At 42.9% G+C, this 72,089-nt stretch overlaps 2 protein-coding genes across 2 annotated transcripts; both read left to right on the top strand.

The window, feature by feature from the left end:
• Window positions 1–13,595: 13,595 nt before the first annotated feature.
• On the top strand, window positions 13,596–31,677 carry LOC308335996 (uncharacterized protein; the record flags this gene model as incomplete). Its single annotated transcript, XM_080793239.1, has 5 exons — window positions 13,596–13,928; window positions 17,063–17,200; window positions 17,628–17,771; window positions 19,362–19,491; window positions 31,560–31,677. Exons 1-5 carry the CDS (start codon window positions 13,640–13,642, stop codon window positions 31,675–31,677), a joined length of 819 nt encoding a protein of 272 aa, XP_080649365.1. The 5' UTR covers window positions 13,596–13,639.
• Window positions 31,678–51,467: 19,790 nt separating this feature from the next.
• LOC308335997 (uncharacterized protein) lies at window positions 51,468–56,374 on the top strand (the record flags this gene model as incomplete). The annotated part of the gene is made up of 6 exons (XM_080793240.1): window positions 51,468–51,566; window positions 51,833–51,969; window positions 52,522–52,604; window positions 52,993–53,094; window positions 53,661–53,775; window positions 56,332–56,374. The coding sequence occupies 6 exons, from the start codon at window positions 51,468–51,470 to the stop codon at window positions 56,372–56,374; spliced, it is 579 nt and encodes a 192-aa protein (XP_080649366.1).
• Window positions 56,375–72,089: the final 15,715 nt, after the last annotated feature.

Here is a 72,089-nt window from a genome sequence, read left to right on the forward strand (position 1 = left end):
TTGGTACTTTCATTTCATATTTCAACAACAGTGTAAATGCAAATAACGAACCAGAAACGGCTATCTAATACATACATGCATTCATTCGTATTTTTCGGATCTTAACCCTGGAACACTAATCCCACATTTTGGCAAACAATCACTAAACGAATGTAAAATATTCCATAAAGAATACTACTCATCCTTTGGGCTACTTTAAGTACATTTTGATGTCGATGCTTTTGTACTTTTACTCAAGTACATTTTCAATTCCGTACTTTTTACTTGCAACGAAGTAGTTCTAAATTGTAGTATTGGTACTTTTACTCAAGTAAAACAATTGAGTACTTTTTCCACCACTGGTTAATGCATGTTGGGAGTTGAATGTGTGCTTGTGGTTGCTTCTCTCCTCAGCTCTGGAAATGGTTTCATTTCTGTCTGAACCACACAACCTGAACCAACTGTTGGTGACTTACCTCGACAGCAGCGACTCAAATCAGACACACGGTGAGTCGACAAAACCGAAGCAAAGGTCAAAAAGAGTCCGACATTATTACACATATTTATAGTTCAACCCCGGTGGAAAAGGGGCCTGTGTGTGTATTTTCCCTATAATTCGTCCACACATAAACATAGCTTTTTATATGCGTTTGGGGGGGGTCGCCCAGTGACGCCCACACACAAAGATTTTTTTTTGGCCAATTCAACGAATGATTGTAAAAGTTAGGTACATTGACGTGTAGATCGACGCAGAAAACAAAAAAGTCAATGTATCACACCTTACAAACCACATGTGTATGTTACAGTATGAAATACGTTGTTGTTGTTCTTCTCAGCTCCTGTCCAAACTGTCGCTGACAGCCGTGAGGATTACCAAATTGTCACTGACAGCTGTGAGGATAACCAAATTGTCGCTGACTGCTTTATTGATTATACGGTAAGGTTGGATTAAGGTTTAATTCATCAAGTCAAACAAGACGGAAGTTGCAAGGTGAAACCTACAGCTATGACATTAAATAAATACGTAGAAAAATAACCATTTATCCATTTATCTCAATTGATTTGTGTTGCAGTGATGAGTAACAAATGTACTGTAGGGCATGTAACGTCACTCAACTGACGATACAATTTGAATCGCGATACAATCACCAAAACATTGTTTTGTTTTTTATTATTATAATTTCTCTTACACAAATCCAATATTTTCTTTCTCTTTTAATTTCCTTCTCTTATCCTCTTATTCAATACAATAGAAAATGACTGAAAACTCATTTTATATCAATTATCTTAATCACAAAGACCCTATATTGTCTTTTCTTTTTTTTAAACGCATCCTCTGCTGTTTGCATCACGATTTAAATTGCGATGTATCGATTTTAATTGATTTACGACATCGTTCCAGTGCATGCCTATAGAAATGTGACTGAGCTGCATGGGTTTTGGTTGCAATTAGAGAGTCAACCTCCTGGAGGTCTCGGATCACCCACTTCGGTCTGAGTTTGAACTGTTGCCCTCAGGTCGTCGGCTGAGGGTGCCCGCCACCACAAAGACTAATCGGTTCAAACTATCCTTTGTCCCGGCTTCTATTCAGCTGCTGAACAGCAGATATAGCACTTTATTCTTGCCTCTTTGCACATATTGCCGACTAATGCACTTTTGCTGACTTTGCTACTATTGAATGTCATGAATTATCTGTCTCTAGTGCCCTGTTCTTAGATCTTAGTCCTGTATTGAATGTTGTTTGTTTGTTGTGTGTATTTTTTGAGTGGTGCTACGGAGCTGTGTGGGTGGGTGGGTGGGTGTGTCTGAGCACGGAAATAGCATGGTTGTTTTTCACCACCTGTGCGCAACACACACACACACACATGTCGAGTGGAGTGTGCCAGTACAGTACAGTACAGTACAGTACAGTACAGTACAGTACAGTACAGTACAGGGACCCCCACACGGTAACTATGTCATTTCTCAACCGTTTCGGACGCGGGGCGGCTCGCCGGAATCGGACCGGCACTTTGGGTGCGTTCCTGTGGGTCCCTATGAGTACCAGTAGGGGCGCTGTTGTGCCAGAACCAGAGAGATAGTGCTGCACTGTTGCCTGCTAATGAGGGAGAGGGAGAGAGAGAGGAGGGGGGGGAGAGGGGAGTTGCACCACTCAGTTCACACGGGTGCAAACCAATTTCCCGCAAGGGACAATAAAGCTAACCTTGAACCTTGAACCCATTAGGAGGACATTGACCTGGACAACTACCTGACGGACAACATGTGGAACGGCGCCTGCTGGGCTCTCAGCATCCCTCACGTGAGTCTCAGGCAATACTCACATGTTTTACCCATTTAGGACTGAGACCAGATTCTACAAATGTCTTCTACATCATGGCAGTTTTGAGAAAAAACCTTATGTTTCAATGTCAAGGACCCCAAAAACTATATGTAATATTGGCCGCCGACCCCCATCTGAAAATATGTTGATCCAGGGTCGTCGCCCCCTGCCCCCCCCCCCCCAGAAGCAAAGATTTGAGTTAAAAATGTTTGCTCTGAAAGAATATATATTCAAAGATTTGTGCCACATTTTCACGCTTTTTCAAACATGCCGCGCTATGAGCTTGTAGATCTGCTATTTTTCAATAGCTAAACTATAACATAATTGCTTAAAACACCAAAAGGGGTTCCCGTCCTGAATGGGTTTAAAATGACCAATACTACAATGTTAGATATACTCTGTTACAAGTAAAAGGACATTCTGCATAAAGGGAGTATTTTCTACGTTTGGTGCCAATGCTTTTCTACTTTTACTTTAGGCGGAGTGGAGGAACGGGGAGATGGTGTTCACCGTGCACCTGGAGGAACGGGACAGCACAGAGGACCCCCTCCACTGGGATGTCCAGAAGACATATATGGATGTCACACATTTCCGCGACACACTGCAGGTTAGGGACACCACACACACGCATGCACGCACGCATTATATAGTGCATATACTTATAGTTTAATTGTACAGATATTCTACTGTTTAAGACAGATGTTAGGTTCTCAGCTTACTACTTGATCCTGGATGACTATTTGTATGTATTTGATGCATTATTATTACCATGTGTTGTCCTTGCTTATAGCTGTTAGTCGCACAATCTGGATTAAGTAATTTTGCTAAATGCCTAATTGTAATTTGTAACTTGTTTACAGTATATACTGTACGACAGGTATTTATCATTGGGGTTTCGGAAACCCAGCGTTTGCCCCGGGCGTTATTTATTGCGTGCAGGGTGAAATAGACTCTCATATTTAGCAGGCAATATTTTGGACGCGTTAGGCTGAACATTTTGTCGTTTAGAGTACTCTACAACTCTCTACAAGTTGCTTGCTGCTGTTTTCAGGACTCCAGCAACCTTCCCTTGATATCAGAGCTGCTGAGAGGCTCAGAAGAGATGATCAGTGAAGGAGTCAGAGCCTCAGTGGAATGCTTCCTTCAGGTAAACATTGTGAGCACAATATTAGCCGTTAAACTGAATGTCATGATTGGGAAACTCAAGGTTAAACTCTGGTTGAAGTTGGGCCAGAGGTGTGAACACTTAATATGTTATAAGCACATTTTAAAACATTGAATTGTATTTGGGAATGTTACTGCTTTTGTACTTTAGATTAGATTATTCTTTGTAAAAGATTGTTTTTTGTGAGTAGATTTTTGTATAGAAAGGTCTAACTAGGGTCGCAAATTAGCCTCGGCTATGAACCATATCTCTGCTGTCGGGAAGAAACCTCTTAACTGCAAAATGTGAATTTTTCAGGAAATTAAAATTATTCTTTTTTCAGGAAATTAAGAAAACCTTATAGTTTCAAAACAAAGCAATAGGCCTACTGCCTCATCAAAGTTGGTGTTGTGAGTTTATATATTGTCAATTACTTGCATGAGAGAGGTGACGGTGGTGGAGTTAAGCCATAACCACACCAAAGGGTGAAGATGGTTTTAGCGTTGTCCCTGCGGTGTGATATGTCTTGTTGCACGTTGATCCTAGTGATTCAACGCATGGAATTCAATGGCCCAAACCACACCAAAGGGTCAAGACGTTTTTTTGCGTTAACTCCTTGCAACCGTTTTGACCCAAGGAGTTGCATGGTGACCCTTTGGTGTAGCTAGAGCTTTAGTTGTTTTAGCATACTGTACATGTTGAGGGTCCAACGGAGTTAAGAGGTTTTGTCCAAAGTGTTTTTACTACTTTCCATTGGTTCAATATTTTCGAAACAACACACAGTCGTAAGGGTGATCAATAGCACTGATTTATGCCAAAAAGAAATCTAAAACCTCAAAAATGGTTTCCTCACGACTGCAACGAATACAACGGTTTCATGTTTTTATAACTTGATACATTGTCTTTTGTATTGTCCCTGTTAAATAAACCACAATTTACAATTTAGGCATTTAGCAGACGCTCTTAATCCAGAGCGACTTACATTAAGCAAGAACAAAAAAGCATGGGAATACATCACATAAAAACATTTATCATGAAACATGCATAAGCTAAGAAAGTAACAGTGGAATATCTATATAATTAAACTATACATATACTATACATGCCGTAACAACAGCATTCCAGCACTAGCAGATCTTCTTATACTACCCATGTCATTTTGCTGTGCAGGAGGTGGTTGCTGATGATCAGATTGGTCGCAGCCAGCCAGTCTTTCAGTTCCTCGGCCCTGAGCTGAACCAAGACGAACTTGACCTTCTCAGCGGCTTGGCCACCTTGCTGACCACCGGGCAACAGGATGATGAGGTGAACAGAAACACAGACAGATCCCAGCCATGTATATGGATTTAAAGTAAAGTTAAAATAAGCTTGATGCTACAGTCACTATTTTTTGCTGTGGACCCCCTGCAACTCCCTCAAGGGCACCTGGCGGTCCCCGGCAGACCCTACTTTGAGAACCACTGGAATAAAGGAGGCAGGCAATCGCCAGCATTTGTCGCTTTGTGGTCATTTTGCATTAGAACAGGAGTTCCCAAACTGTGGTGGGTGCACCCCTTGTGGTGCGCGAACGCCCTCTATAGGGTGCGTGACATGAAAAGGGTAATGGCAGTTGTATGGTGTTATTTAGCAGAAACGTCAAAATGAAATAAACTATTTGGATTGCCATCGGACAATCACTTTTGTGGTGGGCTTTAGGGAAGGGCTAATTGGAAATCGGAGGCTTAGATGTACTGTGAACTGAATATGTTGAATGAACTGTCACGAGCAGATCCTGATGGTTTCTTTTACAGCTCCTGCACAGCTCACATGTAGACGCCGGAAATGAAGACTGGCCCACGATAGCAGAAGAATCCCCAGAGGGCTCAGGTGAGGATTGTGACATTGCGTCCGATGGCCTGTGCGTAGACGGTTGGATCAGTTTCCGTGGAAAGTCTTCTGGAAAGAAAAAGCCGCGTTTGGACGCCGAGCCCCGTGGACTCCAAGAAACGACACTGGAGGATCAAGGGACTCTGCCGAAAGAGGACGAGAAGCATTTCCAGAGGAAGGCCAGCTTGAAGCGACACAAAGCCCCCGAAACCATCATGGAGCTGTTAAAAGAAATATCTGGTTTGTTCAGCAGTCAATGCCCAATTCCAGTAACTAAGTACACTTAGTAGTGTAGTGTACTTAAGTATACAATGTTGAGGTATTTGTACTTTACTTGAGTATGTCAAATTTGCAGTACGTTTACTTCTACTCCACTACATTTCGGAGGAAAATATTGTACTTTTACTCCACTACAATTATTTGACAACTTTAGTTACTTTGTAGATTTAAATATGATTACAAAACATACATTAACCACTTCCGCCCTACATACATTTCTACCATTTGAAAATAGCCGATCTAGAAGCTCACAATGTGTCTCGATTGCGAGTAGTTTCTACTTTTGGTGCTTTCAACTTTTGGTAGGGAACTTGACTACAATTTGATGCCAATACTTTTGTACTTTCACCCAAGTACATTTTGAATTCTGGACTTTTACTCGTAACAGAGTATTTCTCCATTGCAGTATTGACACTTTTACTCAAGTAAAGCAATGTGAGTACCTTTTCCACCACTGCCCAATGCTCGTTGCTTCATCTTCACAGCATCGTGGTATTATTCAGTAATGTTTAAATTGATTATGATTGTTCTCGTGTCTTCCAGACGATTCCGCCTGTTTGAAGGTGATTAATGTCATCGCTTGGCTCTTCAAGTACAAAAAGTAAGGCTAATTCTTTAATATGTTTCACCACTCTCTCTCTCTCTCTCACAGTGAGTTCTCTCACAGGACATTTGATTTAGTGACCCCATATATCCTCTCTCTATATACCTCTTTTCCAAGGCTGAATTCCCTCATAAGCAAAAATATCCCGACCGAAGAGAACATGACTGCACGCGTCAACGACCTGCGTGAGCGGCGGTGGCCCGGCGGGTCGCCGGCGCCACTTGAACCGACGCCGCCCAAGAAGGACGCCGTCAAGAAGCGACCCACCGAGGAGGACATGGACGACACGAGGGCCAGGGCCCTTCGGCTCATCTGCGACATGTGTACGTGCCCTACAAGTATAGTGTGGCATTGGTCCGGCCTCTCGTTAGTCCCACTATTACTGACACTTAAGTCCTCACTCGCACCTTTCGATCTAGCATATACAACATTGATGCATGCTAGATGTAAGCAAGATGTAAGTGTCATGGCCGCCGCCCCAATGCATTTCCAATGGAAGTCACATGGTTTGATACAACAACAAATCTAACAAACGGACATGGGGAGACAAGGCCTTTGCAGTGGCTGCCCCTTCTCTCTGGAACTCACTCCCAACTCACATCAGAGCTGCCCCCACCCTCGAAATGTTCAAAAGCACACTCAAAACCCACCTTTTCAAACTGGCTTTCCCTACATAACCCCCCCCCCCCACACACACACACACACACACACACACACACACACACACACACACACACACACACCCTTCTTGTTTGTCCCTCTTTTGATTTTGATTTCTAGTTTTTAAACTTTTAAACCTTTTTAAATAGTTTTCTAATAAATATGTACCTCTTTCTGTAAAGCGACTTTGGGTACCCAGAAAAGCGCTATATAAATCGTATATATTATTATTATTAACATTTTGGACTACAAGCTGTTGTATGGCTTTCGGCTGTGTTTCGACTTCCCCCCTCCCCCTCAATACAGTACAACACAAATGTGTCAAACCATGTGACTCCCATTGGAAATGCATTGCGAGCTATACTGTTTTGACAGCGACAAATCTGACTTATATGGCCGGGTTAAGACTGATATGAGGTTAGGGGACTTATGTGGCCAGTTAAGACTGATATGAGTTATGAGTTGGGGTCAGTAGATGATCAACGCACATAATGCTACTGAGATCTTGGAATAGGTCTACAGAGCATTCAATGGTCTTACATTTTTATGTATGTTGTCCCTTTCAATCATTCAATGCATTGATAGCATTGTGAAAGGTGGAAAAAAGGGACCACATCAAAATGACCACATCAAAATGGGTCCACAACCCCTAAACTAGGAAGCCAGTGTTTGGGAAACACTAATCTCTCAAGAACAGATTCTGTGCTGCACTATCAGAGGGTGCTGTTTTTATAATATTTTTTTATCCCACGATTTTTTTAACCCATTTTTCACCCCTGTCAATTATCTAATGTGATCCCTCTACACACCCTCCGCCAACCTAGTCCCCATGTATGGGCGTCATGGGGAGAACAACAGACTTGAATTCATGCTTCCTTCATGCCTGAGTGTTGGAAACAATTTTTGTTAAATTGCAGATGGGTTCCCAGATTGGGGAAACACTGACTTGCACCACTAGCAAGTTTCTTCATTTATTTACTACTTCAGTCCTAGGGACCCTGATGAATAGATTTGCTGTGGTGACATTGAAAGATGTTGTTAGAATAATCACTTTAAGACTTAGTCTTAGATGGTGATGCTACTTGGATGGGGAATGGTACAGTATTTCAGGATGGGGAATGGTACAGTATTACAATTGACTTGAAATGACTAAAATACTTAAAGTATGCTTCACCCATTGTCGCCCCTTAAGATCCATTGAAAACCATCTTTAAGAAGACGAAGTTGGAGGAGGTTTTCAAGCTGTTTCAGAGCAGTTCTGAAAACAAGAGACTGGTGTATGTGAGTATATCCGTGCTTGATATGGCAAGCAATAACAACTTTTTCAAAGATCATATACAAATGTTTCCTTTTTGCTGGCTAACTGGTTCCATTTTCCAAATCCTGACAGCGGCTCTTGTCTTTCTTACTGAGCGAGTTTCTACAAGTTGAAGACGCTCTCAAGGACGCACTGCAGAAAGGGAAGACATTTAAATAGTCATCTCAGGTGAACTAGACTTTGCCAAGTGTTTTGATTCTTTTGCCGTTTGCCTTAATAACTAACTACCTCGCTGGTCGTCATGACGCACGCACACATGCACGCGCGCGCGCCCTCCTCCTCCTCCTCCTCCTCGCCACCCACTGACAGAGTAAACGTAAATCATTTTGATTGATTGATTTAAATATTTATTAACAGTTTGCAGAATTACAGTACATTTCAAGCACAACTCAATACAAAGACTGTTAACTGGGAGTGGACGACCCAATAAAGCATTACACTTGTTTACAAGAGGGTCCACCTTGTTCAATTCATCAAAACATTTAGAGATATACAAATAGACACTTCTATATAGCCAAAGAAAAGAACAGGAATTCATCATACAGGAGGTAAAAATGGAAAAGAAACATATTATACAAAAAGGGGGGGGGGGGGGGGGGGGGTTGTACGTGGTTTGTTGCACTCCCTCTGGTGCTGTGGGTGTGGACTTCGTTAACATTAAGGAAGTATTTAGACAGATGCATGGGTATCTTGGTGGTGTATTGAATCTTGTGGACCAGACCCATTGCAAGATCGCTATACTCTGTCGTCGACCCTATAAGCCATTCCAGCCTGTCAAAGCGGGCAGGGGTGAGGCCAAGTAGGAGCCTGACCAGTTTGTTTTGGGAGGTCTGGAGCTTTGTTTTAAGGTCCTTTGAGGTGCTGGTACCAAGAGGTGCATGCATAGTCAAATAAACCTTGTACGAGGGCTCCTGTTAAGGTCTTCAAGGTGTTTTTGTTGACCAGTGAGGAGATCCTGTAAAGGAATCTTGTTCTTTGATTGACCTTTTTCATTTCGTTGGTGGCCATTTTATCATTGGAAAGATTAGCCTCCAGGATGGAACCTAGGTAGGTAATTTCATTTTTTCGTGTGATAATATTGTCACCCACTCTAACCAAGAAGCCATCTGCCTTGCTGAGATTACTATTTTGATCCGAAGAGAATGGATTCAGTTTTTCCCAGCATTCAGCCCACACGCTGCTAGTGTAGCTAATCTAGCTATCCAGTCAGACTGCAAATCACTCAAAACAAAATAATGTTTTTCTACCGTTGTGACCGTGGATGCGGTCCTACGTCACATGCATTAACGTTGGTCCATCTGATTTTAATTTTGTCTAACGCGAAACAGCGTGGCTGTCCACAAAAGGAGCAGAGATGATCTATCTATCTAGCCCACTGACCAAAACAAACTTGTACTTTTGCGTCGCATATGCATAGCGACAGACAAATGCCATGGATATAATGAAATAACTATAATACAATCCGGGTATAAGAACAAAAAAACTGTTCAGTCCTCAGTCCTGCAGCCCCACAGATAATCTCATCTGTCACTAACCTCTCTACAATGCCATATGCCAGTCTCGCCTTAAAACCTAGATTTATATGTTATTCAATATATTACTTTAGTACAAAATATAGGCTTTTCTAAACCAAGCCCTCGTTCAAAAGTTATGAATATGTAGGCCGCCATTGTGTTTTCTGTGAATTAACTCACGGTTTAACCCAGTGATCCTCAGCCATTTCAATGTCAAGGACCCCCCCCCCCCCAAATTAAATGTATATGAATTGGCCTAGGGTGACGGGGTCCTATAGGCCATTTCATTATGATTTTCATCTCTGGACTGGGACCCCAATACAGTATTTTACAACAGTAGCTTCTTATATTTTGTTATTTAAAGCTGTGATTATTTATTTAGGAAGCACTGTTCTGAACCTTTAAGTTTTAATTGATGGCCTTCATGCCCTGGCACTCGGCCTTGTGCCCTCAAAAGGTTGACCACACTTAAAGGCCAAGTGGCCTTGCACCTAAAAGGATGGAATTCCAGGCCTGAGTACATGCATTATTATTATCATCTTCTTACAGTAGCCTATGACATATTTTTGATGTTTGATGATGTTTTTGAGGATAATAGTGATGCTATATTTTGGGACTTATCGTTTTGCTAGGAGTTTACTAGTTATTGTGTGACCAGTTAATATTCCAACTCTGACCACTAGAGGTCAGTGTTGACCAAGCAGCACCATGCCAATTTAAAGTCGTCCCCCCCCCCCCCCCCATTTCTCCATACTCACGTTTTCCCTTTTTTCAACTGTATATATGATTTCCTTTTTTCATAGAATAGTTTATATGTCTTTAAATGTTCTGATGAATTGAAAATGCTTTTTCTGCATGGTTTTATCCTCGTAGCAGTAGTTTTGTATTGACTTGTGCTTTCTTTTGAAATGTAACCATTCTACAACACCAATCAATCAAAACATAGCTACATGTCATGTGTCATCAACATTAGGCATGCTTTTATCAAAATACACACTATATTTAATTAACTTATGTCTACCTCCTTTATGATGCTTTCCTGTTTTGACTATATAGTTGTGCATATTCGTATGTCTCTAAATGTTTTGATGAATTGAAAATGGTGGGCCCTATTCTAAACAAGTGTAATGCTTTATCTATACGGATCCAGACCAGCCAATCATGATGCAGTACTCTTTTCAAAAGCAGGAAGTCCAAGTGCAATAGCAGATCTGACTCATTCTCCACAGGCGAGCAGAGTGGTTCTCAGCGCTACCATGGTATGTTATTTTAAATAATGAAGCTTATCCAATTGGTTACAATGCAAGTTGGGCCAGTAGCTGTGAGGCCTCTTTCTTCCACTCTGCTTGTCCTCTGTTAAGGTATATTATGTGCACATAATGTTATTGTTTCCTGTGTGACGTATGTATTTTATTTTGTAGTTCTCAACCCACTGCAAGGCTTGAGCTCCTCCTTCACTGTTTGCATGTTTAGAGTGTTAAGAGTTTTGTGTTGTTGTTGTTTTTTCGTTTTATGTGAAAAAAGATAAGAAATGCACACATGTCAAAGCAAATTCCTATGTGTTTTACACAATGGCAAATAAAGGTATCTGAATCTGAATCTGAATCTGAAAGAGTAATTAAACTAATTGTGTGTTTTTGTTGCAGTGAAACTAACCTACTTGAATTGATACTCTGATGTGATGTGCCTTAACTGCTCACAATGTATGGAGAAGAAATGTGTTCTACAGTGTTGAACTAATGATGTCATTGTTTATATCTTACAAAATATATAAGATACATTTTATTTATAATGTGCCTTTGATACAGAACGATATAAAACACAGTTTAAAAGCCACAGCAAAAAAATATGGTAGCCTACAGTTTACAGCCTAAAACAGATCAGCCATGTGTTTAGAAATGTGGGGATTGGGTCCATGTTTCTATCTGGGGAGAGTTAAGGCCTATTCATAGTCTGGATTTTCGGTGGTGAGGTGACCACCGCTCCGGTGGTGAGCTGACCACCGGAGCTGAAATAACGTTGAGCGGTGGTGAGTAAAAACAGAGAAGTGCTGGAGCGGTAGCGGTGGTTTGCTCTTCACCGCGGCTCGTTATGTCATGTTGTAGTTCGGTGGTCACCTAACCACTGAAAATCCAGAATATGTATGAGCCTTTACAGATGTGAGCGGCAGAAAGCTCTTGGCCCCATGGCGGACAGACGGGCAGGGAGGACTTTCATTTTGATGGAGAAGGCAACTGAAGTTATTGTACATCTTTGAACACATCGGTGGCTTGTTTTCTCTCGTGTAAAGTGTAAACACATTACAGGACTGTCTAGTGGACTTGGTCTGTGTGTGCGTAGCCTACTTGGTCTATGCTTTAAATATATATATATATATATATATATATATATATAAATTTTCTTAACCCATTTTGGACTGAGACCTAAGTTTTCTGAAAACCTTCAAATATTAGCATTTCTTTTGAATACTGTACAGAAGGGTATGGTTACAAAAAGGGGTTCCTGACTATAATGCAATGTTGCTTATTGCTGTCATATCTTTCGTTAAATGGTTGTAATGCAGTGCTTCTCTAACTATTTTTTATTCAAGGCACCCCTCAAAACATTTTCTCCATGGCACTTTATTTTGTTTTAGAATAAATATGTAAAGCTTTCCCCCTAAGACAGAGTATGTGATTATCCATTTGACATTTCCAGTAGAACAGATTGTGAAAGAAGGGACATCCGCACACTGCCACTTGCTAGTTCAGAGCAATTTTATTGAGCCGTTTCGGTCTCGCGACCTTCCTCAGGCTGTGGCAGTGTGCGGATGTCCCTTCTTTCACATTGTATACTCTCTGTCATCATCACACCTGCTCCAAATTGCCTGCCGGGTGTGCGGAAGTCTTCTCTCTACACAGTAGAACAGATTAAAATAACTTTATACTTGAATATGAGTGAACCAACTGAAATGATATCGATATATTCCAAATATCCAAGTATTCCGTCACAGCACCCACTTTGAGAAACCCTGCTGTGATGGCCCCTTTTATTTTTGTTATATCCTATGTTGTACAGACATAATTTGTTCAGCTGTTGCACCTTGCCCATGTTTACTTACACTTACACATGTTACAGTTTCTCTTGTAAATAAAATATTTTATTCCTGCTTCCACTTTTTCCCCCCAACATTATCATTTCATAATTTGTTTTAATACTATATATGTACATTTATTTATATCATGTGGTATATAATTGTAGCTTCCACACATTCCAAGAAAGGTACAAGAAATATGCTTCATTGCCCTGTTTTTTAAAATTATTATTATTAGGTGTGTGTGCCTTTAAGATGACAGAATGACTGATATCCGGGTAGGGTTGTTTTCATGTGGAAATAATTATTTCCAGGTAAGACCTGTTTAAAATAAACAATAGGCCTACACGGAATTCTGGAAAATAACCATAATAAAACAATTTTGGAATGTAGAGTAGTGTAGAATAAGTGTAGAAGGGGCATCGTGAGAAGAGAGCATCGAAAAAACTCGGATAGATGTTGGGGGAATGTCGCCACTGTGTTCGGGAAGCGACATCCCAGCAATTTATATCCAATGTGCATCATATTTAAATACTACTTATCTACGGTCAATTAAACGGAGCTTGGTCGCTGATAAACATCGGCACGAGGTCGGAGCATCATCGCTTATTATTTTAGATTATTGTACCTCTGTCCTTTCTTTCACAAACTGTTAATAAAGTATTCAATCCCTCCGTACAGTTACACAACTCCTCCACCAGGGGGCGAAAGTCAGAGCCTTTGCATTGAGCAAACGGCCTGGAGGATCCATTGATGCGCATGCGCTCAAAACACGTTGATCCGGAAACGCGTGTTGTTGTTGCTGTTAGCACTAGCACTGCAGCATGGTTGTTTTTTCATCGTGGTGTGAAATAAACGGATTGTTGCTCAAAACAACTCATAATGGAGGTCAAAACGTGTCAAATGGAGTCTGTACAGCTGAAGATACATGAACACATGACGTCGGTGGGAGAGGACATATTGTGTGTTTTGGACAAACACCAGCAGAGTGCTGATTTGTGTTGTGGGAAGCTTGATGTCAGAGTGTTTGTGTTGGAGCGTCTCAGTTTGGCTGCTCAGGTTATGTGCAACCTCTTCCAGGGAGAGATGGAGACACTAGAAACTCTGCTGGAGAAACAAAACAAAGTGCTGGACATTGATGTTGATATGGACATCGATCTACACACTGCAGGTATGCGTGACACACACACACACACACACACACACACACCACCAAACTACACGCTGCAGGTTAGTAAACTGAACAACACCAGTTTAGCTACAGGTAGCATTAAGCTAGCTGAACTGATCTACATTTCCCAGAAGCTTCACGTTTTTCTTTATTGGAAAATCTTGTGTTCAGGTACATTAGAGTTAGGGATGTCAGGGGTTAACCGGCTAACCGGTTAGCCGACCGTTAAGAAACATCCGGATATTATTATCAGCTTTAACGGTTAATTTGCATAATAATAAATGCGTGTTCTGATCTTAAATCCCTTTATTTTAGATCGTTTTTAGTAATACTACAACATAAACATTACAGAGACTGTAGTTGTCACTGTACAATACTTTAAAACAGTTGTCATGTTGCACACATGCCTAAAATTGCTCTTATTTGCGCCGCCCAGCTTGTCACACTCCAGGCTGCATGAACAGCGCTCTGGCTCTGTTTTCTGCCCCCTCAATGTCCCCGTTCTCTGTTGTACTTCAATGGCTAGTTGGCGACAAGCCTACAACGGTAGCGTTGCGGTAGTCAAAATGTAAGCGAGTGACAGGCTGACAGCGAGACGAGATTAACACATGTCGACCGTATCTGCAGAGACCTACATTATTAAATCCATTATTGGCTATTTGGCCTGGAGGGAGAACGTTTACAGCCGTTGTTGCTTCCTCGGAACCTCCTCCTCCTATCCGTCTCCTCGAGTCCCCACACTGGCACGGCTTAGTTACGGCTATCAAGTTAGCCATGTGCTATCGATGTTTGAGGGTTTTCTCGTCAGCGAAAAGTCAACAAACAGAACACAGTGACATGCATGCTGATCTTCCTTAATAATAAAAAAGGCTTAGCCCATGCGTCAAGTGGCTTTATAGGTATAGGTTGCTCAGATCTGGACTGGATTTATTTATGTTTTGGACTAGAACCGGCGGACCTCTGTACTGCTACGTAGACGCGCAGATGTTAATCCTATCGGCTAACCGGCTGGGAAACTATCCGTTACTGACATCCCTAATAAGAGTACAACTTATTGTCATCACCAATTGCAGCTGTGATGAAATATAATAACTGACTGTGGAGGCGCTTCACTGTGCAAACACTTGATAGTATGATTGACATGAATGACAGCTGCGTCAAGCTCCAGACACGCTGCGATGCAGGACACGGAGAATAATATATGTGTATTCTTCTGTCTGATACAACGGTTCTCGAGGGGAGGCAAAAACGTAGCCTCCCATGGCTATTGCCACCTCCCATGGCCATTGCCTTTAGTAGATCCGCCACTGGTGCATGCCTGATGGGCCTAATATTGCCATCATTCTGTTATTAAAACCCTCTGGCATCTCACTTTTATTCCCTTTTCTTTCTGTGGTCATAAGTGGTATGGCCGACTTGGTACTGTAGCTTAGGGGATATTGCTCATGTTATTTTAAAGGCTTAAAAATGCATCTATCAGGAAAAGAGACAATGAGAGCAGCTTTACAACAGAAAGCCAACTATTAGGGGACTAACTATATTAGGGCATTTGAACCTTGATGCCTGTCAGTCACAGTGTGGGACAGGGTCTCATTTCGTGGGGCGCTTAAAGTCTTGGAAATGAGTGACTGACCCACGCAAAGGGAGACATCTGGTCTACGTTCTGTGAGGCAACTCACCGTTTCCATGTGAATCCTGAGATCTACATGATTCTCACTGTTCTATTATAGCAGCTGGGTTTCCTTTTTTATCATTGCTGCCGGGCAGAGAAACCATGCATCTCCATAATTCAGAAGGAGCGAGTGCATTCTCCGACACCGGCGATCAGACGTGGCACTGCCGGCGAGAGCGGCGGGACCTGGCCGGGAAGGTGGGGGGAGTAGTGGAGTTCCGCGGCAATGTCGGTCCGTTCCATGGCCGACGCCGTAACTGCCGATAACGGTCTTGGCTCCAGTTAAAAATCACCCGTGTCTTCCCTGTGAGCTTAGAGTTAGGGTGTCAGCGTCGCTGGTTAAAACTCACCCGTGGCTCCCGACACAGCCGTGTCTTCCCTTTGAGGTTAGGGGTCCGGGGCAGGGTGTCGGACTGCTGCTGCCGGTGCCAGAAAATGCACTCGCTCTCTCACACATAATTTAACCTTTTATGTTTTTTGTAAATTAAAATTCATCATTCTACAGTGTCACCCAAAATAGCCGATTTAAAAGCTTTTGATCTGATATTATTTTCTACTTAATAGAAATTCTTAATTCTGAAAAGTTTTGGACATAAGAGGTTTCCACCTCACGGCAACAATATTATACCTTCTTGTGTTATCTATTTCAGGATCATTAAGCTGTTATTAAACTGATTGGCTGTTTCAAATATGCATTGAAAAAATACTGCTTAATTCATTTTTCTTTCATTTTGAAAAAAACAACCCAAAAAGCATTCTGATTCATAATTTTGTCTGGTTCAGTTTTATACAGGAGCTGTTTATAAAGTTTAATATGATACATATATTATAGTCCTTATTCATGACACATGAACAGCGGCAGCCTTTTTAATAAAGTTATTTATATCACATCAAAGTCCTTATAATTTTTTTTATTGTATTCCTTTATTCCAGACCAGTGTGTGGTGTCCAGTCTGCAGGTGAAGATCAGTTCTCCAGCCACGACTTCTTCTATTAAACAGGACCCTGAAGACCACCTTAAACAGGAACCTGAAGACCACCTGGAACTCAGTAAATTGAAATGACTCTGTCTTTATTTGTTTTATTGGTTGGTCGGTACTGAGGGTGTAATGATGAACCGATATGACCCGGTTATTCATATAGTATTATGAATGGGACGACGGTTCGGCAGTACACTTATGAATGGGTTCACTGAAGCTTTGCAGTTAATTCTACTTCAGTATTAACTAACCTGCTGGAGAAGACTCACTGACCTAACATTTAGCTCGTCTCACATCTTCTATGAGAACGCTACAATGTAAACAAACGGCCATACAGCACAGAGTGCAGTCAGCGCACCATCAATGTTCAATTTTGGAAAATGTGGTCAACGATTGATTGATTGATACTTTTTCTAGCCACTACTCCGCACTGAGGTACAAGATTCAAACCCTTTATAGAGTCTCTTTGTATTCTTTCCTAGACTTTCTGCACATTCCTGTGTGTAAAGAGGAGGTTCCACCTGAAGAGGAGAGGAGCTCCAGTCTGGTCCAGGAGGAACCACAGCCTCCACAGATAAAAGAGGAACAAGAGGAGCTACTTCAAAGACCAGAAGAGGCTGGTGGGTCAATGACTGTTTTCAAATATGCATTAAAAAATACTGCTTAAAGAAATGCTTTTACATTTTGAAATACATTTTGAGTAGGGCTTTCAAATGATTAAACATTTTAACCAGATGAAGCGCAGTTTAAAAATGTATTATTCACGATTATTAATCAGCATTCAAACTATGTCCAAGAATATGCCATGTTTTACAAGCTCACGGTGCCACACAAAGCTGCTTGTAAATTGGCTATTTATGTTACTTTTTGACTTTCCCTTTTACACATTAAATATACAATTTATTTTCACCTGATGTTCACATTAGGATGGGGACAATTATTTTAGCACTTGAACAGCTAGTGACTGCTCCTTTATACTGAACAGGACATTTTATTTGAATAATTATGTAGTATAATGAAAGGTCTTTCTACTGGTGATTTCCACAGAGCACCACAGAGAGAGGTCTACAGTGTCTAGAGAGATGGCCTCCAAAAGACATTCAACGTTGTCAGAGGAACAGCCAGAGATGGATCAGAGACCAGGACTGTTTGATGCAAGGATGCAACCTGAAGTACAATTGTACAAGATATGTATGTAGTCTTTTATTTACTGTAGTTTAAACCTGTAGTAAAGTTGAATATAATTTTCAATTTAGGCATTTAGCAGATGCTCTTAATCCAGAGTGATTTACAATAAGCAAGAAAAGAAACATGGTAATACATCAAATACATAAAGACAATTGTCATCAAGAATCATACGTAAGCTAAGAACCACAGTGGTATATCTATACAATGAAACTGTGTGATGTGTATACACTATAGAGTGCAATGTCTACTTAAAATGCTATCTAAGTTATGTAAATTGAGCCTTTGCATAGGCCTGTAAGGTCGGTGAGGCTAGGGCAAGTGCCATGCACTAATAGAGTCTGAATTGGTGGTACAGTTTGTCGGGATCGGGACTCGAACCCGCGACACACTGTGGATTACCAGCCAAGTTGTCTGGACCGCTAAGCCGGCCCAGGCCCATTACATATTTTTGGAGCCAGAAGGGAGAAGAGTTTGGGACGTGTGGAGCCCTGTCCCGGCGTTTTTAGTGAATGTACTTTCCAGTTTACCTGCGTTGACTGATCTGAGCATGCGGGAGGGTTTGTAGGGTCCGATAACAAGAATACAAGAATGCAAACCCCCCAAAAACATGCTCACTCCGGGTGTGGTAGGCTACTTAGGTGTGTAATCATGAGTCATAATTTGCAAGCAGTGATTTTTGAAACATCAAACTCATGCAAGGTAACACACATCACAAAATTCCAGCCACCAGACCACAAACATATCAATAACGCAAAGGCTATAGGCCTACTAGTGCAGCGCCATATCAACATCATTCAAAACGAGGTGTTTAAGTGTAAATGATAAATGTGCTACAATCGATAATATGCCATCTCGTTCTTACAAATTTGTTGCATTACCTCAAACGACAGTCATGACCGAACTGAAGAAGTTCTGACGCCACAGCGTGTCTCATCACAACGCACTGTGAGCTTGCTTGTAGGCAGCGAGCAACACTGCCATAAGGCAAAATATAAATGCCTTAAGTGTAAAGCCAATGTATCCTTTGAACCGAACATAGCCGCTCTATACAAGCTAATCTGGTTGTCCTTTTTGAATATGTTACAGGGTCTTTGCTCCTACCTAGACCATAAGGGTCCTAACTAGGGATGAGTATCGTTGGGATTTTTGTGATTCCGGTTCCTAACGGTTCCCTATTTCGGTTCCAAATGGTATAAAATAACGTATAAAAATGTTTATTTAAAATAATAGGTCAAATGTTTATTTAACAAAAAGTTTTATCCCTATATATTGCCTTATTAGTCAATTTAAGACATGCAATGAATAGAGTAGCATATTATCCTTTATTCAACCGTATGTTGAGGATAAGAGAGAGAGAGAGAGAGACGCTCGCACTCGCAGATACTCTGCAACAGTGTTTCACCGGATTTTGCTGTTGAATAATTAAATAATTAGCGCGTGACTGCGCATGTCTGTAGGAACCAATAGTTATAACCGAAATTTAATTATTGTAATGGGTACCCGGTACCCATGCATGTTCGGTTCCGTACCTGCTTGGTCCCGAGGTTCGGGACCCACCTCTAGTCGTAACACATTGCTTTTTTTTTTTTTTAGACTTTCTGCACGTCCCTGTGTGTAAAGAGGAGAGGAGCTCCAGTCTGGTCCAGGAGGAACCACAAGCTCCAGAGATTAAAGATGAACAAGGGGAGCTACTTCAAAGACCAGAAGAGGCTGGTGGACAAAGGTTGACATTACTAGCAGTGAAAAGTGAAGATGATGAAAACAGAGAGACGGAGCCTGTAGTCGGCACCTCAACTCTAGCTGATGTAGAGGACTGTGGAACATCACAACCAACTAGTGACAACCAGCTCCTCTCTTCACACTGTTCTGATACTGAAGACAGTGATGATTGGGAGGAGACTAGGGGAGATCAGTCAGCTTTAAACACACTGATATCACAACACACACAACATGTGGGAGGACAGCACAAGCTGTCCCAGGATCTGAACTCATCGAAACAAACTGACTCCAAGAGGAGTCACACAGGGAAGAAAAGTTTAAATTGTACAGAGTGTGGAAAAATGTTTAATCTAAAGCGGAATTTAAAATCACACATGAGGATTCATACAGGCGAAAAGCCTTTTTCTTGTACAGTTTGTGGTACAGGCTTTACTCGGGCGGATCATCTAAAAACACACACGATGACTCATACAGGCGAAAAGCCATTTTCTTGTACAGTATGTGGTAAAGGTTGTGTTACCAAAGGTTATCTAAAAAAACACATGATGACTCATACAGGCGAAAGGCCATTCTCTTGTACAGTTTGTGGAAAAATGTTTAATCTAAAGCGGAATTTAAAAACACACTTGATGATTCATACAGGCGAAAAGCCCTTCTCTTGTATAGTTTGTGGTAGAGGTTTTTCTCAGGCGGTTCACCTAAAATCACACATGATGACTCATACAGGCGAAAAGCCATTTTCTTGTACAGTATGTGGTAAAAGCTGTGCTCACAAGAGTGATCTAAAAACACACATGATGACTCATACAGGCGAAAGGCCAATCTCTTGTACAGTATGTGGTAAAAGCTTTGTTTACACAAGTCGTCTAAAAACACACATGTTGACTCATACAGGCGAAACATTCTCTTGTACAGTTTGTGAAAAAATGTTTAATCTAAAGCGGAATTTAAAAACACACTTGAGGATTCATACAGGCGAAAAGCCCTTCTCTTGTACAGTTTGTGTTAGAGGTTTTTCTCAGGCGGGTCACCTAAAATCACACATGAGGATTCATACAGGCGAAAAGCCTTTTTCTTGTACAGTTTGTGGTACAGGCTTTACTCGGGCGGATCATCTAAAAACACACACGATGACTCATACAGGCGAAAAGCCATTTTCTTGTACAGTATGTGGTAAAGGTTGTGTTACCAAAGGTTATCTAAAAAAACACATGATGACTCATACAGGCGAAAGGCCATTCTCTTGTACAGTTTGTGGAAAAATGTTTAATCTAAAGCGGAATTTAAAAACACACTTGATGATTCATACAGGCGAAAAGCCCTTCTCTTGTATAGTTTGTGGTAGAGGTTTTTCTCAGGCGGTTCACCTAAAATCACACATGATGACTCATACAGGCGAAAAGCCATTTTCTTGTACAGTATGTGGTAAAAGCTGTGCTCACAAGAGTGATCTAAAAACACACATGATGACTCATACAGGCGAAAGGCCAATCTCTTGTACAGTATGTGGTAAAAGCTTTGTTTACACAAGTCGTCTAAAAACACACATGTTGACTCATACAGGTGAAAAACCATTTTCTTGTACAGTATGTGGTAAAAGCTGTGCTCACAAGAGTGATCTAAAAAAACACATGATGACTCATACAGGCGAAAGGCCATTCTCTTGTACAGTTTGTGGTACAGGCTTTACTCAGGTGGGTCATCTAAAATCACACATGAAGACTCATACAGGCGAAAAGCCATTTTCTTGTACAGTATGTGGTAAAAGCTGTGCTCACAAGAGTGGTCTAAAAAGACACATGAAGACTCATACAGGCGAAAAGCCATTAGTATAAATCATAAGGATCAGTCAGTCTAATCCAGGATGACAATGATGCAAAAGCAAAGGAATTACATACGTATAATCTGACAGTATCAACATGACTGAATAAAATAAACATCAATAGTTCCTTGTGATGGAGTTTAATTTGTATCTTGTGTATGGATCTTATTTTCTATTCAACATGATGGAATTTTATATTTATTTTAGCTTGCATTATTCCCTCCAGCTCATAGGTCACTGGTAGTACAATATGAGCATCAGTGTGTCCACATTTGTCAGTATTTAACAAGTCTTATGCATTCACATTCATGCGATCATTATTTTCATTGCTATGCAGTAAATGATGGTGCAGTAAAGTGCTCACAAGCTGCTGGGTTTGTGTAGATCAGGGGTGTCAGCTACTGTACATCTTACATAATGTACCATCAGACCATATCAGCCACATACATGTATGCATTGCAGTTAAACAATTCTATTTGTATTTTACTATCATCATTATTTAGTCCTTGGGCCGGACGAGATATCGGTACCGAAAAGGCGGCAAAGTTTAGTTGTGATTTTTTTATTCCTATACATCCCTAGATTAGGTTTTGATATGATAGACCTTGCTGACTGGCAGCTTTTTAGTGGTTATCACCTCAAACCCCCCTTTTTGGTATATGGCTCTGGCGAAATTGTGTAAAGGCATACATTATTTCACTAAAATTACAAAAATCGACTTGGTAGTCTAAAATGTGTCATGTAGTATCTTGTCACATAGGGGTAAGTATCAGAATAGGATTTTGGGGCTATCTACCATTGTATTCTTAAATATGACCTACATCATCCTCAGAAACACAAAAATATACACTGTCCGTTTAACAAATAACAACAAAGATGGTTATTTTCCAGCACATTAGGGTGAATATAACTGCCTCACTTGTATATAGAAAACTTCCCATATCCTTAAGCTTCAATTTAAGCCCAAGATGACCTCTCTATCTTGAAGATTACTCTTTCTGTGGCCAAAATGCTGCACTATACCTCAAATCGGAGACATTTTCATTATCAGTCCTAGAATGTAACAATAGGTTCACATGTTCTGCAACTACTACTGTCTGAAGTTAGAAACATGAATACTACAGCAGGAACACAAATGCCTTTTATTATATTTATATTTATTTATTATATTATATGCACATAATAGCTTGTTTCAATACATAGCCTATCAATAGTCACCCAAATCAATGTGCACCCAAATGTTAATAGAAAATAGGAAAAAAAAATAGAAATGTTGAATGGGAGAAGAGGTAGAAACCTGATTGTGTCCACCTTGATGCATTAATATAATTCAACCATCATCACTCCATGTCACCCTCAATAAATATATGTGAAACCACAAGCCGACTATGGCCTGCATGGTTCTCTAATAGGCACACTGGTGTAAGGGTGATATAGCCTACAACCAGCAAACCCCTTCGTACAGTATACAATTCTTTCATGGTCCTTCGAGCACGGATCACCCTGCCATCAGAGATGGACCGGAGTCCCCCTCCCCAGCTCCACCGCCACCATCGGCGCAGCAGCGACCATGGGCCCCAGCCCCCCAGCAGCCATGGCCCTCAGCCCCCCAGCAGCCATGGCCGTACTGTACTGTACATTATGTGTCGCATGTCGTTATAGGTGAGCCGTACTGTACTGTACATTATGTGTCACATGACGTTATAGGTGAGCCGTACTGTACTGTACATTATGTGTTGCATGTCGTTATAGGTGAGCCGTACTGTACATTATGTGTCGCATGTCGTTATAGGTGAGCCGTACTGTACTGTACATTATGTGTCGCATGTCGTTATAGGTGAGCCGTACTGTACTGTACTGTACATTATGTGTCGCATGTCGTTAAGGTGAGCCGTACTGTACTGTACATTATGTGTCGCATGTCGTTATGTTGTCCAGCATTCACAGCATGTCAGGGCCCTCAGCTCCACAGCAGCAGCCATGGCCCCCACTCCCCCAGCTCCCCAGCAGCAGCCATGGCCCCCACTCCCCAGCAGCCATGTCCCCCACTCCCCCAGCTCCCAGCAGCAGCCATGGCCCTCAGCTCCCCAGCAGCCATGGCCCCCACTCCCCCAGCTCCCAGCAGCAGCCATGGCCCTCAGCTCCCCAGCAGCCATGGCCCCCACTCCCCAGCAGCCATGGCCCCCACTCCCCCAGCTCCCAGCAGCAGCCATGGCCCCCAGCTCCCCAGCAGCCATGGCCCCCACTCCCCCAGCTCCCCAGCAGCAGCCATGGCCCCCAGCTCCCCAGCAGCCATTTCAGGGCTCTATAGGGTCCAGCATTCACAGCATGTCAGAGCTCTATAGGGTCCAGCATTCAATGCATTTCAGGGCTCTATAGGGTCCAGCATTCACAGCATGTCAGGGCTCTATAGGGTCCAGCAGTCACAGCATTTCAGGGTTTCTATAGGGTCCAGCATTCACTGCATGTCAGGGCTCCATAGGGTCCAGCACTTTCGTCATGTAGGTCTACTAGAATTTCGTGCGCGCTTCGCGCTTCGCCACGCACTATGGGAAGAAATAAATGGCGGGAGTTGACTCCACATGTAGTAACGGATGGGTTATTGGAAATGTACCATTGTTTTGTCCTGAATATTTCCACAGCCTAATTACTAAAGGATTGTGACTGTGGGACAGACATACAGTCTGACATACAATAGGCTACACGTGTGCACAGTGAATAAACAATGACCTATATGCCCAGAGTTCTTAAATTAACATAGTTGGATTTTAACAGAAAGACAATGCCATAAATCAGTCAAAGTAAGTGACAGACTCAACAGTAGCACACAGCATGCAAGGCAGCGATGCATGCATGCAAACATGTTTGTCCAGCTGAGATTTAGTGTCTCCATCTCTCTGTGGAAGAGGTTGCACATGACCTGTACGGCCACACTGAGGCGCTGCAACACAAACACAGACACAAAACAACACCACGCTGTTTGTCCAGTTGACCCAAATCAACACCAATACCTAGCCTGTTTGTCCAAAACACAGTATCTGCTGGCCACGTTTCTACTTCGCCACAACCTAATGTTAGTAACAAATGTAGGGGAGAGCCGCCAAGGTTGTAACGCTTCACGGTTGTAACATGGACGTTATATCTTGATTGGTCAACGCCACCATGACGCCATCGCGTCAGTATGTGTACAGCAACGTACTCTACGTGGCCAGGAAGTTTGAAGTGTTTACCTTCAAAATGCGTATAATTTTACACCTGGAGTATATGTGTGCTACAATTTTTGTCTTTGGTGTTGGTGAATAAAAATCCACATGGATGTGTTCATGCTTATGTTCTTCATTAGTTTGCATCGTGTTTAGACGGAATTCACGTTCATTCTGGTCTGTAAGCAACTGCAAAGAAAACTTGCAAAAGCGGGTCATTTGTAACATGTGTTACAAATGGTCCGTTTCCATTCAATGCGATATGTAATATTTACATATTTGACATATTGGCCAATATTATATGTTCTGAAATTGTATTGTATTGTGTATTGTATTCTAAAAGTAGTTTAGGGTTGTATAACATTGTACAACTCAATCAATCAAACGTTTGTTTAATCAATGTATTGCCCCATTGAAAAAAAAGAAAAGGCCAAACTGGTACACCCGATACTATTTAATATTTCCCTTATGTTTGATATTTTCTTATCACATCCATGGTATGAAAACAATGCTAAGGAGTTGCTTCAATGAAATATAATTGCTTTAAGCTGAAAACGGGTTATTAGTTATTATGTGTAGTGTAGTGTAGTCAACATGTTAAGGCTCATACACACTGCCCGGTATTTGCTGCGATTATGCTTTCGGGGAGCATTGTTGGCGCTGGCCGACAAAAAACCCTGATCTGACGTTAAGTGGTGCCCAAATGGTAGATCACGATCTACAAAGGCTTTGCAGGTAGACCACATGACATGGCAGTAAAAATATATATAATTTTTTAATATAAAAAACGATTTTTGCATCTTCCGCTTTAGATGACCTGAGATTACTTGAGTGATTGACATAAAAAAGGGCCTGTCAGCTCAAACACACAATGCAATACTTGTTGTTGCTTACAATCATCAGTAGCAAAGTCAAATACCAACAAAAATAAAAGCCTACGATTTGCATTTCCCCCCCTCTATTTCCCATTCCATGTGCGTTTGTCTTATATGTAGCCTATATGAAAGGCCCCTCAATTACATTTTGTCACTATTTTCAGCAATGGGATGATAGTTTTATTTGGTGGGTATGTTGAGCTGGTCGTTTTGAAAGTAGCTCTCAAGTCCATAAAACAAACTAACATAGGCTACTTCTCTATAAGCAGAATCATGAATAGGCCTATTTAATTTATACAAAAGGAGAAGAGAGAGAGAGAGAGAGAGAGAGAGAGAGCAATGTGTTTGTGGCTCAAACTTTGTCTAATATTGTTTTAGAGCAGTGGTTCTCAAACATTGTCATGGCAAGAGCAAAGGAGGCCCAATATTTTTTCAATCTACAAAAATAATCCCAAAATCGCTGATAAATTAAATTACATTACTTACTAATCGCTTATTTGGCAACACTGGTCAGAAACGACCAGTTGCTTTTTGTTGCAGCTCCGTGACTGGGAGATGGGAACTTTCTGTTATAGTTAAATCAATCTAAAAGTACCACACAACTGAAAAGTATCGCGACTGTGAGCGCAAGTTAGAGACGTGTGTGGCTATAATGACGCACAGCTGTTATGTAATCGCGCATCTATAAATTCTAATCTATTTCTTGGGGAGCCGGGACTGTGTGTGTGTGTGTGTGTGTGTGTGTGTGTGTGTATATATACACTCCGTCGGTAATTCCCTGTAGGCTATACCCACATATTGGTAGCCTATCTCAATATTGGCGTGACGCATTTCACGTGAATAATGTTGTGTGCGCGCGTGCGGAGAAATAGAGTTATTTAATGAGTCGCATGTTGGTGTGTGTGTGTGTGTGTGTGTGTGTGTGTGTGCACGTCAGGCGTGCGTGTGCGTGCAGGCGTATGTATGCATGTGTACAGTGTACTGGGCAGTTGGCTGTGTGGCGAAAATAGGCAAAGTGATCGGTGTAAGGGTGATATTTTGGCACAATCCGATTAATGACAAAGAACAATGTTGATGTAACTAAGGGAATCGTCGAGTCATTTATTTTGTAAATAAAGAGATTTAGATGGAATAAGCGAAATAGCGATCGTATAATCTCTCCTGTTCCTTCTTTCTCTCATCAATTTCCTGCGCGAGATCAGATTCTGTGCTGCGCGAGATGACATTGTCAAGCTAGTGTGAGGGCGGGCCTGGTAAAAGAGGGCAGTGTTGCCAGGTTTGCGAATTGTAAGCGAGTTGCAGTGTATGTAAGTAGCGTGGTTAAAGTCCTTGTTTCTGGACGTGTTTGGGCAACAGCGTAGACTGTTGCCTGGGGGGTGTGGGTACTTTAATACTTTAATGTGTGTATTAAACAAATGCATTGCCGGCGTGAGTGTGGAAGGGAGCCAGTGTTAGTGGCAATGAAAAGTCTATTTGGCTGGTGGTCTGCGTTGGGGTTGGCGTGGGCCGTGTAATGAAGAGATCGCTTACACACACTGCAAAGAGACTGCGAAGGGTAAGTGTGTGACGTCACCTCTGAAATAGCATTCAGGGCTCTATAGGATTCAATTAAATAGGTATCAATTCAATCCTTACATTAGGAGCATGTCTGGGATCTCTAGGGTCCAGCATTCACAGCATGTCAGGGCCCTCAGCTCCCCAACAGCAGCCATGGCCCCCAGCTCCCTAGCAGCCATGGCCCCCACTCCCCCAGCTCCCAGCAGCAGCCATGGCCCCCAGCTCCCCAGCAGCCATGGCCCCCACTCCCCCAGCTCCCAGCAGCAGCCATGGCCCCCAGCTCCCCAGCAGCCATGGCCCCCACTCCCCCAGCTCCCCAGCAGCAGCCATGGCCCCCACTCTCCAGCAGCCATGGCCCCCACTCCCCCAGCTCCCCAGCAGCAGCCATGGCCCCCAGCTCCCCAGCAGCCATTTCAGGGCTCTATAGGGTCCAGCATTCACAGCATGTCAGAGCTCTATAGGGTCCAGCATTCAATGCATTTCAGGCCTCTATAGGGTCCAGCATTCACAGCATGTCAGGGCTCTATAGGGTCCAGCACTTTCGTCATGTAGGTCTATAGGGCTCTGAAATAGCATTCAGGGCTCTATAGGATTCAATTAAATAGGTATCAATTCAATCCTTACATTAGGAGCATGTCTGGGCTCTCTAGGGTCCAGCATTCACAGCATGTCAGGGCCCTCAGCTCCCCAACAGCAGCCATGGCCCCCACTCCCCCAGCTCCCCAGCAGCAGCTGAGGGCCATGGCTGCTGGGGGGCTGGGGCCCATGGTCGCTGCTGCGCCGATGGTGGCGGTGGAGCTGGGGAGGGGGACTCCGGTCCATCTCTGATGGCAGGGTGATCCGTGCTCGAAGGACCATGAAAGAATTGTATACTGTACGAAGGGGTTTGCTGGTTGAGGCTATATCACCCTTACACCAGTGTGCCTATTAGAGAACCATGCAGGACCATAGTCGGCTTGTGGTTTCACATATATTTATTGAGGGTGACATGGAGTGATGATGGTTGAATTATATGAATGCATCAAGGTGGACACAATCAGGTTTCTACCTCTTATCCTATTCAACATTTCTATTTTATTTTTTTGGGTGCACATTGATTTGGGTGACTATATTGATAGGCTATGTACTGAAACAAGCTATTATGTGCATATAATATAATAAATAAATATAAATATAATAAAAGGCATTTGTGTTCCTGCTGTAGTATTCATGTTTCTAACTTCAGACAGCAGTAGTTGCAGAACATGTGCACCTATTGTTACATTCTAGGACTCTGGAAGGCTATAGTGACTGATAATGAAAATGTCTCCGATTTGAGGTATAGTGCAGCATTTTGGCCACAGAAAGAGTAATCTTCAAGATAGAGAGGTCATCTTGGGCTTAAATTGAAGCTTAAGGATATGATAAGTTTTCTATATACAAGTGAGGCAGTTATATTCACCCTAATGTGCTGGAAAATAACCATCTTTGTTGTTATTTGTTAAACGGACAGTGTATATTTTTGTGTTTCTGAGGATGATGTAGGTCATATTTAAGAATACAATGGTAGATAGCCCCCAAATCCTATTCTGATACTTACCCCTATGTGTCAGGATACTCCATGCCAAATTTCACACTTCCATGTGTATTTATGTAATTTTAGTGAATTTTTATTTGCCTTTACACAATTTCGCCAGAGCCATATACCAAAAAGGGGGGTTTGAGGTGATAACCACTAAAAAGCTGCCAGTCAGCAAGGTCTATCATATCAAAACCTAATCTAGGGATGTATAGGAATAAAAAAATCACAACTAAACTTTGCCGCCTTTTCGGTACCGACATAGTCAGTCATATCTGGGCACTTGGCCCAAGGACTAATTTAATTTCAATGCTCTTTTGTCAGGTGTGTGCTGTTAACAAAAAGTATAACTTACCCTTTTTTCAGCCTTATTTCACATTGCTAAACCAGACATTCGAGGTAAAGTAAATAAATAAATAGCCTTTGTTATTGATCCCTTCAGAATGACACGAGAAACAATGAATCCTGACTAATTATACTCTGAAAAACACTGGGCACCCATGCCACATATAGGCTCTGGCCTAGTGGTCCAGGCCCATGTCACATATAGGCTCTGGCCTAGTGGTCCAGGCCCATGTCACATATAGGCTCTGGCCTAGTGGTCCAGGCCCATGTCACATATAGGCTCTGGCCTAGCGGTCCAGGCCCATGCCACATATACACTACAAATAACAGGCTGATTAAATTAAGAAAAAAATAAATTCTAGCCTTATTGTCTCATATCAAGCAAATAAATCTGCCAATGGGGTAAGCAAGCATTTCTTCCTTGCTTACTTACTTACTTATCCCCATTACGCCGGCTGGCGCATAGGGCAGCAACAAAGTTCCTCCATTTACATCTGTCTTTGGCCATCTTCTCTATGGTCCCCCAGCTCTGATGTTGTAGCTGGAGCTCCTTCTCGATTGTCCTACGCCATGTCATTTTGGGCCTGCCTTTCTTTCTCTTTCCTTCTGGAGTCCAGTGTAATGCGACTCTTGGGATTGCATTTATGTCCATTCTGAGCACATGGCCAATCCAGGTCCACCTGCGTTTATTGATTATGCTGTGCATGTCGTCTTGTTGGGTGATGTTGAGGAGGTTATTGTTTGAGATGGTCTTGGGCCAGAATATGTGCAGAATCTTTCGCAGGAATGATGTGTGGAAGGTGGATAGTTTATGGATGTCATTTTCTGTTGTTTTCCAGCATTCTGCGCCGTATAGTAGTGTTGAAAGTACGCAGCTTTGGTAGATCCGGAGTTTTGTTTTTGTGCTGTATTGTTTTGATTTCCAGATTTGCTTAAGTCTTATGAAGGTTGTGTATGCTTTGTTGATCCGGTTTTGAATGTCTTTGCTAGCTCCCCCATCGTGGTGAATGATGCTTCCAAGGTATGTGAAGTTATTTGTATTCTCCAATACCTGCTCCTCTATTGTTATTTGTGTTGGTGTACTGGTGTTAATGGGCATGATTTTGGTTTTATTGATGTTAACGATCAGTCCGACTTGTTGGCCATAGTGTTGGAGTCTGTCTGTTTTTTCCTGAAGATGTGTGTGTGTATGTGACATAAGGGCGAGGTCATCCGCAAAGTCAAGGTCTTCAATGGTGGAATGCATCGTATCCCTCTTGCCTTGTCTTCCGTGGCTCTCCTCATAACCCAGTCTATTGCAAGATTGAAAAGTAATGCTGACATCACACATCCTTGGCGCACTCCGGATCAAAGCTGGTGATGCTTGTTCCCACAGTGCAAGAAAAGCCAGTATAGAATTGTTGGATGATTTTAACTATGTGGGAGGGGATTCCATAGCTTCTCATGATCTTCCAGAGACTATCGCGATGGATGCTGTCAAAAGCCTTCTGTCAATCCATTCACTGCACTGCTCTATGATGTTCCTGAGAGTGAATATCTGGTCGATCACTCCTTTTGTCCAGTCCAATGGTATCTTCCCTTCCACCCAGATGTTGGTGTATAGTGGGAGTAGGATGTTTGCAGCTAGCTCTGGATCGACTTTATATAGTTCTGCGTTTAGGTTATCAGCACCTGGGGATTTTCCGTTTGTGAGTGATTTAATGGCTTTGATTATTTCTGCTTTTGTTGGTGGGTTGATGTTAATGTCCAGATCTTCTACAGCTTCTTGTGTTTCTATTGGGTGTAGAGGGGGATCTCTGTTGAGAATCTCTTTGAAGTGAGAACTTTGTTGCTAGTTTTAAGAATTCTAAGCAAGGAAGAAGAAGAACTGTCTCATGTTGCCAGTAGTGATAGTTGTGGCTAAACAACTGCCACCTACATGGTAACGGGAGTTGGTTGGGCTTGACGTGCCGAGACAGCTTGTACACAACCTTAAACCTGTCTGGTCTTATGGTGTGAGTCTGTAATCCATTGCCTGGAGGACTTTAGGTTTTAGGGAGAGGACTAACAAACCAACTCCACCCCCCACACAATGGTCAGCAATGATCAGTGGTTAGACATAGGGCTAGCAACGCTACTCTGTAAAAACAGCTATATGCTACGGAAACAGCAACAAAATTAACTTCAACATCTGGATGTGAAGGCCCACATGAGTACCAAACTCGGATGACCGCATCCAATGAAAGCCCTCGGGAAGTTGGTGGCGCGAAAAAGTGGGTCCTAAACACCAAAACTCAGGAGGCATGCCAATATGGTTCAAAACAGAACAAACATGCCTTGAGCAAATAGATATAGAGTAGAAATGAACAAAAACCTCACCTCAACCGAGAAAAATGTCTTCCCATGTGCTACCAATATACGCCCCTATAGAATCCCCCTTTAAGGAGGACAGTCACAGTAGCCATTTTCAGGCTAGTGGGTCGAATTATAGTTTGCGGTGACCTCAGTGGGAGAACAGAACAAGTTTCAGTCACAGGCGATAACATTCCATCCCCACTGCGAAACACACGCCTTTTGTCTTCATAATTGCATTTTTCTGTTATATTTTTAATTCAATTACTTACATGGTTTCTGTTATATTTCTAATTAAATTACTTACATGGTCGATTTCTTTGAAGCAGGGGTAAGTTTTTAGAATCACCGTGCCCCTGTCTTGCTCTTTCGAAACATCAGAGTCAATGAAGCGCCGTCTTCCACCAAACTCCAGGTCCAGCAGATTAGCAACATCAACTTTGTTTGGCTTCTTGGGCGCCTGTCACACCTATCAGACAGCCGTCTTATGGCTGTCTGATGAAACGCATCAGACAAGACAGCTCCCAATTCATTTCTAATGGGAGTCACGTGGTTTAATCAGACAAACTTGTTTCATGGCGGGGGGGGGGGGGGGGGGGGGGGCAAGACACAAGACATAAAACATTTTGTAGGCGACAGACTGAAGAACCGGGTGGGACTTCAGACAAGACAAAAAGGGTTGGGTTTACCCGCCAACCAATAGGAGAGAAGGTCCATTTGTTACGCTACACTGGGCGGTCTTTTCACACTCTGGTGTTGTTTTTATGCAGACACGGAAGAGGAAAGAGCCTATGCACTTTCGTAACGAAAATTATTTTATTGTTAAGTAAAGTAGTTTGGTCTGTTCCAGTAAGCAATTCAACAGGAAAATATAATCCCTGCCCGTCGTGGCCGAACAGAAAATTAAAACAAACGTTATAATTCAAGGTGCATGCATTTTATCATTCACTCCTAACCTATAGCTCTGGTCCATATAGCCTAATGCTTATAATATGATTCTGCCCTGTGTTATGATCTGAGTGCCTATGCTGTGTATAGCCTACTTGTACGACTGTACGTGATTATACAAATGTACTAGATATGTATTGTGTACTGCCTGAACTGAACTGTAACAGACTTCTTGTTAGCCACTGGAGACATCTCGAGCAAGATAAACTTGCTGCTATAGCCTATTGTTATGTCTCACAGTCTCAGTGCCACGTCATGAGGACATGAGGATCCAAAGCTATATATATAATTCTGTATGTGTATAATAAATTGTGAACCCTTGGCGAGATACTGTCTGAGTGTCCCGTTATTATCGTTCTCCCGGGCCCGCCGATCGCCGCCCAGCCTGCGCACACACACACACACACACACACACACACACACACACACACACAACCGGTCTGCCAGAACCGGACGAGGGTCCAGTACCTAGAGAAACACAACACCCTGCATTGGCAGAATGGACCGGAGCTACGATCCTAACCTGCAGAAACAGTACAGTAGCATATCAAAAGAGATTGCATGCAAGCTATCAAATAATTCAGGTGTCACGTCGACTCCGTGAAGTTTCAGATCTCTCGTTCCACCTCGTATCAGTTTGTTATTCCACCCGACCCATAATCAATAGTTATCCGCCTGACTGCACGGACCAACGATATAAAAGGACATCAGTGCTTTACACAGAGGATGCAACATTATAAATGAAGGCCTACTTCAAACCATTCCATATGATTTGGTTGTTAAAATAAAATAAAACTGTTAATATGAATGAACATGTTTTCAGTTCGCATGGGCAGTGCGCATTGGACTGGAGATTATGAAAGTCGTAGCCATGACTTATATTTCTGAAAATGCTACTGCTCCCAAATAATCATTTTGGGCATGAAATGTTGAAGGATAAATGTAGATGTGATAATGATGTGCCGTGTTGGCTATGCCCAATGGGCCTACTGTACATTAGGCCTACTTCAGATTATGGTTCAAATATGATTCCCCCACCCTTTTTTCTCTCTCATTGTTTTTAATAACATTAACATCGAGGTGTCCACTGGCAATGCCAAAGCAGTGGCATGCACTCTTCAATCTGTCGTCTCCTCTCCTGAAGTAACGCTGAACGGTCTGACTGCAGATAGAAGAGAGCCGTGCGCCCAGGCGCAACTATAGGCTCCAACTTGGAGACGCATGTCATCTCTTATCCTATATTTCGCCTATAGCCTACCATCGACGTCTGCGTCATGGCTAACAGCCTGAAATGCAGCAAATCGTGTGTTGTGGTAAAATGGATGCGCTTTATTAAAAATAATGGAGTCGTTGCTAACAGAAAATATTAATTTTCCACAATGATGCCATGCTCTCTGCTAGTCTGCGTAGGCTACCTGGAGGCTACTACTATACATACACGGAATCAGTGCCAGACACCATACTGTGGCAGGCTGATAAAGTGGAGACAGCCGTGCGCCCGGACGCAACTTGGAGTCTCCAAGTCACGCGCAGCTGTCCCGATCCAGTCTGGTACTAAAGTTCGTTCGACAATCAGTACCAGATTTGTCGATTCTATCTGGCACTGATTGTGTGCAGATATACAGGCTAGTAACCCCCCAGGGACGCAGACGAGAAGAGAGCATCATGGCGATGGCATCATTTGATGAAAGACTAATCGTTGGTGTTTGCAACCACCCCATCATTTATAACAAGCAGCATCCCTATTACTGCAGAAAAGAGATGCGATGGGCAGCATTTGTGGCTATTGGTCGTGAGATTGACGTAGATGGTAAGTAGGCGAGATATAGCCTAACGTAGGATAAGATGGCATGGGATGGGTAACAGCATAGGTTGGCACCATGCAAGGAAGGGTCTGTGCACCTCTATTAAATATAGGCAATTTGTTCCAAAATGTCAAAAAGGACATCAAAATGTGTTTAAGTGATTTGAACATGCTTAAATAAGACAATAAGGTCTAGTAATTCTAACAATTTTCTACATGTGTGCTTCGGAAATGCGCACTGGGAGCGCGCTAGCAAACTAGCCTAATAGCGTTTCCGAACGCGTGTAACTGTGCACAGATGCGATATTGTGATTTATTCTTCATTTGATCTGACTTTTTGACCCAAATATAATTCATTATTCTATAGGCTTCACGTATTTTGTGGACATCTTCATGCCTCACGTATATAGGCTCTCACTAATAAAGAGGCCGGGTCTCAAATTAGTTCGTCGTCTCAAATATATTCAGAAGGAAAACCGTATTCAAGTGCATTCCATACGGTCGAGCCACACACGGCTTTTCAAAGCGCACGCGCCTACACGTGCCCCACGCATCCAGTTAATATGTGCTGTGCGCGTATGCGGGTCTCGCGTGTGCGCGCAAACGTGCGCTGAAAAGCCTGGTGTAGCTCGGCCGCAATGATAGCGGCTACACCAGGTACGTGCGTCACGCGTCTACTCTGTGTAAAGTTCTGGCGTAATTGCTACAAATCCTCTATTTAAATTAATTTTCCCAATAAACAATACCTTGAAGGATGTAAGATAATAATGATGCAGCATTGAGGCTATATGTCCAAATCATGGACGTATATTACTTAAGGTCATTTTCCAAATACTTCTAAATTTTGGACAAAATAGCCTATTTATGATCGAGGTGCCCACTCTGCTTGTATTCCTGTCGATACGTGTATCATACTGTGATTATACACTGCTTGGAATCAAGAAATGGTATAAGCCTACTTGATGTAAAAAAAAATATGAAGGAGAGATGCTTGTTGTATAGGTATCAGGCATCATACAGTAGACTAGACTGCACTGTATGATGAGTAGAGTAAACTCAGACCTCTGCAGTGTATTGCCTTTGGCAACAATTTGAATAGGACAGAATACAAACCATGTTGATTGAGTGAATCATTCTTTAACGTTTTGATAGGCCTATAGTACATATCTACCAAATGGAAGAAAAAAAAACTTTTTCCTGGGTGTCGCTTCATTTCCGTGTCTTGCATACTCAGCACAAAAGTGCTTTGATAGGTGGGCAGGCCTCCGGAGCCAATATACCAGGACCAGGAGGGAGTTAAGAACCCCGAAAAGTGGCAGTGAGGGGAGGGTCACGCACAAATGGCCACTCTATGACATCATGTCATTTCTGGAGCCCCACGTGACGGAGAGAGAAACGTCATCCAATTTTCCATCTCCAAATGGTAAGAGAAATATTTGTTATGACCTTTTTGAGGCAGCACACAACAGGCCAAAGTTTTACAATATATCTTTCAACCTTTATAGACAGCAATCAGCAGCAGGCCAGCCAGGACTCCCAGGAGCCATTCTATGCTGGAAATGCAGGTAATAAATAATAATACACATGACTCGTGACGGTTTCCAAATTCAACACCAACCCTTAAAGAATTGTACACAATAAATATGTTTGGAACCTTTTTCAGATGAAACTCAGCATCAGCAGCAGTATGCAGCAGGTCCCAGGCACTTATTTGCCAACGGTGGTAAGATGCATATTTCACTCATGACTGTTTCCAAATTCAACACCAACCCTTAAAGAATTGTACACAATAAATATGTTTGGAACTTTTCTCAGATGGAATGCAGCATCAGCAGCACTATATAGGTCACAGCCGCCACCTCTTCCCTGACAGTGGTGAGACGCATATTACTCATGACTGTTAACAAATACAAGACTTAACACATATTTAGAGCCTTTTTTCCTTTTTGTAATTTATTTTTATTTGGGAAAAGAACAGATTATTACATTACAGTGTTTTGCTTTTCTATTCAGTCTTTGTGCCGAAGAGCCTCTGGTACATGATTTGTCCTTGTACATACGATAAAGTATCTGCATGTTTTTAAATGGTAGCTTTTCTTTTCTGAGCTGGAGAATTTAAAGGTTGTTTGTTGTTAAAGATGTTCATCAAAGTTGTCGCACACCTTTCGTTAACATGCAATGTATTGTATTTCCAGAAGACCTTTGTAAAGTCATGAGAGAATCCTAGGATGATTCTAGTTCTAAGCATCTGTACACTTTTAATAGTGCTGATCTTACCTTATCTATGATGACATTTCTGGAAATGTGTTGTACAGTAGTTCATGTATTTGTTTATCTTTTGAATCTTGGGAATTCTGAACCTCCATTTTCTTTCCCATTTGTTAATAGACAGAAGTCTGCCTCCATATCAGGTTCCCAGCTCGCCGTTTCCTGCTAAAAGAGGTAATATATGAATGTTAATCATAACAGTTTACAAACCACACCAATCCAAACCATACAGGTGTACACAATATATGTTTGAATCTAACTTCATAGAAAGAAGTGTGCCGCTTCACCAGGTCCAACTTCTTCATAGTTGCCAGTCACAGCGCACCACGGCCAATCCCAGCCAGCCAATCAGCAGGGCAGAGTTGGTCAGCAGACCACAGACCCATCACCCCTGGACCCGGGTCTGGGTGTATGCAGTCCCCAGCTGGTGAAACTGGTAAGGTGTAAAAGACAGTCATTGACATTTACAAATGCAACAAAAACTATTATAGCTCAATATCATATTATGATTAAACTTTACTTCATAGCAGCCAAAAAGGGGAAAGGGTCCAGTCGGTCAGCAGGCCACAGACCGCCGACCTCAGTACCTGGGTACCAGGCAGGTCACCGGCCCATGCTGTACACAGCTGCTGAAAGTGGTAAGACATTCCAAATGAATCCATTTCCATTTAAGAATCTAACCCAAAAACAATTCAAGGTCTATATCAAATTGTGATTAAAACTTACTTCATAGAGGTCACACTGTCACACTGCCACCAGCTGTGCAACAGCGAGAGGCAGAGGCAGAGGACATCTGACTGGACCACAGGCCTCTGCAGGGTCGGCAAACCAGCAGTGACTGGACCACAGGCCTCTGCTGTGGTTGAGCAGCCTGTGCCATCAGCTAGTGGAAATGGTAAAATCTTTAATAATAATAATAATAATAATAATAATGAATTTTATTTATAATGCACTTTTCATTCACAAGGAATCTCAGAGTGCTACAAGGTTTAAAAACATGATATCATAAAAGGTTAAAAACAGGTTTAACAAAAAACAGTGCAAAAACAGTTCAGCATAAAAAGGACTTCCGGAACAGGAAGGTTTTCAGGCCTTTTTTAAAACATTTCACAGTCTGTGGCACTCTCAGGTCTATGGGGAGGCCATTCCACAAACGTGGTGCTGCTGAGCAAAAGGCCCGGTCCCCCATGGTGCGCAGCTTGGTATCGGGAACATGGAGTAGGAGTTTGTTTGCAGATCTGAGGGTGCGGGTGGAGGATGTTTTTGGAGTGGTGATTAGTTCCTGTAGGTATGGAGGGGCATGTCCGTTTATGCAGTTGTAAGTGATCAGCAGGACCTTGTAGTGGATCCTGGCTGTAACGGGGAGCCAGTGCAATGTGAGGAGGATGGGTGTGATATGGTCATGCTTGCGGACTTTCATCAGGACCCTGGCAGCGCTGTTCTGAATGTATTGCAGCCTCTGTATATGTTTGCCAGGAATCCCGATGAAGAGGGCGTTGCAGTAGTCCAGTCTAGAGGAGATAAAGGCATGGATGAGCTTCTCTGCATCTGACTGGGTTAGAAGGGGGCGGAGTTTGGAGATGTTTTTGAGATGGTAGAATGCGGTTCTGCATAGAAGTTTTATGTGGTCACTGAATGTCAGGTGAGGGTCAAACCTGACACCCAGGTTTGTGACTGAGGAGGAGAAGGGGATAACCTGGCCGTCGAAGGTGAGATGGGACATGGGGCATGAAAGAATCTGGTGTGGTGTGCCAACAAGAAGGGCTTCAGTTTTGCTACTGTTTAACTGAAGGAAGTTGTTGCTCATCCATGCCTTTATCTCCCCAAGACCGGTGGTGAGACATGATATGGCTGCAGAGGGGTTGGGGGCAGTCTTAATATACAGCTGGGTGTCATCAGCGTAACAGTGGAAGGAAAGTCCACGTCCGCTGATGACATGACCAAGGGGCAGCATATAAATGATAAATAAGAGCGGACCAAGAACCGAACCCTGCGGAACACCACACGTGACGGGGAGCAGCTTGGACTTGCACCCACCCAGTGAAACATATTCAGTCCTATCAGACAGGTAGGACTGAAACCACTTAAGTGCAGTGCCTGACAGTCCAGTGGCAGTGTGTAGACGCTCCAGGAGGATAGCATGATCCACCGTATCAAATGCAGCGGTTAGGTCAAGGAGGATGAGGAGAGATGGTGATCCTTCATCAGCTGCCATCAGTAGGTCATTCGTCACCCTCAGCAGGGCCGTTTCAGTACTGTGGGCTGTACGAAACCCAGACAGAAATGTCTCAAAAAGGTCGTTGTGTTTGAGATGGTCCTGGAGCTGAGAGGCAACCACCTTCTCTAACACTTTGGACAGGAAGGCGAGGTTGGAGATAGGCCTGTAATTGGCCAGAACCTCCGGGTCCAGGGTGGGCTTTTTTAGAAGGGGACGGATGACAGCAACCTTAAGAGCAGTTGGTACATGACCAGTTTGAAGGGAGATGTTGACAGTTGTGTAATGAGAGGACTGAGGGTGGGAATGTGTGGTTTAAGCAGAGCAGTGGGAATGGGGTCCAGGGCACATGTGCAGGATTTCATCTTGCTGAGGATTTTCTCCATGTGGCTCTGCTGAACCTCAGTGAAATATGGAAGGGGCGGCACAATCCCCGGCAGGGGGTTGGTGCCAGGAGAAGGCAGGGGGGAGGGGGTGGGCATCAGAGAGCGAATGTTGTTGACCTTGGATCTAAAAGAGTCAATAAAATTATTACATTGCTCCTCAGTTGCCTCAGTTAATGAAGATGATTGTGGCTTCAGAAGATTGTCTATTGTGGAAAAAAAGTGTTTAGAGTTGCCAGGGTTTTTATTTATTAGGTCGGAGTAGAACTGAGACTGAGCATCTTTAAGGGATTTGGAATATGCCTTTTGATGCTCATGGAAAATCTGCTTATGCACAGTGAGCCCAGAGTGCTTGAAGCGTCGTTCCAGAACCCGCCCAGTTCTTTTCATTTTCCGCAGTTCCTCTGTGAACCAAGGGGCGGAGCGTGAAAATCTGACCTCACGTGTCTTGACAGGGGCATGGAGGTCAAAAACACTGCTCAAGGATGTGTTATAGTGGTCTACTATTTCATCCATTGATGCAGAGACTGGGAGGGAGATGTTTTGAAGATCCATGGTCATGGTGGCTGGGTCAATATTTTTCCAGTTTCGGAAAACCATTTTCCGCTTCGGTCTGGTAGGGGGCAGCAGAAATGTCAAGGTTATTGAGACCACCATGTGGTCAGACACACCCAGACCGTAGACCTGCAGGTTGTTAATGGGGGCAGAATCAGTGATGACTAAGTCAAGGGTGTGCCCCTTGTTGTGAGTAGGAACCCCAACATGTTGCTGCAGACCAAGACACCCAAGTGCACTCAAGAACTCTGCTGCAAAACGACAGGAGGGATTGTCCACATGAATATTCAGATCACCAATAATCACAGTGTTTGATGACTGCACAGTGCAGAGTGAGGTGAGTAAATCATGTATTTCAGGGAGAAAAGATGGGTTAGGTTTGGGAGGTCGGTAAATCAGAAGAACTGTCATGGAGTTTGGAGGTTTGCTTTTGAATGCAAGGCATTCCATGGAAGAAAAGCCAGGCATCGGCAGGGGAGACAGTTTCAGTTCAGCCCGGTGTATGATGGCCAAGCCACCACCACGGGTGGTGCGGGCTTTTTCCATGTAAGTGTAGCCAGGGGGGCAGGCTTTATTAAGCTCTGAATAATCCCCTAAATTGTGGAAGGTTTCAACTAGGCACATGAAATCAAGTTCTTTCTCCAAGATATGATTATGTATGAGGGAGGATTTATTGGTAATAGATTGTGCATTTCACAATTCCATGGTGACACTGGCAGGAGACAGAGCTGATGGTAGAAGTCTCTGCAACCTCCGCAGCACACGGCGATCCACTCCACGTTTTCCATCCCGCCTAGTATTGGGCAATCTCGCGACGTTACCGACGATGACGCCACCACGTCGAGGTTTGTTTTGCTTCCTGTCTGGCTCCACTCTGTAACCTCGGCGAGAGCCTCTGTGGACATAGTAGCGGCTGCAGGGTCTGTGCTTTTGTATCCCGAGTTGTTGACAGTGGATTCAAATCCCTACATCGAGTGGCACTGTGCAGCTACGCAGACGCTGTAGTTGTGGAGCGGTGTATGATAACATCGCCAGCGCGGTAAATAAAAACAGCAGACAAAGCAAGCTGGGTCGTTTGGCAACGAGTCCAGGCTGGGCTAGGCAGCCAGCGCTACATCCAGCTGGTGTTTTCTTCCACGTTACGTGCATTGGTTAATCCAGTTATGCCGCTATCCAGCTCAGGAAGCAATCAAAAATAAACGCACAAGACACGAACAATAGGAGACCAAAAAAGTAGTAATAAAAAGTCACGCTAATCAAGTAAACAGTACTATAATAAGTGTCAAAGAGGAGCGGCAGCCAGTGTGCGCCAGCGTGCCCTCTGTGCCTGAGCCAGAACAGACAACTCATTGGGATTTGCAAGTCAAACACCAAATAATACAAGCTCTATATAATGCTATTACATCTTACTTCATATCAGGCAGTCACACCTACAGGCAATGGAACCCTGCCACCAGGAGCCATCAGGCCAGACCACCAGCCTCTGTTGGTCAGCCTCTGTCAGAGACATCGAATGGTTAAAGTGGTAAGAGTCATAAACACTTGTACAAAGCCAAGACAAAAACAACTCAACCCCAATGTAATATTTGATTTAAACTTTGTGTGACAATAGTCAGATTTGACATGATGGTTGTGTAATACAATACAAAGTCAATGTAATAAAAGGTTGAACCTTTGTTGAATAGGATCCAGTCAGCAGCAGCAGACGGCCTCTGGGTCTGGGCAGGGTGCAGCACAGGGTCAGAACCTCACAGGATCCGAACAGCAGCCCAACGCATTCGAGCGCGATGTGCTGCACCAGCACAGGGACGGACGGGACCTGAAACCCGACACGCAACATTTTGTTTATTTTATAGGCCATGAAATGGATAAGCTCACAGCCACGTCCAAAAACAAACTTCGCCTGGCTATCCACCAGGCACTGGCGGACGCACAAGATTGCGACCAAAGAAACGCAGACAACACGCAGTGAAGGCCGTCGGGATCGGGAGTCGAGCCTGTGGCACACTGCCAGACTGGATCACCAGCCAAGGTGCCTGGACCACTGAGCCACGGCCAAATATATATTTTTTTATGACAATTATTTTGTATTTGATGTATTGCCATGTTTTTGTCTTTTTCAGAATCAATTCCTAATTCCTATGTTAATGTAACCCTTATTTGACTTTTTTTGGTCATGAATAAAAAATCGGCAGAGGGGTGGCTAGACAAGTGTGTGTGTGTGTGTGTGTGTGTGTGTGTGTGTGAGTGCTGCGTAAATGTGTGTGTGTGTGTGTGTGTGTGTGTGTGTGTGTGTGGGTGGGTGGGTGGGTGTGGCGGGGGTTGGGCTGTTGGTTAAACACACAGTGAGCCACGCACAAAAGTGTCCTCCTTTCTGAGGTCTTGCTGGTGGCCACCCTAACACACTTACTCAGGGACGCTGCTGACCATTTGCTTGCTCTACGCATGATATGTTTGTGCTGCTCTCAAAAAAGAGTGCGAATCAGAGGTCAAACCATCATGAGTGCGAATTGGAATGCCAGACAAAAAAACAAACAAGATACAAAATAGGTGGCTTTTGGACCGAAAAAAATAATAGTCAAGTCAATGTTGGTTAAAACACAAATAACACGTCCCATGCAAGTTTGATGATAATCAACAATATCAGCTTATAAAACCTTTATTAGGTCAACATGTTATATCTGATTCCTGCAAAGTTATCAAATATGTCTCTTCTCTATTATTATCGTATTCATAGAGATCAGATAACATATCCTTGTCTATGGTTTATTCTCACGGATCGCATTGCATTTGAAAAGGCTGTTTTTGTGTGTTTTCCCGTAATACCATTATTCAGTGCCAGTGGTAGCGAAGAGAAGCCAAAATGCTGTGGTTGGTGTGTCTGTGTGCGTGTGCCTGCGTGTGTGCCTGCGTGCGTGCATGCGTGCACGTCACTTTGTATTATATAAGTAACAAGTTGTGAATATGTCTGTACCCGAGATACCTGGTCCGATTCCGTGGGGTAGTATCAGGACAGGTTCCGAGTACCAAGTATTAGTACTTGAGGGGGGTATCGGCCCAGCGCATGCATCATCGATAATCTGTTCCCCGAAAAAAATCCCAAACATCTCCAATCGGCATGATTTCAGAATTGGACGTCTTATTGGCCAGTCTGTTCGCTGATATCAATGGTCACGGCGGTATAGGCTATTTTCCACACAGGCAGCCGCCGTGCTTTTGTTGTTGTTAATGTCATCACCCCTGATCGTAGAAGCAACCACCATCATCACTGAGTTCTTCTTCCTCGTCCTGAATCATATTCTCTCCATCTGGATCCGCGAGTATCCGAGAATATATGCAGACACATAAGGTGATGAGTTAATCGAGATCATAATGTGCGAGAGTGTTTATTAGAGAGCGCTGGCTGTCAGTGTTGTTTTTGGCAGGCATTTTTTAGATTTAGTCAGTCTTTGTCTTTTGGACGAAATGCTTATTAGATTTACGGCCAAGCTACACCAGGCAATTTTGCGCGCGTGCGTATGCGTTTACTGTGCGCGACCGCGTTTACTGCGCGCGTACAGTGCGTTTGGATAGGACCGATATATGTCAATGATACCAGCTACACCAGACGCACGGATACCGCGGGTCATCCTACGCATGCTCTAAAAATAGGATCGGTTCTAATTTTTTTACGTGCGTATGCCCCCATGCGCGCGTATCTATATATCCTCCCGGAAGGTCCCGCACAAATCTGCCGCGCGTCTGACAGATCGATGTAGCCAGGGCATTTGGCTTACGCACGCACGGTCCGCGCGTTTAGAGTAAACACACGAGAAAAGCCTGGTGTAGCTTGGCCGTTAGTCACTCTTTAGTCATTTGGATAAAATGCTTAATTAGTCTTAGTCACATTTTGTCATTTCTATCCTCTAGTTTTAGTCTAGTTTTGGTCGACGAAAACTCCTAAGGGTTTTAGTCAGTTTGTCATTTTAGTCGACAAAAACTTAAAAGGTTTGTCGAAAATAAAAGATGTATTTATTTTATGATGGCTGTATTTTATGACTGAACAGTAGGCCAGGGGTCCTTGATGGAGATAAATTATAGTTTGTAACTCAGAGAGTGTACAGAGTTAAATTAACTTGATTGAACTGATTTTACAATGCATTGGTGTCTCAGAGATAAAATGCCATTAAATGGGGGTCCATAGCCTAATTCATGTCAAACTGAGGGTCCTTGAAATTCAAAGGGTTGGGAATCACTGCTAGAACCGAACATATCTTCCCTGGCATATCTTTTCAAATGGGGGTCCACGGGCTGATGAGTGTCAATTTGGGGGTCCCTGACATGAAAAGGTTTGGCAACCACTGCAGTAGGCTATTATCATAAAGTATATATCAGTTTGAAGATTCAAAATACAACTAGCCTATGCATCATTCATTAGCAATAAAAATGCAATAAAAAAATAGAGGGGAAGGGCCAGGGTTTGAATGTGTCACACAGAAGAAAAAAAAAAAAAAAGTTTAGTTTACAATACAAACTACCTTATGCAATTACACTCTGCATAAGGATTTAATTAGAGTTCCTATCTACAGTCATGGATAATTTGTTTAGGACCCGTCACTTTTCTGAGGAAATTACTTTAAAAAACTGCACTGTACAGTCCATACACTTAATGTTGTCATTTTGATCTTTATTAACCTATACTGAATGTCAGTCTCTCTTTCTTCAGATTGTGTACAATGATTTACTAATTATTATGACACATGTAGGCCTATACTGCACATTATGAAATCCACTTATGTTGAGATTCCTCTCTGAGCAGCTTTAAGCTGCATGGCTGTTTGGTTTGTTCGTTCCTGCTAAGTAATGCATTTTGCTTATTCATACAATACCCTCTACAAGCCAGCGCATTTTAATGTTGTAAGTTAACATGCTGGCAAACATAACAGATTTACAAGCTATCGACACATAGGCCTACACTATGTACAGAATGTCAGACCAACATTAGGTTTCTTATGTCAAACCAACATTAGGTTATGATGTCAAACCAACGTTAGTTTATGATGTCAGACCAACGTTAGGTTTTTATGTCAGACCAACGTTAGGTTATCAATCAAACTTTCATATCCAACCAAAAAACGAGGGAGGGCAGAATCCAATCGTACCGGCCGACCAGTGCACGGCCGGCCGGCCTATCGCACGGGCCGGCCTACAGACAGGTACGATTGGATTCTGCCCTTGCTGCAGGTCAATGGAGAAGTGTCCACCAAATATGTACAGCTCTCCATTGTAGCTGGAATAAGCTGTGTGTGTCCAGCCAGTGGTTGGTCTCTGTGTCAAACACTCTGAGGGTGTTGTGGTAGTGGTAGTACCCTCATGAGCTGTCAAGCTTCCGTGTGCGTAACATAAGTCACGATAAAGACGCACTGTGATTGGCCAATAGTCACTTGAGTGACAGGGAGAAACATGGAGGAGTCGCATGAGTGACGATGCAGCGTGCCTTCAGCGTTTTTTTTTTTTTTTTTTATAATAAATCTTTCTAACAGTCATGACATACAACACATTACAATACAAAACAAGACAAACAAACAACACAGTTATTACTACAACAATACAACATCCCTATGGCACTTCCGGTTGACTTCCTGCCTTCATTGGAGACACATCGCTCCAATGAACTGCTAGAGGCCAGTGAGGCATCTGAACTCTTATTGGTTAGCGGAATTCAAGGTTCACGCCCACTATTGTGCCACCTTTTCCTGCTGGGCTCGCCCATGCTTTTTTTTCTCTCTTTGAAAACAAAACGCCAGCAGTCCCCGAGGGCTAGTCCCTCCCTAAAATGTTTGTCTAGTTTTTATTAGTTGACAAAATTGTCAACATATTTAGTCATAGTCATCATAGTAATTTGTTTTTATTTAGTTTTCGTCAATGAAAAATGGTAGTCAACGTACAATTTTCATCATAGTTTTATTCAACAACATTAGCACTGGTGCAAATGTATGCAATGTTTGTATTTTATTTTATTTTATTTTATTTTATTTTATTTTATTTTATTTTATTTTATTTTATTTTATTTTATTTTATTTTATTTTATTTTATTCGTGAACAGCAGGCTTTCAGTGCAGTCTTGATAGCTGGGTGAGGAAGTTACATAAGAGCAAATCAATAAGCTATGCATATTGGTTGGTTTTGCAGCATCACAAAGTTGGTCGAACAATCTCCAGTCCAAGCACAAATTGACGTTGCCCAGAGTCAGTGGCAAAACAATATATAGCGATTTCATTCAATGTCATCATCCAGTGCCATTTAAGCAGCTTTTTGGTCAGTGCCGAGGCACATGGTTACAGACAGGATTGCCATATATAAGGCAGTAAAGAATGCATTGCATCAGCTTTTTTGTTTTGTTTTTCAGAGTTTATTTCAATTGCTCGACGGTAAAGGCTCAGCAGTTCAGAAGCTAGCAATGACCAGACTGGTTGGAGCAGATCTGTGTGCTGTGTGTACAGTATACATTGCAATGAAACTAAATAAACATCCACACCAAAGCCTGTTGACTGCCAGTGGTCAGATATATTTTTACTCCCCCCCCCCCCCCCCCCCCATTGAATACTCTATGTTTATTACAGTATATTGTTGCTGTTTGGGAGAAACCTATTATCTCCTTTTTTATTTTTTTGCAAATTAACGCCGTACACAAAAGCAGCAAAAGTAACGAATTTGAATCGTGATTTTGGACGTATGAGGTTTCCAGACGACAGAGACGATATGTCCGATGGTTGGTTGGCAGTCAAATGTTGTACACTTCTAACAGCCGGCAGCGCTTCGGGTGACAACATTGTGCAAAGGCCAGTGTGTGTATAGCCTGTGTGCTGTTATTGTTGTGCACATTGAGAAGCTCCAAGTATTTGAACCACTTTGTTCTACTCCAGCAGTGTGTTCTATCATAAGCAACACACACACAAACACATGCACGCTCACACGCACACACACACACACACACACACCCACACACACACACACAGGGTTTTTGGCTTCTCTTCGCTACCACTGGCACCGAATAATGGCATTACGGGAAAACACACGGAAACAGCCTTTTCAAATGCAAGACGACCCGTGAGAATTAAACCACAGACAAGGAAATGTCATCTGATCTCTATGAATAAAATGACAGAGAAGAGACAGCTTTGATAACTTTGTAGGAAACCGATACCAGATGCTTATCTGCTGATAGGTGCCGTTGTGTGCCGTTGTGATGGAATCTTTTTACCACGAAAGGGCCCCGGAAGGCCTCTGAGCTCGACCTCTTACCTTTTGCCTTCCGACTCACAGCCAGCAGTGTTGTTTTCGTCAGGCATGACGATAACGTAAATGACGACGTCAGCGTCCCTTTTTTCAGGACGAATATCTGACGTTGACGGAATAAACAAAAAATCACACCCGTGTGAACCGAGTGGTGCAACAGCTCTTGGTTGACTAAAATACTGTGCATGCAGTGCACGCATGCACACACCCTCCCTCGGTTAATTGTTACTCTCTCGCACGTCGCGTGCAGAATCAGAATCAGAATCAAACTTTATTGTCACATCACATTACAAGTATTCATTACAAATTCTTGTTTGTGCAGGTTAGGGTCTGTCTCCCCAGTCCCCAGTCCGTCACCAGTTGATGTTCATGTAGCGTTTGCCCGGCCGTGGGCGCGGAAGTGGTTTGAACAGGCTATGGCTGGGGTGATGGACGTCTCTCTCACACACACACACACACACACACACACACACGTATCAGATGCAAGCTTTGCATGTCCCATTCGAATTGCCTACCTGACATACTTGTAATGTGCTCTCCACTCGTAGCTTTTTTAAAGTAATTTCCTCAGAAAAGTGACGGGTCCTAAACAAATTATCCATGACTGTAGATAGGAACTCTAATGAAATCCTTATGCAGAGTTTAAATGTTGTATTGTAAACTAAACTTTTTTTTCTTCTGTGTGACACATTCTAAGCCCTGGCCCCTCCCCTCTCTTCCCTGCAAGTGTTCTGATGCACGTGCATGCCATAGGGTGCATTTTTCCCCTTGAGTATAATAATGATGAGGCATTTTTATTGCTAATGAATGATGCATAGGCTAGTTGTATTGTTATTATCCATAATTTGAATCTTCAAACTGATATATACTTTATGATAATAGCCTACTGCAGTGGTTGCCAAACCTTTTCATGTCAGGGACCCCCAAATTGACACTCATCAGCCCGTGAACCCCCATTTGAAAAGATATGCCAGGGAAGATATGTTCGGTTCTAGCAGTGATTCCCAACCCTTTGAATTTCAAGGACCCTCAGTTTGACATGAATTAGGCTATAGACCCCCATTTAATGGCATTTTATCTCTGAGACCCCAATGCATATTGTAAAATCAAAGTTAATTTAACTCTGTACACTCTCTGAGTTACAAACTAAAATTTAGCTCCCTCAAGGACCCCTGGCCTACTGTTCAGTCATAAAATACAGCCATCATAAAATAAATACATCTTTTATTTTTGACAAACCTTTTAAGTTTTTGTCGACTAAAATGACAAACTGACTAAAACCCATAGGAGTTTTCGTTGACCAAAACTAGACTAAAACTATCAAGGATAGAAATGACAAAATGTGACTAAGACTAATTAAGCATTTTATCCAAATGACTAAGAGTGACTAAATCTAATAAGCATTTCATCCAAAAGATTAAGACTGACTAAATCTAAAAAATGCCTGCCAAAAACAACACTGACAGCCAGTGCTCTCTAATAAACACTCTCGCATTATAATCTCGATTAACCTTATGTATCTGCATATATTCTCGGATACTCGCGGATCCAGATGGAGAGAATATGATTCAGGACGAGGAAGAAGAACTCAGTGACTCAGTGATGATGGTGGTTGCTTGTACGATCAGGGGTGATGACATTAACAACAACAACAACAGCACGGCGGATGCCTGTGTGGAAAATAGCCTATACCGCCGTGACCATTGATATCAGCGAACAGACTGGCCAATAAGACTTCCAATTCTGAAATCATGCCGATCGGAGATGTTTGGGAACTTTTTCGGGGAACAGATTATCGATGATGCATGCGCTGGGCCAATACCCCCCTCAAGTACTCATACTTGGTACTCGGAACCTGCCCCGATACTACCCCACGGAATCGGACCAGTATCTCGGGTACAGACATATTCACAACTTGTTACTTATAAGTGACGTGCACGTACGCACGCATGCACGCACGCAGGCACACACGCAGGCACACACACACCAACCACAGCATTTTGGCTTCTCTTCGCTACCACTGGCACTGAATAATGGTATTACGGGAAAACACACAAAAACAGCCTTTTCAAATGCAAGGCGATCCGTGAGAATAAACCATAGACAAGGATATGTTATCTGATCTCTATGAATACGATAATAATAGAGAAGAGACATATTTGATAACTTTGCGGGAATCATATAACATGTTGACCTAATAAAGGTTTTATAAGCTGATATTGTTGATTATCATCAAACTTGCATGGGACGTGTTATTTGTGTTTTAACCAACATTGACTTGACTATTATTTATTTCGGTCCAAAAGCCACCTATTTTGCATCTTGTTTTTTTTTTTGTCTGGCATTCCAATTCGCACTCATGATGATGGTTTGACCTCTGATTCGCACTCTTTTTTGAGAGCAGCACAAACATATCATGCGTAGAGCAAGCAAATGGTCAGCAGCGTCCCTGAGTAAGTGTGTTAGGGTGGCCACCAGCAAGACCTCAGAAAGGAGGACACTTTTGTGTGGGGCTCACTGTGTGTTTAACCAACAGCCCAACCCCCACCACACCCACACACGCATTTATGCAGCACACACGCACGCACACACACACACACACACACACACACACACACACACACACACACACACACACACACACACACACACACACACACACACACAAACACACACACACACACACACACACACACACACACACACACACACATACACACACGCACGCACACACACATGTAAAGTGCCCACTGAACATATACAGTATAACATTATTTGCTAACTAAATTGACCTTTAGCACATTATAGGGAACCACAAAGGTCAATCAATTTATTTCCGTTTAATTTCATGTTTAGATTATGTTTCATGGTTTCAAGGTACATTCAGTGATTTCACTTAATTCAAATATCACTGTTTTGTTGTGATAATCCTCCCTACTGTAGAGTGTGCTGAGTGCTGACCATATAAGGAGTTACTCCCTGTCCCCAGTTAACCCCTGGGGGTCAAAAAAAACATTAGGCCCAGCCTTCACCCAATCATGATCGAGAGGGGGTGGGCCGTGTGTAGGACGTGTGTAGGACGGTGTGTAGAGCACAGGATAACATTAGATAATTGACAAAGGGGTGAAAAATGGGTTACACAATCGTGGGATAAAAAAAAAACATTAAACTCTGTTGACAATACATTCTCTTAAACTCCTGGCAGAATACCAGCACTCACGGAACTGTCCTTGGAGGCAGTGTACAGTTTCATCATCAGGTATGGTATACGCTGCAAAGCTGACAGCCTTCGTCAGCGTTGTAGACAACAGCCTCTATTGTTCTATGAACCCGCCCAACAGGATGGGACATTTTTACCGTTTGCAGTTTTTTTTCCCAGAATATAATTTGTTTTGTTTTTCTTTACCTTGCTCGTCTGGTTACATTTGGTCATTGTAAAAAAGGCTGAGTCACACTTGTTGTTCACAGAAAAATGAATGGGGGAAAAAAGCGTCTGTGTCGGGCCTGACGCATATATTAATAATTAAGGTCGTGCTCGATTCGGGTCGGACACAAAGCTGTCGGGCCCGGGTCAGGCTGGAAAAAGTCGGCCGGACGGATGGACGGACGGACGGACATGGGAGCCCCCAGCTCCCATGTCTCAGCCCCATACAGTAGTACTGACTCCAAACACAGTCGCTCTTAAGGCAATTCCCCAATTAATTTTCCTCAAGGGCCATATTTTGACTAGGGTACCAGGCTGGGGGCCGAGTCGGCACGCGCGAGGTCGAGGTCTTGCCCTGAAAATACATTTTCAGGGCAAGACCCCATTTGAAATTCTTCCAGGGGCCACAAGGAGGCGCCCCGCGGCCAGATGGCCTACGCGTGCCGCTAATTGGGGAACCCTGTCTTAAGGTCTTCTCGCATGTCTGATTTCCACACTCCTCATCCCATGCAAGGCTTTCCAGGCAAGTGCATTAGCACCCATTCACACACACATTCATACACCGATGGCGGAGGAAACCATGCGAGGCATCCAACCTGCACATCAGGAGCAATTATTAGGGGTTCAGCGTCTTGCTCAAGGACACTTCGCCAATAACTTAGGGGGAGCCCATGATAGAACAGAGAACGCTCCCGTTCCCAAGTGGCTGCTCTCTCTCCTAAGATATCTTATATCAGTGGTTCTCAAACTATTTCACGTTAACTTTGAAAATAATCCATTTCCCAAAGACCCCCAGAAGTAAAGATTTGAGTTAAAATACTGTTTGCTTTATAAAATAAAGAGCTGGAGAGAACAGCCCAAGACAGAGATGCCTGGAGATCGCTTGTTGACGACCTATGACCCAGAAGGGGTAGCAGGCGTAAGTAAGTACGTGTGTGTGTGTGTGTGTGTGTGTGTGTGTGTGTGTGTGTGTGTGTGTGTGTGTGTGTGTGTGTGTGTGTGTGTGCGCGTGCGTGCATGTGTGTAGTCTACTGCGGAACACTGAAATAGCATCCGCGTGCACACAGGCTGCCATCTCCGAACTGAAAAGATTGCATGGAATTTAAAAGGATTGTAATCGTGTCAAAAACTATGGCGCTCATGCCAGGTGTGTAACACAACGCCAAGTCACTGTGTGTGTGTGTGTGTGTCTGTGTGTCTGTGTGTGTGTGTGTGTGTGTGTGTGTGTGTGTGTGCGTGCGTGCGTGTGTGTGTGTGTGTGTGTGTGTGTGTGTGTGTGTGTGTGTGTGTGCGTGCGTGCATGTGTGCGAGGACTTTGGGAGATATATAAGGGGGTTGAGTCCACTGTTCTGTCCACCTTCTCTCTCTCTCTCTCTCTCTCTCTCTCAGACACACTCTTCTAGCTCCAGTCATGATGTCCACTCCTGTGATGTTTGTGCTCTCTGCTCTGCTGGTTACCATGGTTACCTGCAGTGGCCACGAGGAAGCTGACCCCAACTACGTGGACAACGGGGTTAGTATAATAATAATAATAATTATTATTATTATTACTATTATTATTATTATTATTATTATTAGTGGTAGACCTCTTATTGATTTCGTACGGGTTCCGCTATTTTTCACAGTTATGCCAGTTCTGAGTCGTTTTCCATGAACTTCGGCAATATTACCATGTAGAGTGTCGTGATTATTATTATTTAATGTGAGAGACAATTCATTTTCATTATAGTTTTGACAACTTTGTCTGTCTGTCTCTCTCTCTCTCTCTCTCTCTCTCAGATGGACGGTACGTGGTACATAATGGGCAACGCCACCAACCATTGGACGGCGTACGACCGTACAAAAGTGACGACAGTCGTGGTGGCGACGACGATCACAGGACTCAGTGTCAGCGCCAAATTCAGCGAGCGGACATCGTGAGTAGCAGAGTCTGTCTGTCTGTCTGTCTGTCTGTCTGAGACAATAATTCATTAGTTTATGTCACATTACTGAGACAATAATCCATTACTTTACAATTACTGAGACAGTAATCCATTACTTTACAATTACTGAGACAATAATTCATTACTTTGTCACATTACTGAGACAATAATTAATTACTTTACATTACTAAGACAATAATTCATTACTTTGTCACGTTACTGAGAAAATAATTCATTACTTTATGTCACATTAATGGGACAATAATCCATTAATTTATGTCACATTACTGAGACAATAATTAATTAAATTATGTCACATTACTGAGACAATAATTCATTACTTTATGTCACATTACTGAGACAATAATTCCATGTTTGAAGAGTAAGCTACTCACATTTGTACAAATACTGCAATGTAGAAATACTCTGTTACAAGTAAAGTCTGATAATCAAAATGTTCCCGAGTAAGGTACTGATGAATTGGTACCTACACATAATTAAATTTCAACAAAACAAAACAAAACAAAAAATCTCTCTCTCTCTCAGATCTAGTGATGCCAGCTGCACCACCATTGATACTCTACAGTGGGAAAAGGAAGAAGAAAAAGGTCACTTCAAGTATACAAACAGTGAGTAGCGCATGCATGCACAAACACACACACACACACACACACAGAGAGAGAGAGAGAGAGAGAGAGAGAGAGAGAGAGAGAGAGAGAGAGAGAGAGCACACACAGAGCTATTAATGGATCCCTTTGAACTTCGAGATCATCGGTGGCGTACACTGAATTTCACCATGGTTACTAACGTTAACCTCCAGTTATTGATTGATTGATTGGGCCATAAAAATGTCAACCTCTTTGCGTCACTTTGATGTATTTCTCAGAGTGGGGGAGGGCAGGGGATGGGGTGGGGGGGGGGGGGGTGTTTGTACACAATATGCACAGACCACATTTCTTACATATGTTCCCTTCCATGGTCTTTGTATGTGCGTGCGTGTGCTTGTGTGATGAACAGCTAAGGAGTATGAGGTGGTTGTGCTGCTGTTCAACACCATCGAAGGGTACGCTGTGATCCACACCGCTGATGCTGACCACGACTGCATCAACGAGCTCTACAGTGAGTGACCTTTGCCCTCTGACCTTCAGCCAGCGCCCCTCTCTTGAAATGCACAGTGGTATATAGTGGCCATTTATTGCGGTGCCACAGATTGATTTTTTCTTTTTTTAATATTGATTTGAATTAGTTCACAATCTGCGCGTTACATTGATTGAATGCCATTGACGAGATGTCTCGTCATTTAGGTGTTTTTTTATTGATTAAAAGACGATTTCTTTTTTCAGGGTTAGGGTTAATATTTTATTAAGTTATAATAATAATACCAGTTCAATCAGTGATATCCCCCCCCCATTTAGGCCTGACGTCGAAATGAATAAAAAGTCCTCTGAAAGAATATATATTCAAAGATTTGTGCCACATTTTCACGATTTTTCAAAAATCGCAGACCTACAAGCTCGTAGTGCGCCACTCGGTGGCTATGAGCTATGAGATTTGTAGATCTGCTATTTTTCAATAGCTAAATACTGCTTAGTTAAAACACCAAACACACCAATTCCCGTCCAGAATGGCTTAAGATGCTCTAGATATATGTAAAGGAGGAGGAGCGTATTGAATTGTTCTTGCAGGCCGCAACCCCAAGGTGACCCAGGCCGTGAAGGACGAGTTCGAGAGAATCTCCTTCGCGGACGACAAGATCCCCCCGTCCAATGTCAAGTTCATGGCCAAAGATGAAGAATGCCGGTCAGACACACGCACACACACACACACACACACACACACACACACACACACACACACACACACACACACTTCGATTTCTTTATTTGAATCCACAAATTACAATTAATTTTACAAGGAAACAAATATAACAGGGTTGACAGTTCATGTTCACTTAAGGATACACATGGCACCTCCTTCTCCACACAGACAAACTGCCTATAACAGACGAGACAGAACAGTATTTGGCAAGTTGTTTGGCTTTGCTTTTTGTCATGCCAGCTATTCTTAGGCCACTCATGGTCAGTTTATGCACATGGCCCAGGCTTCCGAATATCAGTATGGCAAATCTACAGCGATACCCCAAGTTTGTTATGCTTCCAAGTAATGGTTGATACTTAGAATATTTATCTTGGAATGCCTGGTCCAAAGACACAGCCCACCTCCAGAATCAGGACCTCCTTGTGTCTGGTGTCAACAAAGACAACATCAGGTGTACACACACACACACACACACACACACACACACACTTGTATTAAAACTGTTTGTGTTTTTTGGTAAATCCAAAAATCCCCCCCCCCCCCCCCCCCACGGATCATACAACGGCGCCACACAAAAGTAATTGAAGTATACTCGCGTGTTTTACTTAAGTAAAAGTATCAATAGTGCAATGTCACAAATACTCCGAAGTAGTCGTAGTAGTACTAGTAAGTGGTATAGTAAGTTATCCGACATGCACTGGATTAAAAGCACAAATTGAAAAAAATGTACCTTAAAATGCACCAAACGTAAAAGTATACTCGTCCCATTTCACACAATCCGATCTACAGACTCACGATGCGTTGCATTGCGACACATTGTCAGCTTGCAGATCTACAAGTAACTAACGTTTTCATTTAATTGTGGTGCAGTAAAAGTACTCTGGGAGTAGTGGAGTAGAAGTAAAATGATTGAACGTTGTAAATACTGGTGGTGCAGTCGATAGAGAAAAAGACAATTGAAATACTAAAAATAAATGAATAAAAATAAAAAACACTAAAGTACAGTAACTTGAGTGCAAGTACTTAGTTACCTGTTTGCAATTAAATAATTTTAAAATCAATGACATTGATTTATTATAATGTGTGTCAATGCATTGTTTGCTTTAATAAGTATAAGTTAAGTAGCCTGTAATAAGGTTATTAATGATGTAATAATGTTATTAATAATGTAATAATGTCACGTTTCTTTTGTTGTTGTTACAGTCCATGAGTATCCTGCTGGATGAAGACCCTCATCTGACACACACACACACACACACACACACACACACACGACACACACACACACACACACACACACACACACACACACACACACACACACACACACACAGTGATTTGTTGTGTTGTAGTTTTTCTTCCATAACCCCCCCCCCCCCCCCCCCCCCCACCCCCCTGGAACCTACACACCCGATCCCATTCATCCCTCCATTTCTTTACTGTCAATAAATCTCTTAAAGCATCCCAATGGTGTGTTTTCTCTATCAGAATAAACAAACGCAAAGCAAAAGGCAATACTGTACTTTGTCACTTTTCATGCAGTAGACACTTTGGATAGTTTGCCATGTGACTTAAGGGTGGTTAGAACATACTGCGCTCAGCCTTATTGTGTGACTATATGATTGGGCCGTGGAGTTGCATCATTCTTGCATTTTTAACCCATTTAGATCTGATACCTGCAGATTCTACAAATGTCTTCTAAATCATGATAGTTTTCAGAAAAAACGATGTTCTATATCAGTTGTTCTCAAACTATTTCATGTCAATGAGTCCCAGAGTTATGTAATTGGCCGCCGACCCCCATCTGAAAATATGTTGTTCCAGGGACCCTCCCCCCCAGAAGCAAATATTTGAGTCCGCTCTGAAATAATATATAATTATTCAAAGATTTGCGCCACATTTTCTGCTATTTTTCAATAAAGTATAACATTATGCTTAAAAGAGAATTCCATGCTAGAAGGTATTTGTCGTTGTTACGTCCCCACCAAAGAGGTCCAGGTGTTATTTTGTGCAAAAGTGCATTATTGGCTATTCCCCCTACCATAATCCCTCAATTAATTGAATTGCATTGAATTGAATAGGGCATTGGGGTTATTTCCATCGCTAAAAAATAAATAAAAAAATGCTATCCTCCATTCATAATGTAAATAGTATCCGAAGCGGCACACTTTACTACTTATTTCGATGGAAATAAGCAAATTAGCACAAAAACCCAACCCCCATTGACGGCTTATATTAGGGGAATTTCTTTCACAAAAGAACACGTACCTGGACCTCTTTGGTGGGGACGTAACAACTACAAATAAAGGTAAGAAAGCCTTCTAAAACGGGTAGTCCCAATACTTCATTCTGATTGGCTGGTTACCGTCACGTGACCGGTGTAAACTCACCGATAACCCACTCCTTCAATCACTTTGTATCAAACTGCAGCCTTGTAGCTGAACTGGGGAAGGGGAGCGCTTCATTGCTTTACAAACACATGCCGTGCGGGCATCTAAGCACCGCCCGTCTCATATGACTGTGAATGTGTGGCTCCAGGCAGCCCCGTAAAGATATCAAGCGCTACTCTCCCGTCACATAGGCTACTGTGCTGTGGCTCTAACTCGCTCGCTCTGGTGGCGCAAAGCGTAGATACTTTTGTGAATGTAATAGTTTTATTAGGTTAATATTGCTATAATGTTTGTAACCGTTTTAGAAAAGAAATAAGCCACTCGAGGCCCCAGCTTACCGGGTATTTTACACTGGCTGTGGGGGTAGAAGACCCTCCGCTGCGCGTCGGGTCTGCCTACGCCCCCAGCCAGTGTAAAATACCCGGTAACCTGAGACCTCTCGTGGCTTATTGCTTAATTCTAGCATGGAATTCTCCTTTAAAACACCAAAAGGGGTTCCTGTCCAGATTGGGTTAATTTGATGTGTTTGTATTCACACTGCGCGGCCGTGTCAGCCTCGGCAGTGAACCTTATCAATGTGTTCTATGGTATAATCTACACTATAGTATGGCATACATGGGCAACTTATTGTCTGTTTTTTATGTCCAATGTATTTGTATTTACTTTATAAAGTCAACATAATTATAATTAAAGGCATTTGAAATTAAATAAATTACTTAAATAAGTTACTTTTCAGGACTCGAATTGAAAAATAGCAAAAAGAAAAATCAGGATTTCAATTCAAATAATAGCAAAAATAAATGATCTACAAGCTCAAATCGCGTCGCAACACATCGCACTGTGACGCCTTTTGAGCTTGTACATCGGCTATTTTTGCTAAGACAGTAATATGCAATGTGGCCATCTGGAGTGAGTGTGGAAATATAGTGGCCCTCTGCTCTGCATCGTCAAAGTTGCCCACCCCTGATCTGTGGTATTCAAATGATATACTTTGAGGAGTTAGGAGTTAGGACCTAAAGTGAGCGTAACATGCGTGTGTGTGTGTGTGTGTGTGTGTGTGCGCTATTATACTGTTGATATCTAAAGTAAAGTAAAACTAAATGAAAAAAGAGAGTGAGAAATGGGAAAATTACTTACTATGGGCAGAGCTAAACAGTTCAATGCCTTGTTACAGAAGAGTTTATGGATTTAATATTGTTGTTTACACAGTCTCCGGTTTATGTTGAAAGTGTACTCTTAGTTTCTCAAAGGAAGGAAGGAAGTTGTAATGTAGTAGCCCAGACAACATAAATTAACATACTTTTCAGATGGTCAACATTTTTGTATTATAAATATGTTTTAGTGGTCTCATAAAATATTCTAATATTTTGAGATTTGATTTTCATGAGCTGTATGCCAGAATCATCAAGATTAAAACAAAAAAGTCTTAAATATTTCACTTTATGCGCAATTAATCTAGAATTTATGAAAGTTTCACTTTTTGACTTATATTGTGGAAGAAAATTTACTTTTCCACAATATTTTTTTTTAGATGCACCTGTATATGGCAACTATCTTATATTAAGTCTAATACCTTTTCATTTACTTAGTTGCTACTCACGAGGAAGAGTATGAAGATGGGATAACTCATGGAAGAGACAGGAGTAGGCTATAGTTGAGTTGAATGACAATATTGGCAAAGTAAAAGGTAAACCCATTTTCAGTTCATTTATTTTACAACACAGCCTCCCATTATGACCCAGGCCAGACCAAAGTATAGTGACTCATAGGAATAGACTATGTGACAACCAGGTATAGTCTGGTGACCACCGGAGAGACGGGTGACAGCCAGAACGCAATAGCGGTGCAGAGTTTGCAGTTGAGTTTCGTACCCTTGCTACGGAGAGTGGATGGAATAATGAGGCACTATACTTTCTCCCGATCATTTGTGTAATAATTGTGAAAACATTGTCAATACAAATATAGTTGCACTTTGTCTACTTTTGGAGCTGTCAGAAGAAAGTGGTTACAACTCCCGAAGCACCGCCCATTCACCTCGGAAAGTGACGAGTCAATATGGAGATATGGTTCCCCCCCCCCCCCATAGGATTACATTGAAAAGTGGCTGTGGGAATTACCATATTAAAGGAGTAAATACATAACTTTGTTAACGACCATGACCGGGGATAACATAAAAAATTACATGTTATCGTGGACCCTGTTGTAAACAAGTATAATGCTTTATCAGTGTGTCTTCCACACTCCACAGTAACAGTCTTTGTATTGAGTTGTGCTTTCATGTGATATGTACCCATTCTGCAAACTGTTAATACATACTTAATTAAATCAATCAAACCAAGCACTTTTTGTCGAGACTTTTTCGAGACATAAATGAAAGATTGTGAGTAATTTCGAGTATGCATAAATCAGTAGGCTATAAGGCTATTAAAACAATATGCATCGATTTGTACACTGAGTTAAATTAACATCGATTTTACACTATAAATCGGGGTCACAGAGGTAGAAATGCCAAAAATGGGATCCATAGACTAATGCATGTCAAACTGGGGGTCCTTTAAACGGGTTGATAATCACTACTAGAGCCGTACGCATCTTCTCTCTTTGATAAATGGTGCGAATCATGTAAGGCTACTGATTTCAATGCGATACAGGAGTTGGTTTAGCTTGAAGAGTTCAAGAGATGTTTGGTGTCCGACCGCATTGTAATGTACCTAAATGAACAGAATTGGTGGAGTCACTTTCAAAGGCATCAGTTCTAGCAGATGAGTTCGTGCTCACGCACAAAACTGGATTTCCAAGTCCACATGGGGAGAAATCTCATTCTCGAAGTGGTTCTGCGGCACATAATAACATGCCCAAGTCATCGTCTCCACGTAAGAATGACAGGGAGTGCTATTTTTGCCATACATTTGGGCATGTAATTGCTGATTGTTACAAACGCATTGGTAGGCCGCAGCAGCAGGCTCCTGCAGGTGCAGGTCAAGCACAGGGTATTGGGGCTAATTAAAACGGAGCGACTGACTCAGGTTTTGCCCCGTTCACTTTTGATGGATTTGCGTCGCTGACTGGATCCTAATGATCAGCAGCCAGTGCGAATTTTGCAAGACACAGGTGGTTCACAGTCTATCATTCAAGCTGTGGTTTTGCCACTTAATGAACAAACTTTGTGTGGCTATATAGCACTGCGTTACGTGGCATAGAAATGGGCTATGTTCCGAGGGCACTGCACCGAGTGCATGTTAACTCTAAATTAGTCACTGGATTTTTCCCTGTTGCTGTGTGCCCTGAGTTGCCCATTCAAGGGATCACATTCTTTTTTTGTCAAATATGTTTTTATTGAACAGATAAATTATTACAAACATTATAATATGAAATACTTTTTTTATGAAACAAAATGAAAGAAAAGATAAAGACAAAAAAGATAAAGAAATCCCTTAACCCTCTCACCCATACTGCTCAGTGACATTGCATACTATATAATAAGATGATAGAAATCTCGTGGAAAACATCTGAAAAGAAAATGGTGTACAGTCAACCATATCAATGGTATCCTGTCTATTAATCGTTTCTACTCAGGTAATGGACAAGGGGCAGCCAAATCTTATCAAACTGTTTCTCCCTGTTTCTCAGGAAATACCTTATTCTCTCAAGATGAAGTGTACTAGTCATTTCATTTAACCAGTGCTTAAATGCAGGAGCCTCTTCCTTCTTCCAGTGTGTCAGAATTAGTTTTTTCGCTGTAATCAGACCATATGAGAAGAGTTGTTTCTGTGCTTTCGTCAACATAGGCATGGAGTCTGACAAACCGAGAATTATTAGTACAGGATCGGGGTCAATATGAATACTCAAAATATCAGAGAGCGTCTCAAATATCTTAATCCAATATCTTCGTATCCGAGGGCAAAGGGCGAAGCTATGAAGAAGATTTCCATCTATTGTATTACATTTGTCACAATGCGAAGAAATATCTGGGTATATGTTATGTAATTTTTTCGTGTCATACATAGACTCCATTGAATAATGGAGTCTATGTATGACACGAAACTGGATAAGGCAATGTCTGGAATTGATAGAGCACGCATTAATTTCTTCAAGGCTGTCTTCCCAGAGCTCGTCTGAGATTGAAGTCCCCAGTTAATTTTCCCATGCCAGCTTAATAGCTGATGTAGTAGGTAGATTTGCCACTTGAAATGATTCATAAAGATGTGACACCCTTACGTCTGGTACTGTATTATTAAGAAGGAACCTATCTAGGGATGAAGGTGTATCTCTCTCAAAAGTGGGAGAAAAGTTACGGATATAGTTCCTAACCTGTAGAAACCTATAAAAGTCACTCCTAGGGAGTCTATACTTTAAGGGATCACATTCTTAATGGGGAATGATGTTGCGGGTGGGAAGGTGACGCCTCCTCTTGAGGTAATGGATTCTATTCCTCTGACTGGGGTGCCTGATGACGTGAGTGAGTCTCCTCCCACACTCAATGTGTATCCTGCATGCATAATTACGCTGTTGCTGTTGATCTGTCAGATTCTATTCTAGGACCGATTTTCAGAGGTGAAAAGATGGGGAATAAATCTGATGATGCTAATGCTAAGACTAGCATTGTGAAAAAAGCGGACAAAGTACCTTGTAGGCTACAATTGTTCCCGAACATACAAATGTTCCAAAGGTGCCCATTACCCGACAGTCACTGTCAGTTGCTCAAAAGGGGGATCCGAGCCTAAGGAAATGTTTCAAAGAGCTGATGACGTCAGATGCCATTAAAACTGATCAGGTTGGATATTATCTTGATAATGGCATGCTGATGCGCAAATGGACTCCGCTGGCTAACGCAGGGTTAGAATGGAGTGCTGTGTTCCAAATTGTTGTGCCAACAGGCTTCCGCCAGCAGGTGTTGTCAGTGGCCCATGAAAGTAAGTGGTCTGGCCACTTCGGTGTCACAAAGACGTACAATCTGCTCCTGAAACTCCTGGAGCGCTGGCACCAAACGCTTAAGCCCATGTTGCGTGAGTATTGTCTCGAGAACGAGCAAGATTGGGACGAGGGCATGCCATTTGTATTGTTTGCAGCACGCAATGCTGTGCAAGAGTCACTGGGTTTTAGCCCTCGTTCTTGGTGGGATCAGCCTTCCATTTCGACATCCCGCCACTCCGACATTGGTTTCTAATTGGCGGTACTTAATTTTATTTTCAGAAGTACCGCCATTCTGACGCGGGAATCCACATTATTATTATTATTATTATGACAGTAAGATCTGGCCATACTGAACCCAACAGACATGGAGGCAGTTTCCCAAGCTATTGCTAACCAGGACACTGTCCTTGGCAGACATGAACATACTTTGACTCAGATAATTGCTCGTTTGGAGACGCTTTCGACTAGTGTCAATAATATACAGGGACACCTTGCCAACCAGCTGTGGATAACAACGCAGCAGCAGCTGCTGCTCCCGCGGTGGATAATAATGCTTATGCTCCTGCCCCTGATATTCCACCTGCCCGTGAAATACCTGTCACTGCACCTGAGCGTTATGCTGGCGATCTAGGCACTTGTCAAGCCTTTCTAATGCAATGCTCTCTCTGTCTGGCAGGAGCAGTCGCCAGTATGCCAGTCATATGCTGCGTTCACCGGTGAGATGAAGAAAGTGTTTGATCATCCTGTTCGTGGCAAGGAGGCTACTAGGCTCATGACCCTCCGCCAGGGAGCAAGTAACGTTGCAGAGTTTGCAGTTGAGTTTCGTACCCTTGCTACGGAGAGTGGATGGAATAATGAGGCTCTTCAAGGTGCGTTCCATAAAGCGCTGAATGATGACATCAAGGACGAGTTGGCATCCCGTGACGACCCTACGAGTCTCGACGAGTTAATCAGCTGCTCCATTCGTCTCGATAATCGCCTCCGTGAGCGCCGGAGAGAGAAGAGTTTTCGTTCTCAGCGAGCAGGCATGTCTTCCGGTGTTCCATCTCCAACCCAGGCTCCATTCCAGGTTTTACCTCCGTCCAACGCTCTGTCTCCGAGAGGCCCTGAGCTCCGCCGTGAGTCAACAAATGAGGTCCATTCCGAGGTCCATTCCATTCTGGGCCGTGCCCACCTGTCCCCGGAGGAGAAGACTCGCCGTATATGTAGAGGGTTCAGAAATAGCCTCTATTATAGTTTTGCACTAAAACATACACCCCCCCATTTTTTAAGATTCATTAGAACTATTCTAACATCATTGACACTTTTCTATGAGATGCCGCATCTTATTAGACTTCCTAGTCAATAGATGGCGCTCTTGCGCTACTGTGAATCATAGAAGAACTGCCTATAGTCTCGGTCCCACGCATGCGCAGTCAGTAATAAACCGCTGCTGACCGAGCAAAGCAACACTAAAGTTCGTTCGTTTTTCACAGGTATAAAAATCATATCTAAACATTCCTAATGATGTTGAAACTACTGTGAACTGTCAGTGACAGGTTTAGTAACGTTTTGAGTGGACTTGAAGTGAGTTTGGACCAGTAGTTTGAATAGTTGAATAATGGCTGCTGCCAGGTAGTTTTACACTGTGTTACCACACAGACAGCACACGTGGTGCGCATGCACATGCGTGCGTATCTGAATGTAAACTGCTATCTTCAATGTGTATTTGAGCTAATGGTGTGAATGAAGAAGAGTATTACATTTGAGAAATGTATTATTGTTATGATAAATGGAATCTGAGTGTTCTGACTACAGTATTAAATTTGTATGTTGAGATTAAGAATACAGATTGGATATTATGTCAAAAGGGTTATTATTGTGCACTTTATTTTTGTTTTATTGTATTTTGTATGTTTGAAGTTATTGTGAAGTAAGATGTCTGTTATTATTCTGATATTGAATGCACAATATGAATGTTGACATATTGAGTCAGTAATAAACCGCTGCTGACTGAGCAAAGCAACACTAAAGTTCGTGTCCTGTTCCTCGTTTTTCACAGATCCACAGTGCATTCAAGCCTCTGAATCGCTTGTACCGACCCAGACTCCCCTAGGTCTGAGGCCGGTAACATATACAGTCCAAATCATGCATGTATTGTGGCCAGGCGGGCCACTTCATTGCCGCCTGTCCTATCCCTCCAGTAATGAAGGAGATACTGATGAGCCGAGCAGAGTGTACATAATCCTCTTCTACTTCAAAGCCACAGGTCAATGCTGCCCTCGTGTGGCGGTCCCAGTCGGTGCCCCTCTCAGCATTAATCGACTCCAGAGCGGACGAGAGCTTCATTGATCGCCAGGTAGCTATGCAAATGAAGATTGATTTAATTCCTCTTGATTGTCCTAATGTCCTTTGCAAGCTAAGTCACTTAATGGTTTACCCCTAGCCCTGTAAGGATGGAGAAGGTCTTGGTCACAAGAGCAGAAAGTGCTGACCTTAACAACTTATCAAGGAGTTAGGTCTTGATGTTCTTCAGTTTTGGGAGCAAGTTAAGAATGCTTAAATTGCAGGTTTAGAATTAGAATCTCATACAGACAAGGTTGACAATTAATAATCGAACAGAGATTGGTGCTGGAGATTGATGCCTTATAAAAGGAGGGAATGACGTCACAACTAGGTAGGCGTGACGACATCCCTGACAAGCCCGGGTGGATAGTAAGACTGTACCAGTGACTGTTATATTGTCTGGAAATCATCATGTAGAGATCCAGTTGCATATAATAGACTGTCCTGGGACCCCGTTAGTTCTTGGTTTTCCTTGGCTCAAAATGCATAATCCTCAAATGGATTGGTCTACACAGGGAGAATACGTTCTTGGTGTACAGTTTGCCATTTAAACTGTTTATACTCTGCTCAGTCTCCTTCTCCTTCTGAACCTCAGCCCCCTGCTGATTTCCCTGATGTATACTCTGTCCTTGAGATTTATCACAGTCTAGCTCAAGTGTTCAGCAAGGATCAAGCTCTGTCTTTGCCACCTCACCGGCCCTATGATTGTCCCATTAACCTCCTAGATGGCGCTCCTCTGGAATCATCCTACCCTCATCTTCCCCGGTGGGTTCTGGGTTTATTTTTGTTGGTAAAAAGGACGGCTCATTAAGACCTTGAATTGATTACCGTGGTCTGAATAATATCACAGTTAAAAACACTGATTAACCCTCTGTTGTTAATCAGTTCTGCTTTTTCACACCTCAATGGAGCTACCATTTTCACTAAACTAGATTTGTGTAATGCCTTGTGCGAATCCGGGAAGGTGATGAATGGAAAACGGCATTCAATACTCCCCTTGGACACTTTGAATATTTGGTCATGCCTTTTGGATTTACTAATGCACCCGTTGCCTTTTAGGCTTTGGTTAATGATGTGGACATGCTGAATCGATTTGTGTTCGTTTTTTTGGATGACATTTAGATTTTTTTCCAAAAACAAGGCTGAGCATGAGCTGCATGTTTCCCAGGTTCTCCAACGCCTCCTGGAGAACAAACTATTTGTTAAGGCTGAAAAATGTGAACGTCATGCCCCCTCTGTGTCTTTCCTAGGCTATGTGATTGTTCCAGGACAATTGCAGATGGATCCTGTCAAAGTCTCTGCGGTTGCTGAGTGGCCAGCCCCCACTAACATCAAACAGTTGCAGCGTTTTTTTATAGAGTGCTTATTACGAATTACAGCTTATTGCAGCCCCGCTTACAGCCCTCACGTCCATGTCCAACCCGTTCTGTTGGAGTCCTGCAGCAGAGGCAGCTTTTGTTGAGCTTAAAGCACGTTTTGTCTCTACTCCAGTCCTTCTCCATCCAGACCCAGACCTGCAGTTCATTGTGGAGGTGGATGCCTCGGACACAGGATTGGGTGCTGTTCTCTCTCAACGCTCCCCTACTGACAATACGTTGCATCCCTGTGCTTTTCTGTCATGCAAACTTGATTCCGCAGAAATAAATTTAATGTTGGCAACAGGGAGCTTTTGTCAGTTAAAGAGGCATTGGAGGAGTGGCGCCACTGGCTGGAGGGTGCTCTGCAGCCCGTCATTGTCTGGACTGACCATAAAAACTTGTCCTACATTCAGTCTGCTAAGCGACTTAATTCACGGCAAGCAAGGTGGGCTTTGTTTTTTGACAGATTTAATTTTTCTCTCACTTTTCGCCAAGACTCCCAGAATGCTAGAGCTGACGCTCTATCCCGTCTACATACTGTGGAGGAGAGAAGTACTGACCCCGGCCCCGTCTTGCCACCTACTTGTGTTCTCGCGGCCGTCACTTGAGAGATTGAGTCGAGGGTCCTGCAAGCTCAAACACAACAACCTGACCCTGGTACCGGCCCTCCGAATAACCTGTTTGTCCCTGACGCTGTGCGCTCCCAGGTCCTTGAATGGGGGCATTCTACCCATTTGTGTCATCCAGGCATCAATTGGACGCTGTCCTTCCTTCGCCAGCGGTTTTGGTGGCCATCTTTGGTGGATGACACCCAGTCATTCATCGCTGCCTGTCCTACTTGTGCCCGTAATAAGACCTCTACAAGACCCAGTTCCGGCCTTCTTCGACCCCTGCCTGTTCCGAACCGTCCGTGGTCACACATAGCTGGCCTGCCACCATCAGGAGGAAAGACTGTTATACTGACCATCATTGACCGTTTTTCCAAAGCGGTCCATCTTCTTGCTCTGCCTAAACTTCCTTCTGCTAGAGAGACTGCTGACCTCCTGGTCGCCAATGTGTTCCGCCTGTATGGCCTATGTACTGACATCGTTCACCTCTCATGTCTGGAAGGCCTTCTGTACAGCTCTGGGTGCTACTGCCAGCCTTTCCTCAGGCTACCACCCTCAGACGAATGGTCAGACTGAACGGGCCAATCAGGAGGTTGAGGCTGCTTTACGCTGTATGGCGTCTGCTAATCCATCCACCTGGAGTTCTCAGCTGTCTTGGGTAGAATATGCCCACAACTCTTTGTCCAGTGCATCCACCGGTATGTCTCCTTTCCTCTGTTCCCTTGGATATCAGCCTCCTTTGTTTCCTGCTCAAGAGATCGAGGTAGCAGTTCCTTCTGTCCAGGCCCTCATACGACGCTGCCGTAAGGCATGGAAGCGTGCCCGTGCTCCTCTTCTCAAAGCGGGGGAGAGGATTCGGCACCAGGCTAATCGTCACGGGACTCCAGCGCCTCAGTACGTGCCTGGTCAGATGGTGTGGCTTTTGGCAAAGGACCTGCCACTCACGGTCACCTCCAAGAAGATGGCTCCTCATTATGTTATATGGTCCTTTTGAGGTCGAGTCCATCATCAACCCTTGTGCTGTTCATCTCAAGCTCCCAGCTTCTCTTCGTGTGCATCCTACATTCCACGTTTCCCAGGTCAAACCAGTTTCCACCAGCCCACTGGTCCCTCCAACGCCACCCCTTCCTCCACCGAGGTTAATCGATGACCACCCGGCCTACACAGTTCGAAACTTTCTAACACGGCCGTTTTCGCCGTGGTCGAGGGCTGCAATATCTGGTGGATTGGGAGGGGTATGGACCAGAGGAACATTCTTGGGTCCCTCAAATATTTATTTTGGATCCATCCCTTATTCGCCAGTTCCATGATGACCATCCGGACCGTCCCAGACGTGTGCCAGGTGGCGCCCGTAGAGGGAGGGGTACTGTCACGCCTGCCACACCTACCCGGTCTTCCTCCCCTTCTTTCTAATCTATCTAATTCTATAGGAGTGAGACATCTCTGCTATAAAGCCTGGTCCTAACCTTGCACCGAGGACAGCCTGCCCACCTGGAGGCAGCAGAGAGCAAGATTTTGTTTTCCTGCTCTACTCCTACCCCCACCCCACGCCAACCCCCCCCCCTACCCCTTAAGCAAGAGGGAAGGGCTTCCGTTGTAAATACAAACACGAACAGGCATGGCTATTTCACTTGTCATCAAGATGATCTCATCATTTAAAGCTCAGCTGTGTGGATCCGTGAATATCCATGGCTGTCTGACTGCTCGAACCTAGAGAACAAAGACAACAACACGAAGCTGAACAGCTGGGCCGATATCGCAACGGTCTCGGGTAAATGGCGCAAATGGAGAAGCATCCGAGACAGATTCACAAGAATCTTTCTTTTTAATGAGTCGAAACGGAGTGGCGCAGGGGCGAGTATCGCAGAGGAACCGCAAATCCTTTGCGATTTTGCGTGTCTGAAAGTCTTTATAAAGCATTGAGTGACCTTAACACATTTTCTGGTTGATGGCGACATGATGGTAAGATGTTTTATTTAGTTGGTTTATTAAAATGGCTATTTTATGCAGTCTTAATTGGTATTGTGTATTGTGACACAAACATACTATGACATTACAATAAACATTCTCAACTCTCTTCTCCTTCTAGGCAGAATCTGAGGCGGACAGCAGCATTGTGGAGGATAGGAGCCCAGAACCAAACCCACCTGGAACTACAGGTCCTCGTGTGGCACCCCCCCCCCCCCTCAAACGCCCCACAGAAGACAAACGCCGGTTCGACGACTTTCTCCTCTTCCTCGCGTCGCGGCCCCTAGACAAGATTTCCAAGATTCCGCCCAGCTATACGCCACAGACGCCCGCCCGCTGCCCTGCCAACCCAACAAGCACAGCCTCTCCCCGGTGTACAGACCCCTGTGTCCAGTTCTGCTGCCTCTGTGTCTGGACTACAAACCCCTGTGTCCAATTCCACTGCCCAGAAGAACAGAAAGAAGAGGCGCTCCCCAGTCTGATGGAGAGTCTGATGCTGCTCTTTTGGGCAGAATTTTGGGCATCGCTCAGGATAGAGAAGAAAGACAGCAGTGGCGACAGGCAGGCCAGAACAGGCACCTCAATTTCCTGGCGCACTTGGGCGATTTCCTGACTCGTATAGGCCCAGTTGAGTCCGACCAGTTTGTGTGGTGGGTACAGGAACAGATGCTGCAACAGCAGCGCAGCCTCCCACGTCTGTAGACTTTTTTTTTTTTTTTTACCTTATACTGCACTCACTTTTATCACTTTTTTATAACGTAGTTGGTACATAGTACAATTTTGCACAGCCTTTTTTTATCCTAATGTTTGCGCTCTTATTTTTTGTCTAGCATCATGTTTTTGAGTGGTGCACATGTGACTATGAGTACCAGTAGGGGGAAAAGTGGTGATGTTGTGCTAGAAACAGAGAGAGAAAGAGTGCTGCACTGCTGTCTGCTAATGAGAGAGAGAGAGGGGGGGGGGGGATTTTAAGCTACTTCCTGCTGTTGTAGGAGGATAGGTGCTAGATGTAAATTTGTACATTTGTCTTGTTTTTACTAATGTTCAGTCTGTTTTTACAAATAAAACAGTTTGCTGGTTACTTCTTGTGTGAAATAAAAATGTCTATTTTATTCACAGTGTAGGCTACTATATATTACCCCATTTAAACCTATGTTTCTATATCAGTGGTTCTCAAACTATTTCAGTGCTGCACTATGAGCTTGCAGATCTGCTATTTTTCACTAGCTAAAGTATAACGTAATTAATGCTTAAAACACAAAGGGGTTCCCGTCTGGAATGGGTTACATATATCCATTTCATATACTGTATGTGAGAACCCAAAAATGTCACGTTTACTAATCATATAAGCCTCATGAGGCACACAGACATTGTCAGATAATTTCAGTCTGACAAAAGTGAATTCAGTTAAAAGTAATACATTTTGTTTTCAACAACTGCAAGTCACCCACGTAGATGATTGAGGATTTATTGTCCAGGCGTCATGAGACTCATTATGAGAGTTGGGCAGAAAAGCACAATCCACACTTGCAGTCTGTCTGGGATTACAATAAACCAGTTTCAAACTGGTTTATTTACATGAGACATCAGATGCAGAAAAGCAGAAGGAGGGTTTCTCAATCCACACTTGCAGGTGGTGTATTCACTCATCAGTCTGTCTGCGATTACAATAAACCAGTTTCATACTGGTTTATTTACATGAGAGACACACTAGAGTCTAGTGTGTCTGTCTCATGTAAATAAACCAGGCTATAGTCTTAGTGACTAGACTAGCCTACCCCCGGTTTGAGGTGCGGTCCCTTTTGCTAAACTAAACGAGGTAAAAACATTCGCTCTGTAGCTTGTAGATCTGCTATCTTTCACTAGCTAAAGTATAACATAATGCTTAAATCACCAAAAGAGGTTCCCGTCCTGAATGGGTTTGAAGTAGTTCAAGTCAAAAGTGTGGGCACACTGGATCTACAGTGTGAGCTTAACATTTTGTATAACATGCCATTGGCTACATATGTGTTTGTGTTTATATATATATAGGCCTATATATATATATATATATATATATATATATATATATATATATATACACACATTTGTTTTAATACCTTTATTTACAAAATAAAATGACAAGTAGCTCTGTTTACAGCAGCAATAGAAATGGTAGCATAGTAATTGTAAACACTGTATAACAGTTACTTTTCAGGAGGCAAATAGGGGGATTTAACATTATTTCAGGTCAACATTTCAACTCATGTGGGATCAGCCCAAGCACATTTTCTAGCGGCACAGTCTGCCTTGCTGAAGGACATTAGGCATTACGAACGGCCAACCCGTCTTTCGTTGCACGGGCTGCGGTATTGCGTGTTACACCAAGACCAACAAGGTCGTATCGTGCCTCACAATCGCTCTCCATTCTCCAGGAGCACTGGAACTGTCTGGGAGAAGGTTGTCCACACACCGTGGCCCTACACCAATGTCACCCACACAAAGGTAATTGTGTAGCGCAATGCACGCTTTCGTGACATCTTCTGCTTTTTCAATGGTGCACTCCACGTATACCAAAAGCATTCTCGATCACCCGACGTGCTCTTCACAGCCTGTAGTTGTAGATGCGCTCATCACCTGTCAGATTCCTCCCTGTAAAACAAAGAAAACATAACAGATTATATATCAGCGGAAATATTGTCATTGCCTAACAACACATGCCTTTCAGCAGGCCAAAGGGACTATTATCTTTTTGTGATGATTGGAAAGTTGTTATTTTTCATGTCATTATTATGATTTGAATAACCAGGACCTGAATGGAAATAAGAACGCAAGGATTTTGTCGGGGGTATCCTTTTAGACTAAGTATTTGTCTGTATTAATTAAATCAATGAAATACACAAATAGATTCAACAGATGCAATGCAGTCTCACCTCCATATGGTCTCATCAGGTTCACTTTTGTGGGAAAAGCCTCGTCCGCAATGAACACATGTGGCGCCACGACATTGTTGAAATATGAACTTCCACTGTTGACTGGTGCTTTGATTCGGACATTTTTCCCATCTATAGCCCCGACACAGTTGGGAAAATTCCAATCGTCCCAGAATTCTGGCTTCAGTCTCGACCACTGTGCTCCCGTTGGGAAAGCTACAAACTCATGACATGTCTTGCTAGCTGCTATGGTTACAACAAAAACAACTGCCTTCTTCTTCCTTTATACCACCTTCATTTACGCCTTGAAACAGGGGACTGGGACAGCTTCATAGTGTCACAGCTGCCATCTAGTGGACGAGCAGGGCCGCTTTTAGGGTAGATCGAATGGTGCCGTCGCACTAGGCCTCGCGCATGTGAGGCCTCGCGCATGGCAGCGTTTTTTTTTTTTTTTTTTTTTTATAAATAAAAATAAACACTTTCCATCTCAGATATTTCACATGACAGATTTGAGTGCCTCCCTCCCAGCCCCAGGCTCCTCTATTCTATACTCTTCTATAGGCTCAGCCGCTCAGTCTGCGTGAATTTCTTTGCACACCGGCCGGCTTTTTGCACCGGCCATCATTTGGTTACATACAGTTCCATGCAGTAATCCTTTTTTAGTATGGTAAACAATAAACATTGCAGGCAATGCATTTTGATTTAATTGTAAGAGGGAGCGTATCAACACACAGGTGTAACCACGACATGTTCTGATTGAGCATGGGGAAGCAGCGGACAAATACATGATTTCATTATAAACTGTAGGCCTATGTACCGGTAGATTTTCACCCAATGAAAATTTACACTTCACAGATTATAGGCCATTTGGAATTAGAACAATCGGTTAAAGATTGACCGAGAATAACACGATTTAAATATCAACCTTTTTGTTGCGGACTTGTTGCGCCGAGGTGTTTTATAGTAGGCTACTATACTTGTGAGGACCTGGCTGCACGCCCCGCCGCGCACCGAAAATGGATGATCTGCAAACTCAACATGGTGAACACGCATATAATAATATAAATGAGGGCTGAGGCTGATTAAGTTTGCATATAACGGCCCATGGGCCGTTATATGTATAGGTATACATACCTATACATATAACGGCCCATGGGCCGTTATATGCAATAGGTATATGCTATAGGTATAGGTATTACTTTTGCTGCGAGCGCAGGGCCTCGCACAGAAATCTCGCACAGGGCCTCGCATTTCTCCCAGACGCCCCTGTGGACGAGTAGATGCTTGCACATTACAGCGATTAAATCCAACGCAAGAAAAACGTAAGAAACGCAAGGACTATGCATGTCTAAAATAACCTTGAGTTTTTTTTGTCCGTTTGACTCCCCCACGCAAGGAACAAAACACTATGTAGAGGCCTTTAGTGTGCCATATAGTCCTACTGGAGGTTTGTCACAGGCGTAGGCTGGTAATTGGGGTTAGTGCATATTAACTCTTGTTCCAACAAGCTGTGCCTGCATGCTTTTGTGTATTATACCCATATCGTTATCGTCGGAGAATGTCTGGAGATGGCATGTTCCGGAGTTGTAGCTGAAGTCAGACAATGAAGATGAAGATGGTAAACAGGAAGGGTGACAGAACGGTTCCCTGGGGTATATTTAATGTAGCAATACTGTTAAATGTGACAATACCGTTCTTGTCACTATTGTTCACAAGCCATACTTAAAACAGGTGAAACAAGTATGAGCTTTCTGTAATGAACACACATAAAGGATCTGTAGCTGTCAAACCTTTATTTGAAAAATAAATAAATAAATTACA

This window comes from Protomyctophum bolini (genome assembly GCF_963924005.1).
Source record: "Protomyctophum bolini genome assembly, chromosome: 21".
Lineage (NCBI taxonomy): Eukaryota > Metazoa > Chordata > Actinopteri > Myctophiformes > Myctophidae > Protomyctophum > Protomyctophum bolini.